General features: G+C 34.6%; 10 protein-coding genes, 2 long non-coding RNA genes and 1 pseudogene across 16 annotated transcripts in view; 12 read left to right on the forward strand and 1 right to left on the reverse strand.

Moving 5' to 3' along the window:
• LOC148156936 (uncharacterized) overlaps positions 1-1,697 on the forward strand; it is a 2,667-nt gene extending 970 nt beyond the window's left edge. Inside the window, exons 3-5 of the mRNA XM_088009710.1 lie at positions 1-514; positions 601-638; positions 753-1,697. The exon at positions 1-514 is cut by the window's left edge and continues 153 nt beyond it. Of these exons, the coding sequence (XP_087865836.1) occupies positions 1-221 (221 nt within the window). The 3' untranslated portion in view covers positions 222-514; positions 601-638; positions 753-1,697. The remainder of the gene's footprint in view (positions 515-600; positions 639-752) is intronic.
• A 937-nt stretch (positions 1,698-2,634) lies between these two features.
• On the forward strand, positions 2,635-4,710 carry LOC148156937 (uncharacterized). The gene is made up of 3 exons (XR_015764471.1): positions 2,635-3,243; positions 3,504-3,547; positions 3,636-4,710. It is a non-coding gene; the product is annotated as an uncharacterized LOC148156937 (long non-coding RNA).
• Positions 4,711-6,987: 2,277 nt separating this feature from the next.
• Positions 6,988-10,027, forward strand: LOC106932951 (uncharacterized). Of its 2 annotated transcripts, none has more exons than XM_088009469.1 (6): positions 6,988-7,034; positions 7,175-7,501; positions 8,794-9,165; positions 9,288-9,416; positions 9,529-9,578; positions 9,681-10,027. In XM_088009469.1, exons 1-6 carry the CDS (start codon positions 6,992-6,994, stop codon positions 9,804-9,806), a joined length of 1,047 nt encoding a protein of 348 aa, XP_087865595.1. In that variant the 5' UTR covers positions 6,988-6,991; the 3' UTR covers positions 9,807-10,027. The 2 variants fall into 2 exon arrangements, with proteins under 2 accessions (XP_087865595.1, XP_087865596.1); XM_088009470.1 differs by having other exon boundaries at positions 9,394-9,416.
• Positions 10,028-15,171: 5,144 nt separating this feature from the next.
• Positions 15,172-18,798, forward strand: LOC148156938 (uncharacterized). Its single transcript, XM_088009475.1, has 6 exons — positions 15,172-15,220; positions 15,375-15,692; positions 16,663-17,010; positions 17,137-17,253; positions 17,376-17,425; positions 17,515-18,798. Exons 1-6 carry the CDS (start codon positions 15,175-15,177, stop codon positions 17,641-17,643), a joined length of 1,008 nt encoding a protein of 335 aa, XP_087865601.1. The 5' UTR covers positions 15,172-15,174; the 3' UTR covers positions 17,644-18,798.
• Positions 18,799-21,848: 3,050 nt separating this feature from the next.
• LOC148156939 (uncharacterized) lies at positions 21,849-24,794 on the forward strand. The gene is made up of 6 exons (XM_088009471.1): positions 21,849-21,894; positions 22,015-22,341; positions 23,515-23,868; positions 23,983-24,111; positions 24,242-24,291; positions 24,407-24,794. Exons 1-6 carry the CDS (start codon positions 21,852-21,854, stop codon positions 24,533-24,535), a joined length of 1,032 nt encoding a protein of 343 aa, XP_087865597.1. The 5' UTR covers positions 21,849-21,851; the 3' UTR covers positions 24,536-24,794.
• Positions 24,795-28,432: 3,638 nt separating this feature from the next.
• Positions 28,433-30,802, forward strand: LOC148156940 (uncharacterized). Its single transcript, XM_088009473.1, has 6 exons — positions 28,433-28,478; positions 28,624-28,950; positions 29,539-29,895; positions 30,003-30,122; positions 30,249-30,301; positions 30,405-30,802. Exons 1-6 carry the CDS (start codon positions 28,436-28,438, stop codon positions 30,531-30,533), a joined length of 1,029 nt encoding a protein of 342 aa, XP_087865599.1. The 5' UTR covers positions 28,433-28,435; the 3' UTR covers positions 30,534-30,802.
• Positions 30,803-34,227: 3,425 nt separating this feature from the next.
• On the forward strand, positions 34,228-36,341 carry LOC106908791 (uncharacterized). The gene is made up of 6 exons (XM_088009472.1): positions 34,228-34,273; positions 34,421-34,747; positions 35,244-35,600; positions 35,708-35,827; positions 35,954-36,006; positions 36,110-36,341. The coding sequence occupies exons 1-6, from the start codon at positions 34,231-34,233 to the stop codon at positions 36,236-36,238; spliced, it is 1,029 nt and encodes a 342-aa protein (XP_087865598.1). The 5' UTR covers positions 34,228-34,230; the 3' UTR covers positions 36,239-36,341.
• Positions 36,342-38,491: 2,150 nt separating this feature from the next.
• LOC148156941 (uncharacterized) lies at positions 38,492-41,019 on the forward strand. Its single transcript, XM_088009477.1, has 5 exons — positions 38,492-38,672; positions 38,766-39,092; positions 39,840-40,007; positions 40,083-40,126; positions 40,200-41,019. Exons 1-5 carry the CDS (start codon positions 38,630-38,632, stop codon positions 40,323-40,325), a joined length of 708 nt encoding a protein of 235 aa, XP_087865603.1. The 5' UTR covers positions 38,492-38,629; the 3' UTR covers positions 40,326-41,019.
• A 3,724-nt stretch (positions 41,020-44,743) lies between these two features.
• Positions 44,744-47,173, forward strand: LOC106908795 (uncharacterized). Of its 2 annotated transcripts, XM_088009465.1 has the most exons (6): positions 44,745-44,804; positions 44,962-45,294; positions 45,389-45,730; positions 45,839-45,964; positions 46,036-46,079; positions 46,142-47,173. In XM_088009465.1, exons 1-6 carry the CDS (start codon positions 44,756-44,758, stop codon positions 46,265-46,267), a joined length of 1,020 nt encoding a protein of 339 aa, XP_087865591.1. In that variant the 5' UTR covers positions 44,745-44,755; the 3' UTR covers positions 46,268-47,173. The 2 variants fall into 2 exon arrangements, with proteins under 2 accessions (XP_087865590.1, XP_087865591.1); XM_088009464.1 differs by having other exon boundaries at positions 44,744-44,804; positions 45,389-45,964.
• Positions 47,174-47,872: 699 nt separating this feature from the next.
• LOC148156942 (uncharacterized) lies at positions 47,873-48,803 on the reverse strand. Its single transcript, XR_015764470.1, has 2 exons — positions 48,589-48,803; positions 47,873-48,505 (listed from the first exon to the last, which is right to left on the reverse strand). It is a non-coding gene; the product is annotated as an uncharacterized LOC148156942 (long non-coding RNA).
• A 2,639-nt stretch (positions 48,804-51,442) lies between these two features.
• LOC106913036 (uncharacterized) lies at positions 51,443-53,791 on the forward strand. The gene is made up of 6 exons (XM_088009476.1): positions 51,443-51,511; positions 51,642-51,971; positions 52,064-52,405; positions 52,510-52,635; positions 52,724-52,761; positions 52,833-53,791. The coding sequence occupies exons 1-6, from the start codon at positions 51,469-51,471 to the stop codon at positions 52,956-52,958; spliced, it is 1,005 nt and encodes a 334-aa protein (XP_087865602.1). The 5' UTR covers positions 51,443-51,468; the 3' UTR covers positions 52,959-53,791.
• Positions 53,792-58,133: 4,342 nt separating this feature from the next.
• On the forward strand, positions 58,134-59,730 carry LOC106923385 (uncharacterized; annotated as a pseudogene). Its single transcript, XR_001419393.2, has 6 exons — positions 58,134-58,194; positions 58,330-58,658; positions 58,735-59,076; positions 59,163-59,288; positions 59,372-59,406; positions 59,488-59,730. The product of XR_001419393.2 is annotated as an uncharacterized LOC106923385 (transcript).
• Positions 59,731-65,091: 5,361 nt separating this feature from the next.
• On the forward strand, positions 65,092-67,323 carry LOC106923362 (uncharacterized). 2 transcript variants are annotated; one of them, XM_088009468.1, is made up of 6 exons: positions 65,092-65,158; positions 65,316-65,648; positions 65,744-66,085; positions 66,292-66,417; positions 66,501-66,535; positions 66,617-67,323. In XM_088009468.1, exons 1-6 carry the CDS (start codon positions 65,098-65,100, stop codon positions 66,743-66,745), a joined length of 1,026 nt encoding a protein of 341 aa, XP_087865594.1. In that variant the 5' UTR covers positions 65,092-65,097; the 3' UTR covers positions 66,746-67,323. The 2 variants fall into 2 exon arrangements, with proteins under 2 accessions (XP_087865594.1, XP_087865593.1); XM_088009467.1 differs by having other exon boundaries at positions 66,292-66,535.
• The last annotated feature ends 1,002 nt before the right edge of the window (positions 67,324-68,325 follow it).

A 68,325-nucleotide genomic window follows, 5' to 3' on the forward strand; every position in this document is an offset into this window, starting at 1 on the left:
CTGGATTTGACAAATCTTACCCGGATCTCATCTATACTGATGGAAAAAGGTCAAGTACTTGTGAAAAGAGAGCCGGCATTCAGAAGAGATGCATTTATAACTTCTCAATGAACGCCGGCTTCTCTGATGTTGGGACTTATTACTGTGCTGTCGCCACATGTGGAGAAATATTATTAGGAAATGGAGCTAACCTGAGTATTCAAGGTAAGTGTGCAATTTGATATATTTTCACTGAATCATTTGAGTTTGTGTGAGAACAAGAAATCTACTTCACTTATTTAAATCACTTGTTTACTCTTAGCCAATTTGGATGTAAGATGAGTGTGATGATCATTAATGTTTAATCATTATTCTCTTTCTTGCCGTTTCTACAATAATGCTACAGAATCAGGTCTGTGGCCGTCGGAGGCCATCACTGTCACTTTTGTCCTATCTACCGCTTTAACCATAAGTTTAATAGCCCTCCTTGTCCTCATCTGCTCCCCGAACAAAAACAAATGTGAACATTGTCAAGGTAATAGAAGATACTTATTCTGTACATCTCTAGAAGGAAAGTGTTGCTTCTGGATTAGAATTATTTTTATTTCTTTTGCTGTCCAGCTCCTGCTAAGCTGCAAAAACCTCAGAACAGCCAACAGGTAAAATGTTGACACCGCTTTTCACCAAATGTTTGGACACATTTTGCAAGGTACAAACAAGTTCCCTTCTTCTTTGATTGACCTTATAAGTTGTGTTGTAATGTTTCTACTTAGACATTTGGAGACAGAAGGGTGTACACCGCTGCAGTCTTCACTGTGATGAAAATGGATACTGAAGCTGAAAAATCACCATAAAAAAAGTTTGCTGATGTAAAAGCTTTTGGTCTTTAAAAGATGGCATACAAGCTTTTCTGCTGAATAATCTAAATCCAATTTACGTTTATTTGGAGCAACATTTCAAAACTTTGTGCAGAGTATTAGTTTGAAATATTACATAAGGACAGTAGATTTCGTTACCAAATTTAGACCTTTTTTTTGTTGAACTAGGACATAGCCATCTATCTATTTGGACCTTGTGGGTTGTCTGGTGATCTGTGAAGTGGTGGAATATCCATTGATTGTGACATTATTAAGATATCAGGATACTAATTGGTCAGCAGAAATGTTTAGCTGTATCAGACGTGTGTTACATCCATATAAGATACATAATCTAGATTTTTCCTCGAGAATATTATAATTCAACAAGATAGAATATTCTATTCAAAAGACGACAATGTAATGGTTAATAGATATGTGTTGAAATAATCTAAACATGTACAAACAGAAGTCAATGTCTGGCTGTAATGCTCTTTAAGGTTTGTTGCATGTTACTCAGATTTAAATATGTATAAACATTGTCTTTTTTGTTCTAAATGTGTTAAATACATATCTGTCTTTGACAACTTGTGATGGACACTATACTTACCTATTTTACATTATTTTTCCTTAACCTTCAATTAATTACTGCATAAACGTTACACCAAGTAGAGAACTGCTGGTAATATGCACCAACTATGTGGGGAGGAGAAGAACTTGTAGTTTGGTACTTCTGCAATTTGACAGACTTCTGCACTACTAATATAGGGAATAATCCTCATAGAAGATTAAAAAAAATTGCCCTAGTCAAGAAAAAACTAGAAAGTTTGTCATTTGATAAATGTCAACATTGCCCTATGTATTTTTTACTATTACATACTTTAAGAAAATATTTTACTTTGAAATGTTTGCTTGAATTTCAATAAATATTAATAAAAATAAATAAAAGCAATCACTTGAATTTTATACAGCCATCACATAAATATGGTATACTAAAAAAAATTCTTACTTCTAGTGAGTCGAGCAAATACATGTTTCAATTATTGCTTTAATTACAAAAATACATTTATCATACAAAAATGCTTAATGACTCCAGTCCATAGCTAAATATATTTGAAATACTAGTACAAATACTTATTTGCTTGACAATACAATGCAAAAAAATAGTCGAAAGGTATTTTTCAGTCAGCGGAAATGGGTCATTGCCGTACAGAACTGTGGAGTGTGCATTTTCTGTTTCAGCCAATCACCTTGATTTGAGCTAAAGATTGTTAACCTGAATCTGAGTCAGAAGATGCTGGTTGTGCCAAGAGAAAGGTAACTAGGCACGATGTTCAGAGGACTGACTGCTATTTATTTTCTAAGCACAATGGGTGAGTTCACGTCCTGTATATTCTAAAAGAAGAATAACTGAAATATGTAAAATTTTGTTGTTTCATGTCTGCACTTTAGTGGCACAGTCATTTAAGACAATGGTGGTTGTTCTTTCTTTATTTTAGTTGTGCTTCCAGCCCTAAAGGTTCCTGTGATTGAAGCTGAACTTGGCCAAACTGTGAATTTGACATGCGATACATCAGGTCATGATAATGGGTTGTTTTTCTGGTATAAAATGAATTATGGACATATGGTCCAAACAGTTGTTAGCGGCACTTTTAGTGAATTAAAGCTTGATAAGAACTTTCCAAACCCAAGGTTCCAAGTTGAAAATGTGGGATACATAAATTTGCTCATCATCAGAAATGTCAGCAAAGAGGATGAAGCAACATATTTATGTCAGACAGGAGCAGCATACAACCTGGCATTTGTTAATGGCACAAATTTGATTGTGAATGGTAAGATCTCTTCATTTTTTGGTTTCTTGCTGTTTTGGGTTCATGCCTAATCAAATTACATTATTAAAACATCTGGTTTCTTTGAAGGGGGGTGAATAAGACTGACATGACACTGTCATAAATATGACATAACACCTGTCATGAACATGAATAAGCCTTCATGAATATTTATGACTGTTGTCATAAAGCATCATTCAGTAAATTATCACACTTTTAATAAAAAGTTGACATTATTCAAAATGTCTTTGTTATGACAACTTGACATTAACCAAGAAATCATTACTGATATAAATTTGTTATAAAAGTATTACTGATTGCACTTAAAAAATGAGGTAATGTTATTAAAGGTAAAGTTTAAATTTCAAATCACTCTTCTAGATTTAAGTAAACGTCTAGAATTTACCCGTGATGTTAAAATATTTGTAATATTTTCTTATTTTAATATTTTCTTATTTTAGGACGAGAAGTGCTCCTGTCTGATATTGTGCTCGGAGGACTTTTGGCTTGTTCTGTGCTGGTGAACTTTGTTTTGATTTTCAGCAGAAGTAACGAAAAGAAGTTTAATGAAGATAAAATAGGTTTGTGGGTTTATTGTTTGTACTAATCTGTTTACAATACACAACTTCAACATGTCTCTTGTATGCATCTACATGCTAAAGCGAAAGTAAACAAGTATTCAATGGTATTCTCTTACAAGTGTCTTGAATTACACTTTTGCATTGGTTACTGTTCTGCAAACTAAATATAGACGAGAGACCTATTAATATTTAATGGACTATTAGTTTAATTGTTTACTTAAAAATGTTGGACATTTATTCATTTTTGTTCTATAACCCAGTTGCTGTTGAGCTGCATGAAATCCCTGGTCAGAACAGAGAACAGGTGAAGTTTTAGCACTGCTGTGAAATCATACATGCTGATAAACTTGTATCAAAGCTGCCTAAATTTCCTATCTATTATTTAATTCTAGACAAAAGACAGGAGGCTGTATTCTGCAGTCATCTTCACAGTGATGAAAACGGCAAAAGACAAAAGATGAAGTCTGCAGCAGTAAAACACTTTTGTTCAGCATAACTTTTGCAATGATCAATCTTGTACACAATTCCTTGGAGTTTAACATCATGGAAATGTTCATGTAATGTAACATTTTAGTTAACCTGTCTGACACAGGGGTGTCAGACTCCAGTCCTCAAGGGCCTCTGTCCTGCAACTCTTAGATGTGCCTCTGCTGCACCACACCTGAAAAGAATAATTAGGTCATTAGCAAGGCTGAGGAGAACCGATCTACACAGGGAGGAGGTAATTAAGCCATTTCATTCCACTGTTTTTTACCTGTGGCACATCTAAACACTGCAGGACAGCGGCCCTTGAGGACTGGAGTTTGACACCCCTGTCATTGTGAATGACAACCTGAGACCAACAGGTTAAATGAAGTGGACATTGGATGGATGTTTTCTCTGGTTCCTTGTGTTTTCACTCAGAATAGCTTAATGTTTTCAATGCATGAACAAGATGTTTGAATGTGTGCTGATGTCTCAAATCCAATACGTCAGTAGTTGATTTTGGAGGATTTTTAATTGTTTAAAGTGCTGTAATGTTCTGCACCATGTTTATAATATGTTTGCCATTATTGTGGCTCTTGGAATGAAGTGCCTTGCCAATGGGCCCATCAACACGTGACGGGGAAGCTGGAATCAGACCCACAACCTTTCACATGTACAATGACTACTTTACCCACTGAGACACTTCTGTTTACAAGATTCCTTTGTTCTGAATAGCCCACCAAAACCATCATAATTTCTTTCAGCTGCTGCTTAATTTCTTTGTGATTTGTTCTGTTATGTAAACAACCTATTTACATAGGATGTGTTCAAATTCATGTTTTTTTTAAGATCTACAGACCAAAATCTGTAAACGTCAGCCACAATGAACAATTAGCTAGTGCAGACTTTGCAGACTTCTTTGACTTTGCTTTTTTTTTGTTCTTGCTTTGAAAGATTTGAATAAATATGTTAATTCATCTCATCTGGATTCTTGTAAGCTACTTTTTACCATCACAGCAATGTATTAGTAATGGTAAAAAAAAGAAAAGAAAAAAGAAAATGACTCTTAAGTGGTCGTCTGATAAGGCTACATCTCCTTATTTTTTAGTTCAAATCTAAGTGAAATGTTTAACACATAACACATACAATCCATATTATAGTTTGTGTTATCTTCTCTTTTTGTGGAGACATAATATTTTTACTAGTTATTAAAAAGTTCTAAGTACAAACTTTAACTCATATTTTAAAAAACTTATTGCACACTCATCTACCTGTGTGATGTTCTGTTAATTTTTTAATTATTTTTAAAGGCTTCCTTTTATTCACCACATCCTCACCTACAGGTCATGGGGTGTCTCACTTATGCTTTCACAGAACACTCTGTCTAAAAACCATTGTCAAACTTTCACTGAGTTTCTAAGAACTACATTAGACACTTTCTTTTGAAGTCTCTCCTGTTAAGAAACTGACTACATTGCACAATTTCCTTCTTCGCATTTGCAAACAGATGCACAAGCCACCAGTTGCAGCGTTTTTTTTGGAAAGTGACCCACATACGGAGTTTGTTTTGGTGCAAAACTATTTGTGCCTTGTAACTGTGAACATAGAGTCAGTAAAATGCTGTGAGTTGTAACTGTATCTGAAGATTTTCTTTTAGTAATGGAAAACTTCAGATTCTTATGTACAACTCCACAAATTATTTTAGCCACACATTAAAAAAAAAAAATCTTACATTGACACATATTGACATCTAATTAATCCAAAACAAGTGGTGAAAAAAAAACATATGAAACAAATTACTAAAAGTCTCTTACAGGAATAGTCAGCTGTTTTCTATTTAATGTCATGTCAGCCCTCTAAGAGGTATTCAAACACAACAGACATCACCAAATGAAGGAACAAAAAAAGGAAACAGAAAAAAAGATCTATTGTACAAACAGGAAATGCTCTTCATGCCGTTATTTGATGATAGCTAATCAGAGTCATATGATAGCTGGGATCACCACACCTCCACCTCGAAATAAAGAACCCAGTACTGAAAACTGATTCACAATAACTTTGATGTGGTTCTCACTGTTACCTCATTATCAGATATGCTAGTACATGTATAAATTTAGACAGAATATGTCCAAGGTCAACTATGTGTAACTTGATTCCTCAAAATCTAATATTGTTTATTTTTCTATGCCATTTTTTATTGTTTCACACACTTTTCACTGCCGGATTTTTTTCACCACTGTGCAGATACTTTTGTTTCAGTGACAGTTGAACTTAGTGAACCTGTGACTTTTACTATTACCGATGAGCATTAAAGCACTACATAGCTTTAATAGTACAAGCAGAGTGCAGAAGAAACTGAAATGAATAATGATGCAGGACAGTTTCATAATCCCCCTGCATCAAACAGAATTTTTCTTCAAGATTCATTGTAATAATCATCAATCTCCTCCACTTCATTTACAAGCTTTAGATGAGTGGTGAATGTATTCAATGTTTCTTTTCATTTTTCTTTCACTTTATTTTCTTGCAGTACATATTTACTACTTTTGAAGCAAATGCAGAGTAAAATATTTTTTTTTTCAAAAAACATTTTTGCATAGAAAGTTACACTATTTTTGTCAAAAGATTTCTTTTGTTTTACTTCTCCCTTTATTAGAATTTATAGTCCTATGCACTTACATCAGTTTTAGTCCAATTCATATTCATCTTTGGGTACAATTTCCAGATGCTCATCTGTTCAAATGAATTTATTTAAGTACACCATGGACACACTATGCCAAAGTTTTGATGACAACTGTGTACCACCTTCAAAACAAAAGCAATTAAGCTTTTAAAGATGCTGTTTCAGGTGGTCAGTGTCATTATCTACAGTGAAACGAGTCCTTTGACAACAAAAACTGCTAAATTTAAATGTGGGATTATAGTGTGGTTCAAAGATGCCGCAAAAGCTGGCCTGCTGGTGGCGCTGGCTATGAAGATGTGAGACAAACAAACATTTGCAATTTGCTCCCTGCATCGAAATTTTGCATCATGTTTGCTTATTATCCTGGTTCTGAGTATATGTTATCTTTAGTAAAGAACCATTAATGGTGCATGCAAAACCAACATTCATATGAAATGAAAAATAGATTAAAAAAATGAGAACAAAAGCTCATTGTACATACAGGAAATGCCCTTTGATTGTATATTGTGAGGTAACCAATCAGGCGCATTTGACGGACAGGATCTCCACACCTCCCTTAGTTACTAAAGGATCTTCTTTCTGAATAAAGACAGTGTCACCATGACTCTGTTATGGCTCACATTGTTATTTCTTCATCAAGTATGTAAGTACTATTTACCTGAATTGAGATATTGATTACATGAAAATATTTTCCCTGAAAAACTGGCCTGGACTCTTATCTATATAGTATTGTTATTTTTCATGATTTTTTACTGAATGACTTGTTTTTTCCCCCCAATATAGATACTCTGGTTCCAGTGGTCACCGTTGAACTGGGTCAGTCTGTGACTTTGACTTGTGATTTTGCCATGAAATATCAGAGCAACACGTGGCTTTACTGGTACAAGCAGAGTGCTGGAGATATTCTGACTTTAATTGCGATGATGCAGAAAAGTATAAGCCCCAACTATGGACCAGAAAACTCTGCTTCAAAATTCATTGTAACATCAAATGAGCACAGCAGCAATCTTACAATTTTCACAACAGTTCATGAAGATGAGGGGATGTATCACTGCGCTCAAATGGACAGAGTTAAATCTATATGGAGTGGGACTTATATATCAGTAAAAGGTAAATCAGTCATTTCTATTTTCCTATATTTTTTATATTTTTTAACTCACAAATTGACCAGTGGGTATCATCATCTGAAATCCAACTAGACATTATTACATATCATGTCAGTAACATATAATATTTTTATCTTCCAGTATTTTTAATATTTTTTAATTCATGAATTGACCAGTGTATCATTGCCTGAAATCCAACTAGACACGATTATGTTACTGAAAAATATATAATCTACTATAAAGTAAGGCTCAGGGTGACAAAAGAACCACATTTTTAGTGAGTAATTTGTTTGGAAACAGCATTCAATGTTTAATTTTAATATTTTTGTAAATGTGTTTTATTATCAAGTCATTAAAACATTTATTTCATTTGTATTTCTTACATATGAAATAAATAGACAATTTATTCCATTGTGTGCATCTGTAGTTATTATTGTTCCAAAAAGTACAAAAAATGTAAAACATTTTAGTGTATATTAGATACTGTGCAATATTTTTCACTATGTTGATTATTATCATGGTTAGTAAGTAAACTATTATGTCTAGGGTTATAGTATTCAGATCTTTCTTTGTCTAGTTGGAAAAGTAAAATAAATCATTGCAAACTGTGCAAAACTACAATGTTAAAAAATAAAGTCTCTAATTTATGGTAAAATATCGCCAGGATATTAACACAGATTTTAAAATTCTGGCAACCACAGCTGCCGGTATTTTACAGTAAGTTTGGGATAATTTATTTATTTTTTAACAGTGCACAAACTAACTTTAAATCAACAAAATTATCAAAATGTCAGGAACCAAACAGCACCCTGAAGTTAAATTAAATAATGAAAAAACTGAGCAGAAATATTTTCTTTGAACTGTGGAACTTAAAGTAGTGAAAATGTTTAACCTGACCTTTTTGTTGCATAATCTGTCTATAGAAAATACATATACTGAATAAGAGTCTCATATTTTATCTGCCTGCTACAACAGTGTTGTGACTTAATTTGTTTCAACATTTGACTGTTGTGCTTTTGCCATGACTGACATTTTTAAAATCAATGTGCCATAAAAAACATGTTGAAAGTTTTTGCTAAATTTATTACGAAAAAAAATTGAGTATTAAAATTCTACAATTATAAATTCAACAAATTTCCTGGTTATTTTACAATTTCCAGAAATTGTAGAAATTCTAAAATTTCCCTGAAGGAAAATCCCAAAGGGACTAATAAAGTTATCTACCCATCTTACTCTTGTTTTAATATTTCAGTTTGTTTCAATAGTTCACTAACAAACAATATGATTATTTCACAGGAATGCCTAAAAGGACATCAAACTACACTGTGTTTTCTCAGATAACGAGTATTGTTCAGCAACCAACGGTCTCTGGTCCCACCGAGCCAACAGGCTCAGAGACTCTGCAGTGTTCGGTCCTCTCTGACTCTAACATCACAACCTGTTCAGGAGAACCCAGTGTGTTCTGGTTCAGATCCAGATCAGAAAAGTCTTTTCCCGACATGATTTACACCGATGGAAAAAAGTCAGAAAATTGTAAGAAGAGATCTGACTCTCCGAAGAGATGTTTTTATAACTTCTATAAGAATATCAGCTCCTCTGATGCCGGGACTTACTACTGCGCTGTGGCCACATGTGGACAGATATTATTTGGAAATGAAATTAAAAACGGTATGACTTACATCATTTGAGATATCATTCAAAATTTCCTAAATCATCACAAATAAGTAACTGTTCTCTGAAGCAACATATTCTTGATGGAGAAAATTACATGCTTTGTCTTTGTTTTCTAGGTAAAACAAATGAAAACAACATGACGGTGGTCACAATAGCTGCAATAATCTGTTTGGTCATTTCTGTAATTTTTAACATTTTTTTCATTTGCTTTCAAACACAAAGATCAGCATGTCATCGATTTAAAGGTTTGCTTCAGTGACTAAATTATACATTTCAAACATATGTTATGACAGAAAAAAGTAGAATCACGTAAAATAAAACAAAATCTAAAACTGAGTGTTGCATCCATGTTTACAGAAAGCTCTTCTTCAGAGAAAAGAAGCAACTTTAGCCAAATAGGAAATGATGTAAGTAAAAACCTTAATTGCCTAATTTGTTCTTTTTAATACTAAACAATACATCTCAACATTACTAAATAACTTTGATTGAAAATGTGTTTTTCCAAATAGACTGAAGCTGGACCTGATCTGAACTACGCTGCGTTACATTTCTCTGAAGGGAGAACATCAAGAGGAAAGAAGAAGAAGAGAGAGTTGATGACTGAAGAAAGTGTGTATTCACAGGTTAAAGGATGAGCTTGAATATCTGTGTCAGCCTGTAAAGAAAACCGCTTGTGAGATGCAAATGCATGTTAGTGACATAGAAATAAAAGTTGTGAATTCAAGCAGACAACTGAATGAAAGATATAATGAAAAAATTGTGCAGCTTCAACACTTTGTCAAGTTTGTCTACATAAAAAGTAAACAAGATGGCTTGCATTTTCCTTATGAGTGGAAAATAAAAACAGCACTATGAATCTTTTTGACTTCTCTAAATTTATGCAACAGATTTCTTAACTTTTGAACACTGGGTGTGTATAACAGTAATGAACAATGTCAGACCTCTGACTCCCTCCTCCCTGCAATAAAACCTAATTAATACATATGTTTCATTTTAAACTTTCTTCTTAATTTTTCTAAAATAACAAAATACATCTGTTACTCTTAGTTCACATCATATCTGCATGATGCATTTTATTGCTCAATCACATTATTGTGATGTCATTGAACATACATTCCTTTTTTGGTATCCAAAAACAACAACAAAAAAAAATATTAGTCAAGATATCATGAAGAGAATAGTGGACTAACTCCTGATCATGTTTGGGTTCAGCTTTCAGATGCCTTATGGTGCCACCCTCATCTGTTCAAACAATGATGTGCAAGTATAAACACTATGGAGATGTCTAACCATGAGACATTGCAGGGATGGATGATTTTGTTGAGAAATGTGTTTATCTTCAGAACAAAAGAATCTTTAAAATATGCTGGTTGAGGCTCATCAGAGAGTGTCGTAATCCAGACAGGAAGACATTAATCCACCAAATGAAACATAAAACACAAGATTACAGTTTGAAAAGGCACATACAAACAAAAACTTCAGGGACATCCTCTAATTGGCAGCTAAAATTGATATGTTAAGTAATAATATGTTTTTTAGGTTCAGGCAAAAGGGGGAAGCTTTTCAAACTTGACAGATTTGTTCTATGTTGGTGTTTTACTGGAGGACACATTTTATATTTCACAAAACAAATGGCCTCATGATGAAAGGAAGCTACGTACAAATTTTGAAGCTACCTCTTCAGTCAAACAGGAAGTCAAAGCCAAGGCATTACAGTGAACCCTTGCTATAATACGGTTCACCTTTCGCGGTCTCGGTTCCTGATTGGCTAAAATATACGTACTACAGATTGGCCATTCAGGAGATGGAAACTGAAACTTTGAATGCCTGCTGAAAAAAAACTGTGGCTGGCAGCTCTGCCGTAGATACAGCTGTGAATCTCGCAAAGAAGCTGGGAGGAGACGGATTAATGACATGACTCCGGAAGACATTAATGCCGTGATTGATGAACACGCATATCTGCTGAGCTGAAAACAGGTTTTGTTCTTTGGTTTCAATGTAGAGTATTTAATTATGCTCTGTAATAGTTGTAAAAAAATAAAGGTAACTACTTCAAGGATTTCACTTATCAGGTTATTTCTGGAATGCAACCCCCGCGAAACACGAGGGATCACTGCAGTGGGTTTTCCATATGAAGAATGAACCAAAGCATTAGTTAAATGATCTTAGATCTGGAAGAAATTTTGTGGCCAGAGATGACAAAGTGTGTGTGAGTGAAGGGTAAGCCAACCTGACTTGGTTCTGTCAGTAAATGATGATGAGCAGCTTGTGTAAGGACACACAAAATGTTAAACTCTAGTCATACTGAGGAGATTTATGTAAACTTCTGACTTTAAAGAGTCAAGAAAGTGACAAACATTTAATTATTCTGGAATTTAACAAGGATGGCCAAACATCTTTTTGAAGCGGTATTACAGACAAAATTGGAGCAGTTGTTTTAAATATATTTGAAGAGATCTTTAAACATAGTTAAGGATCTTATTGTGAAGATTTGCTGTCTTGAATAGACTTCTGTTACTGACTTGTTATCGCTTGTGTTATTTCGTTTGGGTGTCATGGCAGGTACAAACAGATTTACAGCATTGAATGCATTGCTGGAAGTTGAGTAAATATTACTAGTTGGTAAACAACTACATTTTTGCTATTTTAGTATTAAGCAGGACACATATAGAAGCAGGACAAAACTTCAAAAATGATCCATGCTCATTCATAAAGTTCGACATAGCAACATGTAACAATTGGTGCTTTTCGGTGGTTAAAACTGTTTTTGCTTTCTGCTTGCATCTCTAATAATGAGATGGATGACAAAAACCTCATATTTAGATGGGCAGCTATTCAATATGCTTTTAATGGTAATTCAATTTTCAAAAACTACCACAAACTAAGGCTGCACAGCTTCAAGAAAAGCCCCTTCAATTCATCAAATATAACATGTTATGCAGTTTCCATGAATTACCCATGGAATGTAACAACCTACTAAATACTGCATTGTGCTAACTATTCTTTTATGACTATGATGGCAATTTAAACCAGCAACTATTTTATCCCTGCTTCATAAGAGATAATATATGAAACTGTGAAAAGATTAGAACTGGAATGCATACAGTAAATGAAACACACACTTTCCTACCATCACTTTGCTCTGGCAGATTATCAGTACCTTCTAATTCTTAATCTCATATTGTCATAACACCAACCTTCAGCTACAATAAAGGCAAATTCCAAAACAACTGAAATTCAAATTCAGAAATGCTTTATTGATCCCCAAGGGAAATTATATGGTGTTGTAAATCATACTAATTCAGATTCTTCAAAGACTTATTGTAGATAGTGATGGCAATGACAAATCCAATAGCTATTCTCTACTAATTCTGGTCTCCAATTGTTTCATGAATTTAAATAATCAGTCTTACAAAACATGAAATTCTGAGACACATGCTAGATGTGTCTTGTCTTATTAATCTGTTTTTTCTCACACTAACTAAGACTAGTTACAGGATTCTAAAATTATACCCCTGAAAATTACTATACTTATATTTTTACAAATGCCATGATAAATACAATGGCATCGGTAAAAATGTTTTGCAGTTTTTTTGTACTGTATTTAAGGCTTACTTAGACCAATAGAATCATTATTAAAATAAACTATGACACAACAAAGACCTGCGACAGACTGGCAACCTGTCCAGGGTGAACCTTGACTCTCACCCAAAACGTTAGCTGGAGATAGGCACCAGCAACCCTCCCGACCCCACTGAGGGACAAGGGTGTATAGAAAATGAATGAATGAATGAATGGATGGATGGATGGATGGATGGATGGATAAGCCAGGACAAAATGATGGCACCTCTGGAAAAACTTAAAATAATTTGAGCAAAGGAACATCTTATGGTCCAAGGTGTGTGTCCTTTACAATTGTCTTCAAGTTCATCATAAATCAGTCTGCCTATTAAAATGGTGGCAAATAGTCACTGTGCTGTTTGGAGTCATGGTGTGTACCACACTGAACATGGACCACAGGAACCAAAGGAGAGAGCTGTCCCAGGATATTAGAAAAATATATAGACAAACATATTAAAGGTAAAGGTTAGACCATCTCCAAGCAGTTCGTTACTCCTGTGACAACAGTTTCTCATATTATTCAAAGGTTTAAGGTTCAGCGGTTTGTAGCCAACTTCCCTGGCTGCAGGTGGAAAATTGATTACAAATTGAAGAAAAGATGTAAAGTAGCCAAAGAGCCCAGAACAACCTCCAAAGAAGTTAAATGAGATCATACTTACATAGCAGGACACTAAGATGCTTTACAATGAAATGAGTCATTGTAATTCATGCACTCATTCACATGCTGATAATGTGGATTGTACCCACAGCTGCCCTTGGGCAGTCGGACAGAAGCAAGGATTATCATCTCTATGTTCACAGATGCAAAAACGAAGCATGGAAAGACAAAAACAGTGTCCCTACTTTGAAACATGAGTGAAAACTGTTAATTTTCTGGAGCTACTTTGCTACATTTGGCACAGTATGTCTCAAATCTTTGCAGGGATGCTGCCTAGTGTCTGGAAGCTTGGTATCAGTAACAGGCCAAGGATCTCAGAACAGAAAATTGACCCAAAACACACATCTAAACACCCAAGAGAAAAATGCTGGATGATTCTGAACCAGCCTTGTATGAGCCCTGATTTAAATTATATTGAATATCTATGGAAGGAGACTAAATGTGCTGTCTGGAGAAGACAGTCTTTAAATCTGAGACAACTGGAGCAGTTTGCCCACGAGGTGTGCATCTAATTACCTGTGTGCAGGTGAAGAAGTCTCATTAGCAGTTACAGCAATTGCTTGATTGCATTTCATTGCCTCAAAAGTTTGCCCAACAATTAAATTACACGTACCATCATTTTTGACCAAAAGTGAAACAAGCCTGCTTTTGAATTGAACAACAATTCAAAAGCAATCATTGAATAATTTTCAGTATATTTTTATTCATTATTATTTTTGTCTATTTTATCTTACTTTAGAGACCATTGTGGGCTTTTCGGTTATTAACAGAGGGGTATCAACAATTTTGTTTATGTATAACTTTAAAAATGAACTGATGGTGTGCTTCTTTGTCACACTGGCTGAAACTCCAGAATTCAATTAATTTTTTGAATTTCCAAGCCACTTTCAGCATATTTCTGTTGATATACAGTGAAAAGATCAATTGTTTTTAGGTATTGTTTTTGTAATATGGATAACTTATTTTTTAGACAGAAGAGAAAATTATCTGATCAATAACTAGGTGTGGCAGCTCTGTCCCTAATCACTACTTATCTATAGTGTTATAACTCAGAGTCTGATCAATTGGTTTATTGTTCAGAAAGAAAACAGCAGAGATCACAAACTGATTGACCATAGGACAATATTGTTACACTGTTACATAAAGCTAAAAATGCTTTTTAAGCGTGTACATTTTAATGGGTTCTTAAATGCAGAGGCTCAAAATGTCAACTTAACTTGGGCGACAAACTAAACTAAATAGTCTGTTTAATAATTTTGGTGGCTATAAGATGTTCGAACTCCAAGTTTCTGTTAATAATGAGTCATCAAATAAAATCCTGAACATTTGTTGGAGATGCATACATTCAAACCATCTGTGATCATAGTGTTTTTTTTAAAGATGCAACAGCTGACTTGCAGATGGCGCTAGTCATAAACAGTGAGATTAATAAACATTTTGCGATCGGTTTCCTACACACGATTTTTGTGCCATGTTTCTTTGTAACTTTTTTTCTGTGTTATATTGCCTTTAGAAAAGAACTATTGACGGTGCACACAAAGCCAACATATATTTAAAAAAAAATGAAATAAAGGCATGACAATGGAAACAAAGCATATGTACATACAGGAAATGCCCTTTGATTGTATACTCTGAGGTAACCAATCAGATGATTTGACAGTCAGGATCTCCACACCTCCCACAACTATAAAAGCATCTTCTTTCTGAATAAAGACAGTGTCACCATGACTCTGTTATGGCTTACCACATTGTTACTTCTTCATCAAGGATGTAAGTATTTTTTTCATGAACTAAGATGGAATATTTTCTTGTTAAAGTATATCATATATATACTTTATGATATATATTTTTTGGTTGATTTCAATTTAATATTGTTTTCATGTTGTTCCTAATTTTTTCAATTGCTGCTTTCCCCCGAAAATAGATTCTTTAGTTCCAGTGATCACAGTTGAACTTGGTCAATCTGTGACTTTGACTTGTGCTTTTAGTTTGAAATATCAGAACAACAAATGGATTTTCTGGTACAAGCAAAGTGCTGGAGATACTCTGGATTTAATCGTGATGCAGCAGGGAACGACAAACCCAAATTATGGACCAGCATTCTCTGCTTCAAAATTCAGTGTAACGAACTACAGCAGTCTTACAATTTTCACAACCGTTCAACAAGATGAGGGCATGTATCACTGCGCTCAAATGGAGGCACTTGACTTTATGTGGAGTGGGACTTATGTATCCATAAAAGGTAAATTAATCTTTTTTTTTTCCAGTATTTTAGAAACTTTTTAATTGACAGATTAATCAGTGTGTATCTTTGAATTCCAACTGGACATAATGATGTTACTGAAAAATGTATAATCTAGGAAGGAAGCATGGTCGAAGGGGTAAAACCAAACTTTTAGTGGATAGTTCCAGATGTCTTTGGAACCAAGATGCAACGTTTAATTTCAGTATTAATGTTTTTTTTCTGTTTTTATTATTGTCTTATATTCTATTAAATAAATGCAGACTGAAAGACAAAAACAAGTTATTGCAGTTTCTGCATCTATAATTATAGTGAACTGTAGATTCTATAAATAACCATTGATTGTTCCATCCATGTACAAAGTAAATGACCATATTTTAATTCATATTTGATTCTGCGCAATGTTTTTCATTATAGTGAGTATAATCATATGGAGAAAGTAGACCTTTTAAAAGGTCTGCAGTTGTAACAGTCAAATGGTCTTTGCTTGGTTTCAAAATTAAATACAAATATTTTAATCTGTGGAGAACCTCAAACTCACAAATGTCCTTATTTGCGAAACAATGATGAACATAGTATGAAATTCTGTGGAAAAACAATATCAACCCAAAAAAACACTCAATTTGCAAAATTAATTTGAAACCAAAAAAGTTAATCATAGAAATACAATTTCCTTATTTACAATTCAAATAGCATTTTTAAAAGTCTGAACATTATTGTTTTAAAACAGTCGAAATTTTCTTGTGTGAATTAGTGATTGTATGAGTGTTGGCACTTTAATACAATATTATAAAACAGCAAAGTTAAAATCAATGAAAAAAATAAAAATAAGTGTATATATTTCTTAGTGCGCTGTAGATCATTAGTGAGTTCAAGTTTAAAGTTTTTATTGCCAAATTTGATACAAACATTTTTTCAAACATAACCCTAGTTTTCTTATTTGGTTTTGTTTAAATATAATATTTCACAGGAATCACTGAAAGGACATCAAACTACACAGTTCTTTCACAACCAACAATCTCAGAGCCAACAGGCTCAGAGACTCTGCAGTGTTCGGTCCTCTCTGACTCTGAGAACACAACCTGTTCAGGAGAACCCAGTGCGTTCTGGTTCAGATCCAGATCAGAAAAATATTTTCCAGACATGATTTACACCGAAGGAAAAAGAGCTGAAAATTGTGAGAAGAGATCTGACTCTCCGAAGAGATGTTTTTACAACTTCTCTAAGAATATCAGCTCTTCTGATACTGGGACTTACTACTGCGCTGTGGCCACATGTGGACAGATAATATTTGGAAATGAAATTAACCGGAGAAACGGTATGACTTTGCATACATCATTTGAAGTATTCAAAATGTCCAAAATCATCAAAATAAGTCATTGTTTTCTGAAGCAATAATGTTATCTTGATGGAGGAAATGACATACTTTGTCTTTTTTTTCTAGGCAAAACAAATGAAAACAACATGCTGGTGGTCACGATCTGTTTTGTCACTTCTGTAATTGGTAATATTGTTTTAATTTGCTATCTAACACGAAGATCAGCATGTCAGCAATGCAAAGGTTTGTTTCAGTGACTGAATTATATATCTCAAAGATGTTTGGTACAAGGATCATTTTTCTAGAATCACAATAAATAAAACACTGAAATTGAGTAATCGTGCGCATCACTTCCATGTTTACAGAAAGCTCTTCTTCACAGAAAAGAAACAACTTTAGCCAAGTAGTAAATGATGTAAGTACTTGAAATGTTCAGATATATTGTTTAGCACTATGAAGAAATTAGATAAATAACTTTGATTGTAAATGTGTTTTTCCAAACAGACTGAAGCTGGACCAGATATGAACTACGCTGCGTTACATTTCTCTGAACGGAGAGCATCAAAAGGAAAGAAGACGAGAGAGTTGATGACTGAAGACAGTGTGTATTCACAGGTTAAAGGATCAACTTGAATATATGCGTCAGCTTGTATAGAAAACCACTTGTGAGATGCAAATGCATACTGTTACTGACAAAAGTTTTGAAGTCAGGAAGGAAGCTGAATGAAAGACAGATGTAATGAATAAAAAATCATTTTCAACATTTTATGTCAAATTCAATTACATATTGTAATGTTTGAAAAGTCAAACCTGATGGATTGCTGTATGTATCTGAAATATCTTAGAAATGGAAAATAATACTGCTTGATGTAAATGGATCTATCTGATTTTCATAAATACAATACACACCTCTCTTTACTGTTGAACAGTGGATGGTGTATCTTTTAGCTATGAAGTGTTTCAGTCGTCTGTGCAGGGAGGACCCAGAGAGCAATCTTTTTTTCTTTCTTTTTTTTTTTAAGAAATGTTTGTATCGTCTTCTTATCCACAAGGAAATGAGTCTTCTGAAAGGCTCCTCAAAGAGGAAGACATCAACACACCAAAAGCAAGATAAAGTACAAGACTACAGTTAGCAAAAGCACATGTGAACAAAAAGCTACCTTTTTGAGACTATGAGACTATCAAATTTGTGGTCAGAACTGGCAAAGCTGTGTTTAAGTGTGGTGGAGGCAAACCTGATTTTGTTACATCAAGATGGGTCAAATTACAATAAATTATTGTGAGAAGTTGTCAAAGGATACACAAAATGTTGAACCCAAGTCATACTGTTTAAAATACATTTTTATGAAATACTACAGAAATTTAGGTGAACTTCTGAATTTGAAGAAAGCAATAAAACATCTCATAATTTTATCATTTAGTAATGGTTAAACCTAAAGTAGAAAATGTTAAATTTGAGTTAATGGAAAGTCAATTTGTTCTTCTAGTCTTATTTACACACATCACAAATATGAGTCCAGATTGTTGTGATCTGTGTTTTCTGTGTATTTTGAGGTTTTTCTGTTTATTAGCCTGTTCCCTTGTGAGTCTCTGTCTTCCCTGTTGATTGTTCCCAGCTGTGTCTCTTTTCTTTGATTACCCTCCCAGTGTATTTAGTCCCACCTGTTGTCTTTGTCTCTTGTCGGATCCTTGTCGTGTGTACATCTCTGTCTTCCCCGTTGCTCCCTGTGCAACCGGTTTGTATTCTGTTCTTTTGGATTATTTCATCATTAAAACCATCATCAGGCATCCTGGGTCTGCCAGCGTCTTCCCTCACCAAACCCACCATCATGACACAGATATGAAGAAACTATGTGCCTTTCGTTGAACATCTAGCCATATCACATCTAGGAAGACTGTATGCTACTTTCAATACATCTACATTTGTATTCCACATGATTCAGGATGAATGTTCAACTGCCATATTGTCACAGTCTTATTTTCCCCCACAGTTGTTGAGAAACTATTGGTTCCTTGAGGAGTGGACTGTTAAAATTTTACATTTTACCTAATCACATGTCTGAGACATGTGTAATGCGTCAGTTCGACAATATGAAACTTCCTGGAAATTGCCTGCACTGTAAACAACAATCCCTCATTGCGAAGACAGAAGTATAGAGCTAATCTCGGTGGATGTTAATGTTAAATATTTTGAAGCGTGGCCAACATGGACTGAATAACTTTGTTCACTTCTTCAGCTGCCATTGTAAAACTGCAGGCAGACTACAATTCTAAAATGCAGAAAATCACAGTCATTGTTCACAACTTTGTCTGTTTGCTGATTGGCCCGACTGAAATTCTACAGGAGAAATCCAGCTCAATGGGAGAAGTCCCACAAGGAGCACTGAGGAGAATTGCATAGGAAAGCAATGTCCAGGCTAATATTTCACAGACTCAAGCTAAAAGTTCTCCCAGGAGGCTAAGCAACTCCATCAACGGCTTTCATTTAGAGCTCAACTCCAGATGTCATTATTTAGGACTATTCTGGTCTTCTGTATACTCAAAGTCCTCCTTTTTCCTCTGAAGCAGCAGTTCTTCTCATGGGCCAGATCTTGAGAGTCACTAACCAGCCAATCAGCAGCAATCAAGTGATAAGTTTTAGAATTTGTGTTCGTCTTGTGTTCGTTGCTTGATTGCCTAATTATTTGTAGTCTATTATTTAGTTATTTTTTAATATTCCCTTTTCAACTTACCATTGATTAAATATCATGCATCTGTGTGGGCAGAGGCGCAAAAAGGGGGTATGCAGCGTATGCAACGCATAGGGGCGCAGCACCAGAGGGGGCGCCAAAACCCCGTCTGGAGGGGGTGACGTGCGGATTATGTTTTCCCATACACTTCTGCGCGCCTCACGCTCCTTCACCTCTCGCACATAACGAGGTACATGTAGCGAGTTTTACACTCCACGTAGCGTCGCTTCGGGGGGGGGGGGGACACCGATTTATGTTTTCGCATCCACCTGAATAATGTGCAGTTGCGCCACTGTGTGTGGGTTTGAAAAGCTGGAACTAACATCAAGCTGAAATTTGGAAACAACACTTCACATGACTAGCAGTTCTTACCTGCATTTGGTGCCTGGTTGTTCAAATGAACTACTGCTTCAGAAAACAAAACAGAAACTAATGAATTATTTGCCTTTCCATCCTTGATTTTCACATCTTCATGAAACCCACTTAACTCTACCAGAAAAGCAATCCTTAATTCTCCTGATAAGGAGTCACACTGCTAACTTACAACTTGTGACATAATATTTCAATAACTGTAAAATCACCATAATTATTTTATTATGATTTTCTGACATAGAAGCATAGCTCTAGAGAAATGCTTACTAGAGTAGAGCACTTGGACTTCAAGGTGCATTTCTAAACACATTTGAAAATTTTACCTATAAGAAATATGTTGATTATCAGCTACAGAGCCCCCTATGGGGTGTGGGTAATTCTTTAGCAATACCTCACAGTAAGTGTTCTGTTCCCTTGCAATAAATTAGCAAACACACCCTAGTCTGTTTTGTATAGTCACAAATGTCAATTTAAAATAGCAAATTTATATACATTTACTGAGCCTTTCTTAACCCATACTTTTGTCACCCTTTGGTGCAAAAATCTGACTGAAAATCAATTTATTAATCGTTTGTATAAGGCTGAGATGGAACTTGACATGAAAATAGCCCTTTATTAACCAGACTCCCTTTTTCTTCTTATGAAAAGTTTCTGTTTATATCTTAAAAAGGCTGGAAAGCCCATGTTTGACTTGTTTTGCTTTTGTATTTGTACATAGGTTTGTGGTGCATTTCTATCCTAAAGAAAAAATATACAAAACTTTAGATATCTCACAAACGAGATGCTAATAAACGGAAAAACCTTATATTACAGCAGAAAAACTTTCAATATTCAATTATGCCGCATGAACTGACCAGTACATGATTGTGAGGGAACGCAAAAGTTTTGCAACGCAATGCAACGGTTTCGGGAGGTAATCCAAAAAAAAAAAAGTTTTCCATGTCCCCTAGAGGGCTCCGTACAAAGTACACTCTGTATTAAGAACACTTCTGCTGTCAGAAAATGTCAGTCAGTTCCTCAGATGAATTATCTTTTAATCCCACATTTTCAATTCAACAATATATTGACAATGAAGGTGACACGCTTTTATCGTCAACCATATTGAGATAGAATCACAGTTTTATTTGCCTGCAGCTCTGGTGTTGCAAGTGGCTCTTTGGTTCACCCAGTACAATAAAAAATGAAATAATGCCCTGTTCTTTGTTTGTTTCATTCTTTTCTTCTGTGCCTCCATGAGAAAACACTGGCCTCACACTGCCATTCCTGAAAATTTGGAACCTCCACACTTGATAATGGGTTTTGGATCCACTTATTTGTGCTTATTTGCATTTTATCACATGAAGACTGACACCTGCTGGCCTACTTAGAGTTTGCAACCAGCTCCTACTGCTCTTACTATGAGAAACTAGCAGCCTCCTCCCAGTGTCATAAGTCCCACTGGAAGGAACTGAGTTGTTTTTGTTTTGTTCTCTGTTAAAGGCGATTGTGTCATGATTATTCACTACCTTGTTTCTGTTTATATGTTGACTTTAGCAGAAAACAACTTACAATGCATGAAAACCCAAATGAAATAAAGGCATTCATTTGAAATAAATGCATAAAAAAAGAAGCTAACTGTACAGGAAATGCCCTTTGATTGTATATTCTGAAGTAACCAATCAGACGCATTTGACACTCACGATCTCCCCACCTCCCCCAGTTACTAAAGGATATTTTTTTCTGAACGAAGCCAGTGTCACCATGACTCTGTTATGGTTCACATTGTTACTTCTTCATCAAGGCTGTAAGTACTTTCAGGAACTGAGATGGAATATTTTCTTGTTAAAGTATGTGGAATATGTATTTTGGTTCGTTTTTATCAAATGTTCTATATTGTTTCAATTGCTGTTTTTTCCTGATATAGATGCATCAGTTCCAGTGGTCACAGTTGAACTGGGTCAGTCTGTAACGCTGACATGTGCATTCAATATTACATATCAGAGCAACACATGGCTTTACTGGTACAAGCAGAGTGCTGGAGATACTCTGAATTTAATCGTTATGAAGCAGCGAAGAACAGCCTCAAAGTATGGATCACAATTCAATGCTTCAAGATTCAGTGCAACATACACTGGGGACAGTAGCAGTCTTACAATTTCCACAACAGTTCAACAAGATGAGGGAATGTATCACTGTGCTCAAAGGGACACTCTTGAATCTACGTGGAATGGGACTTATTTATCAATAAAAGGTAAATCAATCATCTTTCTTTTTCATTGTTTTACAGATACTTTAATTCACAGAGAGACCCATGTGTGTAATGTCTCAGTCCTTCTGGACAGGATTACGTTTCTGAAAGATGTATATTATACAAAAGAAGCATGACTTGGGGCGTAAAGAGGTATCCTAGCACCACATTTTCACTGGGTAATTTTCCTGGACCAGTACGCAAAGTTTATCTTCAATATTATTTAAGTATAGTTTGTCTTTTTTGTTTTTCAATGGTTTTGTATCTGACATATGAAATAAATGCAGACTGAAAGGCAAAATAAATTTATTCCAGTTTCTGTATTTCAGTTCCAGTATCAACTGTTCAAATTGTTCCTCAAAGGACAAAGAAAATGATAAAATTAAATTTATTTGATACTGTGCAAAGTTTTGCACTAATGCAGTGGGTATAACTATGTTGGGAACTAAATCTAATTGGGTTGGAGCTTTTAAATGAGCTGGTCTTAGCATATTTTGGAGATTATCATCCACTTTGCTAAACTACACACCAACAATATCCCCATTTGTTAAACAATGATGAAGCCAAAATGAAAAGCTGCGGAAAAACGGCATTAACCGCAAAATCCCGTTTGTAGATTTCTGCAAAAACATTGAAAGCCCAAAATAAATTATTGGAATTTTCTTTATTTTCTATTCTTTACTGTTATTATATATAGTGCTACTATAATTATAGAAGCCTTGGTTGTAATTTAAATAATTTGTATTTTAAAAGGAGAGAAAAGGTATAAATGTTTTAACAACAACTGAACTTCACAGTGGTTAAATTGGTTCTCCCATATGAAAAAAAAAATTAACCATCTTCCACATTTGATCAGACTTGGAAGATACAATTAAAGAACCAATACCAATAATATAGAATTAATGTTAGAGCTGTATATCTTTAATACAAATACTGACCCCTTTTGTCAAACACACATCTACTATATGAAATATAGTTAAGTGTTGTGACTTAATTTTTTTTCAGTATTTGACCGTTTATATTTGTCTAATAACTTTTTTTTAACAGAAAAGAACCAAATTAAAAAATAGACAAACATGTTTATATGTCTTTTTACCAAATATGACACAAAAATGCTTTCTTTCTAGCAGTACTATAGTTGTATTATTTAAGCTTACTATATATAACATTTCACAGGATATCAGAGGACATCAAACTACACTGTTGTTCAGCAGCCAACGGTCTCTGGTCCCACCCGTCCAACAGGCTCAGAGACTCTGCAGTGTTCGGTCCTCTCTGACTCTGAGAACACAACCTGTTCAGGAGAACCCAGTGTGTTCTGGTTCAGATCCAGATCAGAAAAGTCTTTTCCAGACATGATTTACACCGAAGGAAAAAGATCAGAAAATTGTGAGAAGAGATCTGAGTCTCAGAAGAGATGTTTTTATAACTTCTCTAAGAATATCAGCTCATCTGATGCCAAGACCCTCTCCTGTGCTGTGGCCACATGTGGACAGATATTATTTGCAAATGAACTGAACCTTAAAAATGGTACGTATAAATCAATTATTCGAAATGTCTAAAATAATCCTTAAAAATAATCTTTTCTGAAGCAATAACATGCTCTTGTTGTAGGGAATGACATACTTTCTCTTTGTTTTCTAGGTAAAACTGATGAAAACCACATGCTGCTGGTCACAATAGTCGCAGTAATCTGTTTGGTCATTTCTGTAATTTGTAATATTGTTTTCATTTGCTTTCGAATACAAAGATCAGCATGTCAACAATTTAAAGGTTTGTTGCAGTGACTGAATTATATTTGTCAAAGATGTAGATATAAGAAAAATGTTAATAAAATCACATAAAAATAAAAACAGCATGTAGACTGAAATTGACTAATTATATGTTGCTGCCACTTTTACAGAAAACTCTTCCTCACCAAAAAGAAACAACTTTAACCAAATGGAAAATGATGTAAGTAAATATCTAAATCACCAATTTTTTTTTTTTTGTGATCCAAATCAATACGTCCGAGTATTACAAAATAACTGAGTGTAAATGTTTTTTTTTTGTTTGTTTTTTTTAATAGACTGAAGCTGAACCTGATCTGAACTACGCTGCGTTACATTTATCTGATAGTAGAAGATCAAGAGTGAAGAAAAAGAGAGAGTTGATGACTGAAGAAAGTGTGTATTCACAGGTTAAAGGATCAACTTGAAAATGACGTATGCCAGCTTTCATTGAAAAAAAAAAAAAAAACTTCTGAGATGAAAGAGCATACTGTTGCTGACACACAATCAAAAGTTGTGAATTCATATAAAACTGAATAGAAGACAGATGTGATGAAAATGCATTTTTTTTAACTTTTATTATAAGTTTGCCACCTTTACCATATATTGATTTTTTAAAAATAAACCTGTTGGCATCTTTTATGTATGTGAAACGCATAATGAATGAAAATAAAACATCTCTATCCACATGGATCTTTCTGATTTTCCACACAGAACTGATATAGAGACCTGTAATGTTGAATTCAAGTTGTAATTTTGAGTAATAAAAAGTATGTCAGCATTTTGAAAAAAGAACCGATCAGCTTCTCCAAATATCTAAATAAATGCAGCTACAGAACTGTGAACTTTGGAAAGAAAAGCAGCAAGTCATTTCAATGTTTCACAAGTAAAACAACCATCCTGCTCTCACTTAGCATCACACTTATATTCTTCACTTTATCAATCCAATTCATGTTCTGCATACACAACAGCTAATTCAGAGATGACAGATGTTTCTAACTTTTCAGATGAATAAAGTGAATATGGTAGGATAGAAAGCAATTCAGCTACTGCTGCACCACTGCTAAATTCAACCACAAGCTCCTTGGTGGAGGTGAGAGAAATGATGGAAAAGCATCCAATTAGTCAAGTCCAGAGTGAAGGAGAAAGTGTGGCTGTGGGCTTGAATATCTCCTACCAGACTGGAAGGAGTTGACAGGATGTGACATTTCTCTTCATTCAATGTATGGTTTAGCTCACCAGTCTGGTCCAGTTGGCAATGGACAGAATCAGAATCCAGGAACTGGAATAGGATCTGAAACAGGAACCTGGCATGTGTAAAACAGGCCTGATAATCGACCCTGGGGTTTGTAAATATCAAAAATCATTCTATGCTAATCTGTACATGTCTTTTCTTTCTCATCACTATAGTGAATACGTTTATATTATAGAGATAATTAAAATGCCAGTACTCAATATTCATATTTAAATTTCTCAACATTTCATTTTAGCATACAACAGAAATAGTATTTTACCATTCAAAGTATTTTCAAGGTAACAAAACATACTCAGATCAAGTTAGTTTACACCAATGGTTCCCAAACTTTCTCTCCTGAGCCCCCCCAGTGGTTTCCAAACTATTTTTGGGCCCCCCTACGGCTTACAAATAGCTGTCTGGTTGAACGATGTGTGTGAGCGAATGGGGTGGGAGGTGGATTCTTAGAGACTTCCATTTATACTCAGCCCCGGCTCCAGACGAACAAGAAGGGGGGAATGAACTTTTTGGGGGGCAAAATGAATCATAGCTGAACATAGACAACAGCACCAGTAGCCTACAAGCTATTTGTTAACAAGCTTAAGGTTCTGTATTGATATTAGCTAGTTAGTCATCTTTTAGCTAACATTACCTTCATCCATCAGCTTTACTCAATAGTCGAATAGTTTGGGGGAAAAAACTTTGAAAAGTTCTTTGCGTTTTGCTGGTTTGCTGCCATGATTCTAACACACACCTGCGTAGCTCTGCACAGCAGCAGCAGGTCTCCTTCACTGCCGCACAGGTGTAAACCCAGCGCAAGGATTGTAGCGCTTATGTTGCGTTTAAAGGCGGCTCGGAAAAACAAGTTACCACATGTTAACAATGGATTAAACAGTTTTAACTGCTGATAAAAGTGACAGAGGACTCAGATAGGGGACGTGCAGAAGCCCCTACTGTTTCAAATTGACAGAGGAATAACAGAGTTGGCCATTCTAAGGTAAAAACCCAGTGCATATAGCGTTCATATTTTGTTTTTTCATCCAGACGGCTTCCCGCGCCCCCCCTGCAATGACACGGCGCCCCCACAGGGGGCGTGCCCCACAGTTTGGAAACCTCTGGTTTACACTGACAGAGCCCAAACAATGACCAGGAGGCTAGCGCTAGCATTCTAGCTCCCAAACAAACACTCACCAGTTCCCAAGTGTCAAACCGTGTGATCAGTTGAAGGTTTTGATCTACAATCACAAATCTAAAAGTTGAGAGCCATATCATTGAGAGACAGCAATATGAACATTTGATAGAGGCTTACAAACGCCCAGAAGCCTACCCGCAGCAGCGACTGACAGCGTCTCCCTCCTAGCCCAGTGAGCAGCAGCCATGGCAGCAGCAGCTGTCTATTAAGACGCTGACCTACGGCTGGTCATGTGACACTAAAACCACGAGAACACACAAACTTAATGGTGTTTGTTCTTTGGTTTATTTTTGCTGTTATACTTTAGCGTTGGTGATGTCTGTGCTGCTACAACATAGTTTGCACCACTGTGGTATTTTAGGCCTTAATAGCTTTGGTAATAGGCTAACTGTTTTAAACAACTTGCACACAAGTTTAGTTTTTTTCCAGTGTCCAATCAGTTAATTTTTTGAAGCCAAAATTATAGTGGGCCAAGAGAAGCAGCTTTGTGGATGGAAACCAGGATATTCCCCAAAACGATTCATCATATCTCAGGAACTGCCGAGTTCCTGAGATTTTGTTCTGGGATCAAAATAAATGGAGATCTAAAAATAAACACTCATATTAATGAGTGACAGTAAATAAATATGGCACACAGTGAAAAATGGACTTTGTGATGTGAATATCCTTCCGAAAATATGCCATGGCAGTCCAGAACCTCTAGAAAACCACAATACAGGTTACCATGACTCTCATAAATTTGATAGATGTACAATTTGAAACATTTCCAGGCAAACATTTGAAGTGAGAGGTTTCGCCACATTCTATCACCATTGGTCCCACCTGAAATTTCTCCAGTTTTTAACTGAGATTAGATTTTTCACCCCCTTTATCTCAAAATAGATGGTCATTTCATCTAATAACAATTGTTTTCACAACAAAATAAAAATCAAGTTACCACTAAGAAGTACTCCTCTGTGCGCTCTGCACACTGCACACTGTGACCATGTTGCTGTGTATTTTTCCAGGTATGCATCCATTTATATTTTTTATTTATGTTTATGTTTCTACTTAATATTATAACTGGGTATTGTTGTGACAGACAATATTGTTTCTGTCATTTAGATGAGCCTTCTCCTGTTATGATGATATGACTTTGAGGTTTAGTCCTTTACTTCACTACCTTAGCTTTTTGTGCATTTTATAAAGGTGAGACCTTTGATCTTCACCTGTTTACCACCACAGAGTTCATTCATGTCTCCTGCATTGAAGACCTTTGCAGTAAAACTGTTCACTCTAGGGTTTGTATGTGTAATTAATGATAGTCACAGAGAATACTGCTGTAAAAGCTGTAGCGCCATCATCCAATTATGTTGGTGAATTTCTAATAGTTGTCTTTGGTTGAAACATATTTTCTTAATTACTAAACCCCCTTAAGTAATAGAAATGCAACATGTGATTTCTTTCATACTTTAAATATTTATTGATTTCCCTTCTCTGAAATATGATGATGTATGCACTGTAGAATATTGCAACATCTGATAATCATTATACCTGTAAATTATTTGTATTCATTGTGGTCTTCAAAGACAAAAGAAAAGCTAACCTGATGGGGGTGCTATTGAAAAGCCCCTGGCATAAAAACATTGTAATTTTCTGCGTAAGAAAGTTTTGCCATGCCGTGAGAAACCTTCCTTGTAGTTCTTGACCCATGTACTACCTATAGATCAGAACAAAAAACTCATCAAATATTCAAATTACTACATGAAAGCACAAAACCCAGAATAGAAGCTCACTGTACAAACAGGAAATGACTGTCATTGTATATTTTACGATAACCAATCAGATGCACTTGACACTATGGACTGCCACGCCTCCTCAGGTCACTAAAGGATCAAGAATCAGAATGAAGACATTGTGACGATGACTCTGCTGTTGCTCACACTGTTACTTCTTCATCAAGGATGTAAGTAATACAGATGTGTACATTTTGAAAAATATTTTTTTGTTACATATTATCAAAGAGGTTTTTTGGTTCAAAGTAAAAAAAAAAAATCATGTTGTACCTGATTTACATACTTTTCACCTGCATCTTTTTTTCCATATTGCAGACACTTTGGTTCCAGTGGTCACAGTTGAACTTGGTGAACCTGTGACTTTAGCTTGTGCTTTTACTGACAATTTTCAGAGCACCACATGGCTTCACTGGTACAAGCAGAATGCAGGCGACACTCTGAAATTGATTGTGAGTCAGCAACATTACATAGAACCCACTTACGGACCAGAATTCTCAGCTTCCAGATTTAATGTGACAAACACAAAGAAAGCGAGCAATCTAAAAATTTTGAAAACACTCCAAGAAGATGAAGGAATGTATCACTGTACTCAAACGGACATGTATGGATCTACCTGCAGTGGGACCTATTTGTCGATAAAAGGTAAACAATGTAAAAAACTCAAAAATGTATTGTTGCAGTGTGTCTTAACATCTAAGGATGACAGCTGGACATCAGTTGGACATCAAATATTGATGATGAATATTCATTTTATTTTTATAATTTACACAAGTACACAATCAACAATTTTAAAACAGATGTACAATGAAACTGTCTTTATGAAAATGCTTGAACATATTTTTGGATAAAAAAGTTGCTCACAGGTCAAAGCTTGTTTTATTTTTCCAAAACCAATAGTTTCTTTGCCAAACAGAAAAATACCCTTATTTTTATTTAATTACTATTTGTAATCTTGTACATATTTTTTTACATAAATATATTTTTTTTATAAAATTTGATTTATGATAGCTATGTGTTAGAGACTACTTTATCTGCCCTGCATTTTAATCTGAATTAAAAACAAACAAAAAAAAAACATCTTGTTCTCCATATATTTAAGACAAAATAGCTAAGTCTGAAATAATTCCTTTAGGAAGAAAATAATCTAATGTCCCAATTTCTTTGAATTCTTAGTTGTACAGAATGTAGATTATCATAATCAAAGTATATTTGTTTTCTAATTTTTTATAGTAAATTCTGAGAGGACCATGAGCTACAGTGTTGTTCAGCAGCCAGCAGTTTCTCATCCCCATCATCCAAACGACTCGGTGACCCTGCAGTGTTTGGTCCTCTCTAATTCAAAAAACACGACCTGTTCAGAAGAACCTCGTGTGTTCTGGTTCAAAGCCGGATCAAATAAATCTTACCCAGATATTATCTACACTGATGGAAAAAAAGCTGGAAATTGTGACAAGAGGTTTGACTCTCAGGAGAAATGCATTTATAACTTCTCTAAGAGCTTCGGTTCCTCTGATGCCGGGACGTACTACTGCGCTGTGGCCACTTGTGGACAGATAGTATTTGGAAATGGAACAAGTCTTAAAAATGGTATGAATTTGTTACTACCAGTTAAAGTATTTTACAAAACAGCCAAAATCAGAACAAATAAATTATCTATTGTAGAAGCAATGACAATGTTTTCCTTTGTTCTCCAGATAAAACATCAAAAATCAGCATGCTGTTGGTCACAGTAGTCTGTCTGGTCATTTCTTTGACTGGTAATTTTGCTCTATTCTGCTTTCGAATGCAAAGATCATCATGTCATCGCTATAAAGGTTTGTGTTAGTTACTGAGTTCTAGGTTTTGAACAAGCGATTAGAGCACAAAAATTGATAATTTAGCTTTTTAGAAACAAACAAATACACTCAAAATAAGAAATCATGTTTGTTCTACGTTTACAGAAAGCTCTTCTTCACAAACGAGAGGAAATATTAACCAAAAACCAGAGGACGTTGTAAGTAATAACACTACTTTTACTGCCAAATTTGTGGTTTGGAATGCTAAAAAGCTGATCATTAAAAGATATATTTGAAATGAAAATGTATTTTTCTAAACAGACTGAAGGTGGACCTGATCTGAACTACGCTGCGTTACATTTATCTGATAGTAGAAGATCAAGAGTGAAGAAAAAGAGAGAGTTGATGACTGAAGAAAGTGTGTATTCACAGGTTAAAGGATCAACTTGAAAATGACGTATGCCAGCTTTCATTGAAAAAAAAAAAAAAAAAACTTCTGAGATGAAAGAGCATACTGTTGCTGACACACAATCAAAAGTTGTGAATTCAAATAAAACTGAATAGAAGACAGATGTGATGAAAATGCAATTTTTTTTACTTTTATTATAACTTTGCCACCTTTACCATATATTGATTTTTTTTTTAAATAAACCTGTTGGCATCTTTTATGTATGTGAAACGCATAATGAATGAAAATAAAACATCTCTATCCACATGGATCTTTCTGATTTTCCACACAGAACTGATATAGAGACCTGTAATGTTGAATTCAAGATGTAATTTTGAGTAATAAAAAGTCTGTCAGCTTTTTGAAGAAAGAACCGATGAGCTTCTCCAAATATCTAAATAAATGCAGCTACAGAACTGTGAACTTTGGAAAGAAAAGCAGCAAGTCATTTCAATGTTTCACAAGTAAAACAACCATCCTGCTCCCACTTAGCATCACACTTCCATTCTTCACTTTATCAATCCAATTCATGTTCTGCATACACAACAGCTAATTCAGAGATGACAGATGTTTCTAACTTTTCAGATGAATAAAGTGAATATGGTAGAATAGAACGCAATTCAGCTGCTGCTGCACCACTGCTAAATTCAACCACAAGCTCCTTGGTGGAGGTGAGAGAAATGATGGAAAAGTATCCAATTAGTCCAGTCCAGAGTGAAGGTGAAAGTGTGGCTGTGGGCTTGAATATCTCCTACCAGACTGGAAGGAGTTGACAGGATGTGACATTTCTCTTCATTCAATGTATGGTTTAGCTCACCAGTCTGGTCCAGTTGGCAATGGACAGAATCAGAATCCAGGAACTGGAATAGGATCTGAAACAGGAACCTGGCATGTGTAAAACAGGCCTGATAATCGACCCTGGGGTTTGTAAATATCAAAAATCATTCTATGCTAATCTGTACATGTCTTTTCTTTCTCATCACTATAGTGAATACGTTTATATTATAGAGATAATTAAAATCATGCCAGTACTCAACATTCATTTTTACATTTCTCAACATTTCATTTTAGCATACAATAGAAATAGTATTTTACCATTCAAAGTATTTTCAAGGTAACAAAACATACTCAGATCAAGTTAGTTTACACCAGTGGTTCCCAAACTTTTTCTCCTGAGCCCCCCCAGTGGTTTCCAAACTATTTTTGGGCCCCCCTATGGCTTACAAATAGCTGTCTGGTTGAACGATGTGTGTGAGCGAAGGGGGTGGGGGGTGGATTCTTAGAGACTTGCTGTTATACTCAGCCCCGGCTCCAGACAAACAAGAAGGGGGGAATGAACTTTTTGGGGGCAAAATGAATCATAGCTGAACATAGACAACAGCACCAGTAGCCTACAAGCTATTTGTTAACAAGCTTAAGGTTCTGTATTGATATTAGCTAGTTAGTCATCTTTTAGCTAACATTACCTGCATCCAACAGCTTTACTCAACAGTTGAATAGTTTGGGGGAGAAACTGTGAAAAGTTCTTTGCGTTTTGCTGGTTTGCTGCCATGATTCTAACACAAACCTGTGTAGCTCTGCACAGCAGCAGCAGGTCTCCTTCACTGCAGGTGTAAAACCAGCGCAAGGGTTGTAGCGCTTATGTTGCGTTTAAAGGCGGCTCGGAAAAACAAGTTACCACATGTTAACAGTGGATTAAACAGTTTTAACTGCTGATTAAAGTGACAGAGGACACAGATAGGGGAAGTGCTGAAGCCCCAACTGTATCAAACTGACAGAGGAATAACAGAGAGTTGGCCATTCTAAGGTAAAACCCCAGCGCATACAGCGTTCATGTTTTGTTTTTGTTTTTTCATCCAGACGACTTCCCGCGCCCCCCCTGCAATGACACGGCGCCCCCCAAGGGGGCGTTCCCCACAGTTTGGAAACCTCTGGTTTACACTGACCAAACAATGACCAGGAGGCTAGCGCTAGCATTCTAGCTCCCAAACAAACACTCACCAGTTCCCAAGTGTCAAACCATGTGATCAGTTGAAGGTTTTGATCTACAATCACAAATCTAAAAGTTGAGAGCCATGTCAGTGAGAGACAGCAATATGAACATTTAATAGAGGCTTACAAACGCGTGTTTGTTCTTTAGTTTATTTTTGCTGTTATACTTTAGCGTTGGCGATGTCGGTGCTGCTACAACATTGTTTGCACCAATGTGGTACTTTAGGCCTTAATAGCTTTGGTAATAGGCTAACTGTTTTAAACAACTTGCACACGAGGATAGTTTTTTTCCAGTGTCCAATCAGTTAATTTTTTGAAGCCAAAATTATAGTGGGCCAAGAGAAGCAGCTTTATGGATGGAAACCAGGATATGCCCCAAAACAATTCATCATATCTCAGGAACTGCAGAGTTCCTGAGATTTTGTTCTGGGATTAAAATAAATGGAACGTTCCAGAGAGTAATCTACAGATCTAAAAATAAACACTCATATTAATGAGTGACAGTCCAGAACCTCTAGAAAACCACAATAAAGGTTACCATGATTCACAGAAATTTGATAGATGTACAATTTGAAACATTTCCAGGCAAACATTTGAAGTGAGAGGTTTCGCCACATTCTATCACCATTGGTCCCATCTGAAATTTCTCCAGTTTTTAACTGAGAGTTGATTTTTCACCCCCTTTATCTCAAAATAGATGGTCATTTCATCTAATAACAATTGTTTTCACAACAACATAAAAATCAAGGTACCACTAAGAAGTACTCCTCTGTGCGCTCTGCACACTGCACACTGTGACCATGTTGCTGTGTATTTTTCCAGGTATGCGTCCATTTATATTTTTTATTTATGTTTGTTTCTACTTAATATTATAACTGGGTATTGTTGTGACAGACAATATTGTTTCTGTCATTTAGATGAGCCTTCCCCTGTTATGATGATATGACTTTGAGGTTTAGTCCTTTACTTCACTACCTTAGCTTTTTGTGCATTTTATAAAGGTGAGACCTTTGATCTTCACCTGTTTACCACCACAGAGTTCACTCATGTCTCCTGCATTGAAGACCTTTGCAGTAAAACTGTTCACTCTAGGGTTTGTATGTGTAATTAATGATAGTCATAGAGAATACTGCTGTAAAAACTGTAGCGCCATATGTTGGTGAATTTCTAATAGTTGTCTTTGGTTGAAAGATATTTTCTTAATTACTAAACCCCCTTAAGTAATAGAATGCAACATGTGATTTCTTTCATACTTTAAATATTTATTGATTTCCCTTCTCTGAAATATGATGATGTATGCACTGTAGAATATTGCAACATCTGATAATCATTATACCTGTAAATTATTTGTATTCATTGTGGTCTTCAAAGACAAAAGAAAAGCTAACCTGATGGGGGTGCTATTGAAAAGCCCCTGGCATAAAAACATTGTAATTTTCTGCGAAAGAAAGATTTGCCGTGGCGAGAGAAACCTTCCTTGTAGTTCTTGACCCATGTAATACCTGTAGATCAGAACAAAAAAACCCATCAAATATTCAAATTACTACATGGAAGCACAAAACCCAGAATAGAAGCTCACTGTACAAACAGGAAATGACTTGTTATTGTCTATTTTACGATAGCCAATCAGACGCACTTGACACTATGGACTGCCACGCCTCCTCAGGTCACTAAAGGCTCAAGAATCAGAATGAAGACATTGTGACGATGACTCTGCTGTTGCTCACACTGTTACTTCTTCATCAAGGATGTAAGTAATACAGATGTATAAATTTTGAAAGATAATTTTTTGTTACATATTATCAAAGAGGTTTTTTGGTTCAAAGTAAAAAAAAAGAAATTCATGTTGTACCTGATTTACATACTTTTCACCTGCATCTTTTTTTCCATATTGCAGACACTTTGGTTCCAGTGGTCACAGTTGAACTTGGTGAACCTGTGACTTTAGCTTGTGCTTTTACTGACAATTTTCAGAGCACCACATGGCTTCACTGGTACAAGCAGAATGCAGGCGACACTCTGAAATTGATTGTGAGTCAGCAACATTACATAAATCCCACTTACGGACCAGAATTCTCAGCTTCCAGATTTAATGTGACAAACACAAAGAAAGCGAGCAATCTAAAAATTTTGAAAACAGTCCAAGAAGATGAAGGAATGTATCACTGTACTCAAACGGACATGTATGGATCTACCTGCAGTGGGACCTATTTGTCGATAAAAGGTAAACAATGTAAAAAAACTCAAAAATGTATTGTTGCAGTGTGTCTTAACATCTAAGGATGACAGCTGGACATCAGTTGGACATCAAATATTGATGATGAATATTCATTTTATTTTTAATATTTTACACAAGTACACAATCAACAATTTTAAAACAGATGTACAATGAAACTGTCTTTATGAAAATGCTTGAAAATATTTTTGGATAAAAAAGTTGCTCACACTAATACAGGTCAAAGCTTGTTTTATTTTTCCAAAACCAATAGTTTCTTTGCCAAACGTAGAAAAATACCCTTACTTTTTTATTTCATTACTACTTGTAATCTGACTAAAAAAACATCTTGTTCTCCATATATTTGAGACAAAATAACTGTATCTGAAATAATTCCTTTAGGATGAAAGTTACTAAATCTAATGTCCCAATTTCTTTGAATTCTTAGGTGTACAGAATGTAGATTATCATAATCAAAGTATATTTGTTTTCTCATTTTTTATAGTAAATTCTGAGAGGACCATGAGCTACAGTGTTGTTCAGCAGCCAGCAGTTTCTCATCCCCATCATCCAAACGACTCGGTGACCCTGCAGTGTTTGGTTCTCTCTAATTCAAAAAACACGACCTGTTCAGAAGAACCTCGTGTGTTCTGGTTCAAAGCCGGATCAAATAAATCTTACCCAGATATTATCTACACTGATGGAAAAAAAGCTGGAAATTGTGACAAGAGGTTTGACTCTCAGGAGAAATGCATTTATAACTTCTCTAAGAGCTTCAGTTCCTCTGATGCCGGGACGTACTACTGCGCTGTGGCCACTTGTGGACAGATAGTATTTGGAAATGGAACAAGTCTTAAAAATGGTATGAATTTGTTAATACCAGTTAAATTATTTTACAAAACAGCCAAAATCAGAACAAATAAATTATCTATTGTAGAAGCAATTACATTGTTTTCCTTTGTTCTCCAGATAAAACATCAAAAATCAGCATGCTGTTGGTCACAGTAGTCTGTCTGGTCATTTCTTTGACTGGTAATATTGCTCTATTCTGCTTTCGAATGCAAAGATCATCATGTCATCGCTATAAAGGTTTGTGTTAGTCACTGAGTTGTAGGTTTTGAAGAAGTGATTAGAGCACAAGAATTGATAATTTAGCTTTTTAGAAATAAACAAATACACTCAAAATAAGAAATCATGTTTGTTCTATGTTTACAGAAAGCTCTTCTTCACAAACAAGAGGAAATATTAACCAAAAACCAGAGGACGTTGTAAGTAATAACAATACCTTTACTGCCAAATTTGTGGTTTGGAATGCTAAAAAGCTGAACATTAAAAGGTACATTTGAAATGAAAATGTATTTTTCTAAACAGACTGAAGCTGGACCTGATCTGAACTACGCTGCGTTACATTTCTCTGAAGGGAGAGCATCAAGAGGAAAGAAGAAGAGAGAGCTGATGACTGAAGACAGTGTGTATTCACAGGTTAAAGGATCTGCGTGAACATGTGTGTGTAAACGTGTATGGAAACTCAAATATTAATACATGTTTATGCTGTTACTAATAAAAGATTTGTGGATTCAATTAAACTTCTAATGAAAGTGAACTGTGTAAAATCAGAATGTTTAACATGATTTTGCCAATACGGCAGATTCTTTATGTTAAATATATTAAGTAGAAATATTTAAAATTAAATTACCTTCATGTATGTTAATCTCTTCCACTCCAACTTCTTATTAAATGTTTAGCTTCTAAAGTTGATATATATACAACACACTAAATTGTACAATTAAAATTAACGTGGGGTAGTTATAATGCTCTAAATTTAATTATTGTTTCTTTTAAAAAAATAGAGGAAACAATAGTCTTGATACATTCAGTCAAATCGTTATGAAGTTGTGTAAATTATTGAAAATATGCAAAAGGTTTTCATATTGGATGTTGGAGGTGTTTTATGTAACAATTTTCTTTTAATCAATTAATTGGTGCAAGTTTACTCTCCTTGGTTAACATACAGTAGATATAGAGTAGAACCAAACCTCATCCTGTGGACTTTAGTTCTTGTGTTGTGACATTTTGCAGTTGGTTGTGTTTCCTGTATTTTTTTAATTAATTAGTGTCCTAACTATTGAACCCTGGAACATTGTGGCTTTTTAAAATAAAACTAAAGTCTTTGTCAGTCTTTTAAACAAAAATAATTAACTCAACTTTAATCGGAACTGGATAAGCAAGTATTTTCAATGTTTCTGAACCAAGAAAAGCATCATACAGTAAGTATGACCAACATGCATTAAGGTATCATGGAAATCACAATGATAACTAGGGATGGTTATGGAAGGGTAAAACTTGGCTCCATGAGGTGCATTTACTCACAAAAGTCCTCAAAACCAATCTTTCTTATTACCATCATGTCTTTTTCCATCTTGTTGTATTTTGCCTCTGCTTTTCTGTCACCACATTGTCACATCCTTTCCTTGGACATCGGCAATATTTGGTAGAGAAGTTGGCACTGCTCCGTATATTTAAGGAGCAGAATTGCACATTTTATATCCCACATGAATTTTGAGCATTACACTTTCCTATTCTAGGATGCCTCCACCATGATTATTTCCCTTAAAGCTAACAACTGGCTCCATTAAAGGAGGAGTATCAGCGCCCTCTTCTGGATGGCAGCCACACTACGACACAGGAAGAAGGTCTAAGAGGACTAAGGAGTTTATCGAATAGAATAATTTGAATCTAATAAACCAATATTCAACAAGTGTAAGCCTATTATTTGTTTTTTAACCGTAATGTTAACCACTTATAGGTATAAATAACTCTTTCTTTTGAACTATTTATTCTAATAGCTGATCAGTCGATACAAACTCATTCAACTCTCCAAGCGGGTATGCATGTTCAGGAGTGATAGGAAAATGGTAGTACTCAAAACTAACGCGTAGAAATAAACTCATTCTCATTTATACAGTTCTGTAAAAGATATTAACACTACAATGTGTTATAAACTACAATGTGTTATAAACTTTTACTTATGACGAGAAATGAGACAGGCATCTCCCAAAAGACAATAAAACAAAGTAAAAGGAAAATCACTCTTGTATTTATCTGTTTTCGAGTTGTTGTTACCCCTCTATTAATAACTGGAGAAATCTTTATTGGCATTAAAGTTGTGAAACTCTTTTCTAATTGCTGATAAAGTTTTTTTTAAGGTTTCATTGGTACTTTAATCTTTGGTGATAAACTCAGAAGAAGTCTCTGCCATCTCTGTTATCTTAAATTTTCTCTGCTTATACAAGCAGAGACATTAGTTGGGTCATTCCAAAATATAAATATTGCTTCTAGTCAGAAGAAAAATGTTGGTAGAAGTAAAATATCACATTCAACCTAAATCTGCAGTCTGGGGTATGATAATAAAACCAGATAATATAATAATCTGGGTCTTATATACCCAGGTCTCAATTTCTCTCAATTTTTAACAGAGTAGATGTGGTGGCTAAAGGTTGTTAGGGAAATGCATTCATTGTGATGCACTGGTTGGTGCCATTATCTTTTAATAAAATTAATTTATTTTTTAAATCAATATAAGTACAGGTTTGTTACTTTCAGATTTTTAAAACTTGACATAGAATGCAGTACAAACGATACAAAAATACGACTACAAATACCACTACTACTGCTGATAATAATAATATTCGTTTAGCACTATTTTTTTGTTAAATCATTACTTAAATGGCTATTATAATTTCAATAGGATTATGTAGCATTTTTCTAAAGAGATCTTGTGGCAGGAAATGGCCTTTTATTATAGGTCATGTGCATTTCTACTCTTGCCACACCACACCTCCTTTCGTCTCTTAAAAGATAATCAGGACACGCAAGCAGGCCAGTTTCGAGATGCGTCTGTTGCTGGTCACACTGATTCTCCTTCACCAGGGTTGTAAGTTATGTTAACTGATATTAAGTAACAAAATTATAAGACGTTCTTTTCAATAATTTTCCTACTGAATGATTTTCATTGTACTTTACTCAGATGCCTTGGTTCCAGCCATCACCGTTCAGCTTGGTGAACCTGTAACGTTTACTTGTGGTGCTATGGAGAGCTTTCAGAGCAGCACATGGCTTCAATGGTACAAGCAAAGTGAAGGTGATACTCTGAAATTAATGGTAATGCAGCCAAAAAATGTTGCTCCCAGTTACGGACCAGAATTTCCTACTTCAAGATTCAGAGCAACAAATGATGGAATAAATAGAAAACTAACAATCCTGAGGACAGTTCAACAAGACGAGGGAATGTATCACTGTGCTCTTATAGGCTGGACTGAATCTATATGGACTGGGACTTATTTGATGGTAGAAGGTAGGTATGTAGTCTCTGGTTTGAATCATTTTAATACTCTAATGATACAAAAGTATTGAGTTAAAGCAGTTGGACGACTGTTGTTTAACCAACATGGGAACCATGGTATTTTGAGTGTGTTGCAAACACCATGCAACACACTCAAAATACCTGTATTTTATATTTTCCTGTATCTGAAAATTTTATATTTTAATTATTTCTTATTTTCATTTTATTTAATGTTTCTTAACTGCAGTATTATTATGGTTTTGCAATTCTGCTGTGCACTTGTATCAAATTTTTCTTTTAATGTTTTTCTGTCCATTTCAAAAGATTACAGGATCGACAGTTTATTTTTTGTTTAGTATTTTTCATTTTTTGATTTTTGAAATGATTTCCAATTATACTGAATAACTTGCTTTGGTGAATCTTGTTAAAATTAGCAGATATTTACATTAATAAAAAAAAAATACCTGGATAATTAGCAACTATTTAAGTTGTAACATGTAGTATTGATATTAAGCATGTAGTTTTTGTAATGATGAGGTTTTCTGTGCATGTGGTGAAAGTGTTTGAAAGACATTCTGATAAAAAAAGTAACTCATAAGCAACTTATAGACAAAGTGTAGTCTGATGACTTGAGCATTTTATTAAGTTTAGTCTTGATTTTTAAGATTCCATCATACTGTACAGTCCTGGTAACACAGAAAATGTCTTTTTTTTTCAATATTTTATCAAAGTTAATTGTTTGTTGTTGCTTTCATACAGGAAACACAGAGGGGTTATTAAACAGCACTATTGTTCATAAGTCTGAACTGTCAGAATGGTCACTGGAAGTTGTCATATTTCTTCTCTTCGCTGTCTTGACTGTAAGCCTGACGGTTATTGTTGTCCTTATATGCGTAGTCATCAAAAAGAAAAGTGACTCCTGTCAAGGTACTATATAATACTTATTCAGTTTTCAGCAAGAACAGTTTTCTTTCTATAACCATAGTTTATTTTATGATCCAGATGGTGTTGAACTGTATAAACACTACAGTCAGGAAAGAATAAAGGTAAAACATAAAATATTCATTTACTTTCTTAACACTATTTTGATAACATTTCTTTGCTCAATCATTTTTATAGGGGCATGAGAACAAATGGATCTACTCTGCTGTTATTTTCACTGTGATGAAACAGGAGAGTGGACCGATAAACTCATCAGTTCAAAGAGAGAGGATTTATACTGCTATAAAAGCCTTTGGGTCATAGCTGCCATGTAACACATGTTTCACATGCATTGAATAATGTCACAGTGTAATAAAGTATGTACTGTTTTTTGAAGAAAATGTCTATAATGTAAATACAATAAATATAATGTAATATTTCATCATGTGGAGTCTACAGATTAAATGCCAGTGTCTCATTGATTTAAACTTTTCTTTCATTTACTATTGGACTATTGGATTCATTCAGTGTCACCAGACTGCTGGTCCTTAAAGTAGGTCATCATCAAGATTCTTAAATTTAACACAAAGTTCGGATCAATTAGTTTTGGATGAATGTGTCATTCTTGATTTAATATGTTATATGAAACTTGTGGAACTGCATTTTAAATATTGTGTTTGGTCATTTTCACAGCATAACATACACAATGAATGTATGTTATGCTGTGGAAATGTATGTTTTTTGCAGCAATTTTAATTTTGCAAAAAAAATAAATAAATTGCAAAAAAATTAAACTGGTGTTCTCTTTTGGTTCCTCTGCTAAGCATACCATCAGAAATCTATTTCTCAATACCCAAATGTGCATTTGATATTGTTATTGGTTCCTCGTTAAGTTTAGTTTTCTATGGTATTTTGAATTATAAGTTGCTTGAAACATGAATTTCCCTAAGTCATTCTACCATGCATTACGGGCTGAGCAAATCCTTCAATGTCCAATTAAAGCTTGTTGTTCATCTGGGTGCTGCTTGCATTTTTTTGTGTTTTGATGTTTTTTTTGTGTTTTCGATATATATGTGTGCGTGTTTGTGCTTGTGTTTGCGTGTGTATGTGTGCCCATTTTGTACATGCACATACTGAGATTTAAAGCAATGACCAACAAACAGAAAATGTGACGTGGTTTTCTTCACACTGTTTATTAAAAACAAGTTCTTGTCCGTTTTGATCATATAGTTCTTTAAAAAGGAAAAAAGAGAATGTTCTGATACACTCTGGATACATAATCAAGATTTTCCTTGTTCTTATTAATTTGACTCTATGTAAAACATGCATCCATCCGTTTTCTGTACACCCTTGTCCCTAGTGGGTTCGAGAGGGGTGCTGGTGCCTACTATGTCCAGCGAACGTTTCAGGTAAGTGACCAAAGTCAGTCCTCAAGGGCCAGTATATCCAGCATGTTTTAGTTCTCTCCCTGGTCCAACACAGCTAAATCAAATGATGGCTTGTTAGCTGGTCTCTGCATAACATCAACATGCTCAGGAGGTTGTTACTATCAGGGTGTTGAACCAGGAAGAAAACTAAAACATGCAGGATACCAGCCCTTCAGGACTGACTTTGGGTAATGAAGTCAAAAGACCTTTATTTAAAATAAAAATCCAAACACAGGATAAAATGCACATTATGCCAAGGTGTTATATACAGTAGGTCCAGTGTTTAAAACTGGCCTGTGCAAAACTGTAGCTCAGATGAATGTTGACCAGAGCTGCACTCTTTCTCTGTTCATTGTTGTCCATTCTTCAGAGAGACGTTCGACTTGCAGGGCTGCAAAATCATTGTAAACTTTCTCCAAAAATTTACACATATGTTCCTGTCGCTGTTCAGGATTAAACTCATAATTATGCTCTGAGTTGCTGAGATGGTATGTCCGCCGGCCCACTGCGGTGGTTGAAATGTTGTTGTTCAGAGTTTGTAGTGCTAGAAATCAAAGGCTAATCAAGGAATGCCATCTTCTGTCAATTAAATCGCTTATGTGCAGTACATGGTACTTGGCACCACTTGTACTAAAGTTGGTACAAAAAATGGGGAAGAGCAACACAGATATAATGGATAATGGAGATAAATGTCCATTAGCATTAATTGACATGCCCCAGACCACCTTGGGGCAGAAACACTTAGAGGCCCTCTAGTGGAGAAGCAGCTATAGACAGTTAAGTTATGTCATTTACCCACCTCACAAATCTGGCCTTTTGGGAAGAGAGGCAGAAATCTATTGATTAATAATTCTATAAAATATCCTGTCTTCTGTTTGCAGTTCATTTAGAAGAGCATGCTCTTGTCACATTAAACCAATTTAAACTTTTGGACCTCCATGAGAAATGTCATTTGCTGGTGAAAACTACCAGAAAATGGTAGTTTTCACCAGCTGCCACCACCCTATGGTGAAAATGGTGGTGGCAGCATTAAACTGCTGAGTTTCCTTTCTTCAGCTGTGACTGGGAAGCTGGGCTGGTCTCAGTGCAATTAAATACAAGATACTTCAGGAGGAGAAGCACTTAGCGGCTGTGAAAAATTTTGAACGGGTGTGCATTTACTATAACATAATGCAGTGTGTCCAAAGTGACCTGCATGTTTTAGTGTTTTGTCTGTTTCAACGCTCCTGGGGTGCCCAGCTCTAGTAGTCACCGAGAGCTACCATCCTGCATCTGTTCTCCAGTTCACCTAAATCAAAATAACTGTTTGTTACCACGCCTCTGGAGAGCTTCATGGTCGCTGGTGAGGGAATTCAGTTATCTGATTTAGGTGGTTACCATGGTTAGCATCAGAAGGAAGGTGTGCACATTTTGTTTCATGTGTTAATGTTGAAAAAAAGGTTTGCATTATTTCCACTGTGGTTCTAATACAGTAAAACCTCATGATTAAAAAGACCAATGAGATTGTTCTGAAGTTGTTCACTCCCACTTTGCAGGATTATATTAAGAGGGTACATCTTATGATCACCTCTTAGTTTGAAGTCATAGTGGATTGATATAAAAATGCGTTTCCTATTTTATTCAGTGCTCACGCTCAAGTTTGCATGTAAGTATATTTACAAATGGGAAAAACATCCCTAATTCATGTTTGACTGTGTGTTCAATTCATATTGTTTCTTGAAAATAATGAGATTAGTTGTGGGTTTTGTTCCCAGTTTGCACAGAAAATTATTTTGAAATTTTGTCTGCTGGACAAAGTGTGAACTTTTTTTTTTTTTTTTTTTTTTTACAAATTACATGTAAACGCATTAGTAAACTATTTACAAAATCATATTTTTACCTACTGGTAAAAATATCTTCTGGTTGTGAGAGTAAAACACCCTTTTTTTTCTCGGAGAAGAATTAAACGTAACTGTGTTTCTTAAGGAGCTTCCATCTGGTTCATTTCATCCAGAAACCCAAGAGAGTCTTCAATGTTCAGTTCTCTCTGACTCTGAGAGGAAAACATCTCCAGCAGATAATAGGATGTACTGATTCAGAGCTGGATCAGATGATCAGAAATCAACCACTGGTCAATTGTTGACCCACATTGTAGCATTTTCAGCTCCAGTCAGTTCTCTTGGAATCCCAGCCAAATAAATACTAAGAAAATGGTTTGTACCAAAAAGTAGCACCTATTGGGAAACCCTTATAGCCGAGAAAAGCCGAGCTGAAAAGGCACTAGTAGAAAAACAACTTTAACCAGGACGTTTGTGATCTAATAATAGATGAAGGGTGGCACTGTGAGCTTGTAGTTGTCTCCAGGTTGTCAAAATGATACGGGATGAAATGTGATCCCATCTTGATTGCATCATCTGGTGACCTGTTTGCCTGATCCAGTAGCAAACTGACGTCTGACTGGCTGCTTCGACCAATAAGCCGACATGTTTACTATGATTCTGAGGTCACTATTTTTGCTGGAAGTTTGGTCTAAATATCTATAAGTTCACAAGCCAGCATTAACCAGTGGGCAGGGCTATAGTAGATTCTGTCTGAAATCTGTGATAACTTCCTTCACGTAGCAACGTAGTGACTTTATTGCCTCATTTATGTGCAATTTTAAAAAATTAGAGTTAAAGTTTTTTCGCTATTGTAACCTGGCGCTCTTCCCTCTCTATAGGGTTGTGATGAGACATAACACAGGCTAAAATAAATGACAAGAACTCCCTCTGTCAGTAAAAAAGGTTTAAACTTAATACAAATGGACGATAGTTTAAGGCTACCTACTTCAGTAACAATGCTGCATCAATATACATACATACCAAGTCATGTTGTTATAAAAGCAGAGTCTACAATCTTTATGTTTTCGTCAGGCATTTCACTTTTTATTTCAAATCAACATATTAATTTTTGTTCAAAGAATATCTTAAAATTTCAGCAGAAAGCCTGTGATCTGCTTTGGAAATTTGGAAGCCTGATCACATGTCATTTAAAGATTAGAATCATATGCTGCATAACATGAAGCCATTGGGTAAAATGGAATGTAGACGTTTGTTTATCAAACATAAACAACTTTTTCAAAGGTACCATCAGTAAAAAAGTGTAATAACTTTCTTTTATTTTTTAAGGATGGAAAAAGAAGTTTATATTATTTACATTGTGGCTATTTATTGTAAAAACACCTCACAAGACAAAAGACCAATCAAATTGTTCTGAAATTGTTCACTCCCACTCTGCAGCATTATATTAGGAGGGTCCGTCCTCCTATGATCATCTCTTAGTTGGATGTAGCCGTTAATGTGGGTCAATATGAATATTAAATTCTTGTTTTATGCATTACTTATTCTCAGATTTGGATGTAAGTATTTATGCAAGTGTGAAGTATATGTCTTATTTTAGAGTTTTACAGTTTTAAAATAATATACATATATGTATATTATTATTTTTAATTGTGTTAAATTCTGTTTTTACTGTAGTCTTTTGAAATGAGATTTTTTTGATGGATTTATTTTCAGTTTGCAGTGACGAACTGAAGATTGAGGTAAAAACTGTGACTGCTGGACAAAATGTGACCCTAAGCTGTCCTCGCCAGATCAACGTTCTCTACCGAGAAACTTTTTACTGGATCCGACTTGTTTCTGGAAACTGGCCTGAATTTCTTGGATCAACAGTTAATTTCAAGATTGACGACGTTTCAAAGATTCCTCACATTCAGACCAAACAAGAGGAAGGACAATTTATTCTTCATATCAATGAAGCTAAGCGAAACGACACAGGACTTTACTACTGTATTAAAATCAGACAACTTGATTTCATATTTATGAAAGGAACATTTTTTAAAGTTAAAGGTAAAAACATTTATTAATGACATCTTAATTACATATTCGCACTTATTCCTTTTTGTACCTGTGAAAGTAAACCGTATCATAATTTTTTCTCCAGGTCAGGAATCAGATATCATCAATGTCATTCTGGACTGTCCATCTGGCTCAGTTAATGCAGAAAACTCAGACACTCTGCAGTGTTCAGTTCTCTCCGACTCCGAGAAGAAAACATGTCCAGCAGATAACAGGGTTTACTGGTTCAAAGCTGGACCAGATCATTCTCATCCCAGTTTACTTTATCTACAAGAAAACAGTGGAGATGAATGTGAAAACAGCCCTGAAGCTCAAACTGCACAGAAATGTTTCTACAACTTTTCTGGGACCTCTGACAGTGGGATTCATCACTGCGCTGTGGCTGCATGTGGACAGATATTATTTGGAAATGGACTGGATACTCAAGGTAATGATATTACTTATATGTGTAATAATTCATCTACACTATTGTCAAATTATCTAATGACCATCTTGCATAATCTAGTAAAGTGTCTAATCTTGATATGTGTTGCAGAATCCAGTTCATGGTCACAGGAGGTTATTGTCATCATTTTTCTGTGCACTGTCTTGATTATAAGCCTGATGGTTATTGCTGTCTTTGCACACATAATCATCAATATGAAATGTGACTCCTGTCAAGGTACTAAATATTTTGAAGTTTTCTGCAAGAGCAGTTTTCTATCTTTAACCATAGTTTATTTTATAATCCAGATGGTGGTGTGCTGCAGAAACATTGGAGTCAGGAAAGACAAAAGGTAAAGCTTAAAAGTTTAAATTACTTTCTCAACATTATTTTGATAACATCTAATTTTTATAGGGACCTAGAGACAAATGCATCTACTCTTCTGTCATTTTCACTGTGATGAATCAGAATAGTGGACCAATAAACACATCAGTTCAAAGAAAGAGGATTTATGCCACTATGAAAGCCTTCGGGTCCTAACTGTCATTTAGCACATGTTTTATATGCATTTATCAAACTTTATCATTTCATGCCTACTTTGAAAATGTCACACTTTAAAACATGAAGAAAAAAAATGAAGCATAGACTGCTAGATGCTCAGAGCATCCTTTTTTTATTTCCTTTATTTAACCAGGTAAATCCCATTGAGATCCAGATCTCATTTTCAAAAGGGACCTGGGCAGTTGAATGCAGCTTTTCCCATTTCAATATTTGATACAAAAAATGACAAAGTTACTTATCCTTCTTCTCAGTAGTCATAATATCATAGCCGATAGCTAGCACTGTTCATTTCTTAGTTTTTCCTGGTTTTTTTTTGTTTTTGTTTTTTTTAACAAATTGAGAAATAAAAAAAAAAAACTGGGTCATCTTTTTAAAATATTACAACAAAGATTGCTGAATTTAACAATCAATGTTTGGATCGACCAGATGAATGTGTCATGTATGATTTGATATGTTATGTGACATTTGTGGAGCTACATTTTAAATATATTGGATGATGAAGTGGGATATAAAGCAAGTAGAGCAAATGACCTGTTGTGCAGGAAAAAAATATATATTTATCTTGGCATATAATGACTAAATTTTTAATTGTAAGCAATAGTTTTAATCTGTTTTTCTTTGGGATTTCTTGGATTTTTATAAATTGTTATTTTTTTGATAAGCTAGTATATTGATATTTTGATTATTTGTACTGTGTAGCTGTGTTTTTTTTTGCTGCCATTTTGTTTGTATTCTGAATTTAATTAACTTTTTCTTCCTCTTTTCACCACCACATCAGAACTCAATTTCTTGAAGATGCTTTAATCAAGGATTTTCATAAATAATTATACAATACATAATGCTTTTCTTTACCCTTCTAAAAATGAATAAAGCTTGTTGTTCATTTGGGTGCTGCTTTTTTGAGTCCCTTTCTACATTTTGACTTGTTTTTCATTTATGTGAGTTGAGTATAACTGCAAATGAAACCAACTGACAAGACCAAGTACACATAAACCTCACTATTCTAATTTGAGAAGATAGACCTGTCCATGATATTCTCTGCACTCACAAATGCATATCTACGTCTCTGAACCGTTACATCCCTTCACAGTAATTTGTCACCCATACCAAACTGTAAAATTAAAGGATGATTTTTAAATACACTAATTAATTCATGTTTTCTTCTCTGTTCTATTTTTAACTGCAGAATCATTTTGATATTTTAATATATTTGCCACATGACGAAAAGCACAATACCAAAAGCATTAAACGATCTATTCAAATGTATACACCTCAATTTTTCTTTGGTCAAATGAATTGCAGAAAGATACACATTTTCTATCTATCATCATTTAACAAAAATAAGTATTTTTTAATCACTTTTCCCAAGATGGCTAAGCAGCTGAGAGAGAGGGCCTGATTCTGTGGCTCTTTGTTTTTCTCACTACAGCAATCCGCTTAACAGGAAATAAAACACGTTTCCACGCGAGTCCAACTGCTTTAAGTTTCAATAGTGTAACAGTTATGGGCTAGGCAGCTAACTGCGATACCAGAAACCGGTTCTTTGAGGAGCCTGATGTGTGAATGAAAAACACAAGGAAACTGTTTTAGTTAGTGTTTCGTGCCAATGTATTGAATTTTTCTTTGGGAACAGGGAAAAACATAAGGGAAGGAAAAAAAACAAACAAACAAAACAATTACAAATACACAGTGAGAGACAATTCAAAATAAATGCAAAGATCATAGAGTTCTTTTCTTTTAGCTCGCCATCCTTGGGTTCAGAAGAGGATCTGATCCATCATATATAAAAAAACCCGACCTAAAAGGCCAGAAAACCCATTAAGTATCTTAACAAATAAATGCAACAAATATCATTACAATTATTAAATATCTAATAATTAAACATTTCATGTCAATCAGGTTACATTAACCATAATTTAAACAAAAAAAAGAATAATGTTTCAAACTAATCAATTAAGGTTAAGCTTGAAAAGTTGAAATCAAAGTTAACTTTCAAAATATCAAAGAAAATAGAATAACTCAAGTACTCAATCAAAATGAGGAAAGGAAATTAAATGTACTGCGCAATATCAATTTAAGGTAAATGTAGCTACATCTTATTTTAATTGCAAAAAGTGCCAAAACACGCACAATATCAGCAATCGAGTTACCTTTGCAGAGAGTGGGGCGTACCAAACTGCAAGCTTGGTGACGGCCCAGGTACAAACGGCAACAGTTCTAAAAAAAAAAACAATGCTCCAATGAGCAATCAAGCAGACATGCATGCCAAACCGATAGTGCCATGCTACAACAAAACTCACCAAGAGATCAAATGAGTAGATGCAGAGAATTGGGTTAATTTCCAGGGTGAAAATGTTCAGCAGAACGCCAACAGCCAGCCACAATCACAGCGGAACAGGTGATGTTGTTTAACCTGGCTGGAGGCGGGGCTTAAATAAGTTGAGGAGTTTGGGGAAAACAGGAAGTGGGCCCGCAAAAATAAAAGTCTTAATTGACTAACTGCGGGTTACAATAGCAACAAAATTGGAACCATTAAAGTAGAATGAGTCAAAGTAAAAATGAACCCAACTTAACTTATATATATGTTTTAAACAAACTGACCCTCTTCCTTTGCAATTTTAACAGTGTGTGCTCATTTTGTACATGCACATGGTGTGTTTCTGAGGCTGCAAGCAATGGCCAACGAACAGGAAACGTGAGGTGTGACTTTGCAGTGGGACAAACACCCTGCAATCACACAAGTGATGTGGTTTGCTTCAGACACAGTTTATTAAAAACAAGTTCTTGTCACTTGGCCATCTAGTTTTGCATCATGGAAATATCACAGACTGTTCTGAAACAATGGCCATTGCAGCAGTTAGAACCTTCTGTTAAAAATCAAAACAAAACAAAGTTTTATGGTTTTATTATTTATTCATAAGGAGAGATTTAAAGTGCATAATACAGATTTTCCGTGTTCTTATAATTCAACCTAAGACAAACCATGCATTGTCAACTAATGCAAAGCCTTTTCTATGGCTTTACTTCTCTGCAGTCAGCAGCTAAGTTAGCATATTTACTGACCCTTGAAAAGTTTTAAAAATATCTCTTCAACATTTTCACCTTTGCTCATATTACAATAACAAACTTCAGCCCTTCTAATTGTAAGTTTATGTGGCAGACTATGCTGGAGTAATACATGACTGTGAAATACAAAAAAAAAACTCGTACGTGTTACCTTTTATTAATAATGACAAAATTAAAAGCCAAATTAAAAGCCTTAGTAGGTAGCACTGTCACCTTGCAGCAAGAAGGGCCTGGCTGGGCCCTTCTGTATTGAATATGCGTGTTCTCCTCATACATGAGTGGGTTCTGTCTGGGTAATATGGCGTCCTCCAATAGTGCAGTCAAAATGTGATCTTTTGATTAATAGGTCTCTCTAAACTGCCCTTAAGACTAAGTCTGTGCGCATGGTTGTTTACCATTTGTGTTTCAGTGGGTGTATTTCCTCTTACCCAATGACTGGAGACAGACACCTCACCTTTACCCCAAAACTGTGCAAGGAGAAGCAGAGGAGATTAAGAGGTCACTTAAATAGTTAAAGGGGGATTGTGCTATTTTATAGCACAGTTAAGTAAACTATGTTACCTTCAGTTGTTTTAAAATGCTCTATCTATCTATCTATCTATCTATCTATCTATCTATCTATCTATCTATCTATCTATCTATCTATCTATCTATCTATCTATCTATCTATCTATCTATCTATCTATCTATCTAAAGTGTGTCATTAATGAAGGGGAAAAAACTCCCTCCAGACTTAAAGTAAGTTTAGGGTCTGGTTCGCAGAGTAGAAAGTAAATTTTTTTACCCAATTATTCAATGAAAAAAACAAAACAACTAACCTCAGTTAAGTAAAATAAAATTGTAATCAAAACTTTTGGAATAGTAATAATTCCTTTTTTAAAAAACAAAAAGTTTTGTTTAAAAAACTTTTAAAAAAATTAAATAACTAATTTTTTGTCTCGTGAACTTAAAAATTATTTGCCAAACAAACTTTTATTTGCACACATCATAAATCTTTTGTTGTGATTTTAGGCCCTGCCCCCGACGTCATATGAGAATCACAAGCAACACTTTGAGCCACAAACAAAAACTTAGAATAGCAAGAAAAGATTTCTGACATGCGCAAATAAGTTGTTTTGCAAATAATTTTTTTCACTTCATTAGACAAAAATGTGTGACTTTAATTTTAATAAAAGTTTTTTTTAAGCAAAACTCAGTAGGCTTTTCTCATGGTGACATGCATTAACAATTAAATTTTTCTTTTTTTTTTTCTGCAGTTTCACGTCAATTGAAGCTCTGCTTTCCTGAATGGACCATCTTCATCTCCACTGCAAGTGTAGCAAACAGGCAGCTCTTTTTTATATATTACAGTACACTAAAAGGCTGCATTGTGCCCTTGTTTATATTTTTAATAGTGTAATTCTGTAAAGACAAAATATGTCTGGTGGTCCAGCTCTGATTTACATATCTTGCTTAATTGCGGGTTTGAATATTGCAGTACTTTGCTATAACAAAATAGACCTGCAGAAAGAAATTACTAATAAAATATCTTACATATGCATAGTTGTTTGCTCTATATAGAGATTTTCCTTAGCTTTGATTGTATATCTCACAATTTTGTAATTTATCATTGTTTATTATACTCTGAAAGCTGAGTGGCTTTGTTAATATTCTGTACTAGAAGGCGGTAAGATATGCCCTTTTTATTTTGAGCACCTGGCCCTTTAGTGGTCTCTGCACGGCCCTGAGTGGAGTGTTAGTTCTAGTTCAACACTCCTGAAATGTTTAGCTTCATTCCTCAAGAGCTACAGTCCTGGATCTTTACATGCATCTCTTCTGCAGGTGACCTCAATCAAATGAATTATCAGGCCTCTGCAGAGCTTCATATATACTGGTGGAGGAATTCAGTAATTTGATCATAAAGAAAGTATACACATTTGTTTCAAATGTTAAGGTTGGAAACAAGGTTTACATTATTTCCACTGTGGTTGTAGTACAGTGAAACCTCATGATTAAAAAGGCCAATCAGATCGTTGTGAAGTTGTTCACTCCCACTCTGCAACATTATATTAGGAGGCACCATCTTATGATCGCCTCTTAGTTGGATGTCGCCGCTATAGTGGATTAATACAAAAATGCTTTTCCTACTTTATGCAGCACTCACGTTCAATTTTGCATGTAAGTATATTTACAAATCAAAAATATACAATAATAATTTGCTCTGAAGGCCTATCTCTTATTCATATTTACATTGAGTTACATTGAGTTGTTTTTTAATAATAAATTGAATTGTGGGTTTTATTTTCAGTTTGCACAGAAAATAATTTTGAGGTAAAAACAGTGACTGCTGGACAAAATGTGAGCCTAAGCTGCCCTCGCCAGACCTCAGCTCTCTACCAGGAAACTCTGTACTGGATCCGACTGGTTTCTGGAAACTGGCCAGAATTTCTTGGAGCAACATTTAACTTTGAGTTTGATGAAGAGTCAAATATTCCTCGAATTCAGACCAAACAAGAGCAAGGAGAATTTCTTCTTATTATTAATGAGGCTTATCGAAACGACACTGGACTTTACTACTGTGTTAAAGTCAGACAACTTGACTTCATATTTATGAATGGAACATTTCTACAAATTAGAGGTAAATGCAGTGTTTCAGTATTTTAGAAAATCGTACTTTTACTTGTGAGTAATATTCTTCTGGTTGTGAGAGTAAAACATTTTTTTTTCCAGGAGAAGAATCAAATGTAACTGTTTTACTGAAAGATTCTCCATCTGGGGCCATTCAGTCAGAGACCCAAGAGACTCTTCAGTGTTCAGTTCTCTCTTACTCTGAGAGGAAAACATGCCCAGCAGATCACAGAGTTTACTGGTTCAAAGCTGGATCAGATAATTCTCATCCCAATTTACTTTATTTACAAGAAAACAGTGGAGATGAGTGTGAAAGGATTCCTGAAACTCCTTCTGCACAAAAATGCTTTTACAACTTTTCGGAGACCTTTGATGCTGGGATTTACAACTGCGCTGTGGCCACATGTGGACAGATATTATTTGGAAACGAAGCAAAACGTATTGGTATCTACGAATCTTTTCTAAATCACAATTAAGATGAGAATATTACTGGAATTTAATTTTCAATGTATTTTTTCCAACTTTTAATGTTTCTTTAATCTTTTCAGGCCCCGACTCAGAGTATTTTTCAAAAATATTACTTCCTTCCTTGTGCTCGGCTTTGGTTATATGTCTTGTTGTAATATCTTGGCTCATTTATAAAATCAAGAAGAAAAAGTGTGGCTGTTGCAATGGTAATGTAAGATTCATTTATCCATTTATCAAAACTATTTTCAATAGGTTTGACATTCTAATTATTATTTTTCTTCACTGTACAAACAGGTCCTGCAACAATTAATGGTGTTAACCAAAGTCAAAAGGTAAGGCAGAAAAAAAAATTGCCATTTTTACTTAAGGTTATTATTATTTAAGTTTTTTATTGTCTTTCCAGAGAGAAGAGAATTTGGTTTATTCTGCACCAACATTTAACAAGAACAAAGCTAAAAAGGGAGAAAGAAGGAATGTAAGAACGGCTCAAGAGGAGACGGTCTACACTGATGTTAGAACATTTCGATAGATTTACTTTGGTCTGAAGCGGTGAATTAGTTGTTGCTTCTCATTCTTAACACAGATGTACTTTTAATTAAGTGTAGTCCCTACACTAAATGTTTAACTTGGGTTTAACATACATATATATATATATATATATTACGAAGGTCAAGCTTATAATTCAATTATGTAAATTTCATTTGTTACCAATTTTATACTCAATGAAACAGAAGTTGAAGAAAAAGCTGAATTTTGTAGCTGCATTTAGAATGAAAAGTATTTTTTTCTTATTGTTTTCCCTTATTTCTGTCTCTTTTTTTGTAATGTGTAGTTTTCAGAGGATGTCCCTTATAAGATGTAATTGATTTTATTTCATCCTATATGCTGATTTTATTACATCCAAATTATGTTGTTGTTTTAAAGTGTGCCACAATTTTTAGGACATATAAAACATTTAAGAAAATATAATAAAAGTACAGCTTGGAAGAAGATTTACTACTTAATTGTCTTGCTGAAACATGTAATGCATTTGCTGGGTTATGATTTTCGATTGATGTTTTTCATAGTCTTATTAGACCCAGTGTAGCATAGACATGGAACATATAAAGTTAATAATTAAACCACTTGTTGTTAAATGTAGCCTTTATTTGTGGCAATTTATTCAATTTAACTTTCTTTTAGTTCACAGAGGCAAAGAGTGAAACAACTGAGGTGATGTCTTAACATAAAGATCTGTTTATATCAATACCAACACAACTTTGAAACATATTAACAGAGATGCTTTATGTTGATGACACAGAACATAAGAATATTGTACTTTAATATAAAGAATATGCTGAAATAAATCAAACACAAATCATCTGTGCTATGTTTTTTTTTTGCTTTGACTGCTTACAAATATCTTAACCTGACTTTTATTTGCTTCTTTTGTCCTGATTTTTTTCAAAACAAATAATGTGTTGCCTTGTAAACCTGAGATGGTATTAATATTTATGATATTTATCACAATCAGGAACAGCTTGTGTTTTCTAAACTGACCAAGAACTTAGGGTGCTAAGCTCAGATAAATAGCAAAAAGAAACTTCTTACAAGATTAAAATCAACTTTAAAAAGTCTTATTTAGACTTTTTGAAGTGAGAAATTCATGTGACATGACAGAGAACACATTCTGATTGTGAAAAACCTTTCATAATCAAAGAAAGATTCTTTCATAATATATTCTGCACTTTTGTGATTATGCTGGGAAAGATCATTTAGCTGAAAGGTGGTATAATGGTGGTGCAGTAAAAACTAATTCGAAAATTTTTATATGTGCATAACCAGATGAAGTTTTACTAAGCGTAGAAGGAAATGATGTCTACCATCATAAACATAAACATCAAAAAGAACAGTATTGAATTTATATCAAATCAATTAAATTCAATATGTAGGATAATTTTGCTCGGAAATCCCCTGAATAAATATTGTACATAGTTTGCATACAGTTGTCCTGACAACTTTTCATCTCACAAAGTAACAAACTTGTGACTCAGATTATGGTTACAAGTATTTTTAATTATGAGAATGCAGACATATTCACATCACAAAGTTGCAATTTTACCAGAAGAACATCTTAAAATATGGGAAGTCATTTTATCGAGAAGTCTTAGCTCCCTCTGATGAAACCAGGTCAGTCCAGGTGGTTCTGATACATTCAGTGGTTAAGAGGATCAATTGAGCACCAGGTAAGCATTGATGTCAAAATAACAAACAGAGCGACTAATGTAGGAGTATTTTCCATGTTGAAGAAAAGCAAAGTTTATAATGGGAGAGGGAAAATGTTGCATTGTTAGCTGCTTTAACTCAGTCAATGTCTTCATCCAAGAAGCCACTAAAGCCAAACAGAACTCCAGTCCAGCTCCAGCTGCAGTGAGGATGAAAAAGGGGAGAAATAACGTTAACATAACAGGGAATAAAGCAAATTTGGTAATTCACTTTTAATGTGCTCCAGATGCAAAAAAGAAAAAGCTCTGATATAAACTTGTTTATTTACTTCTGCCAGGATGTTGGTGGTCAGTTTTGTATTTTTATTACGATGTGTCATTACCAACACATAAGCATGCATTAGCTTTTAAAACCAACAAACTGACTTGGAGAAATATATTTAGCCAAACACACCCGGCCCCTAAAAGCAACACTTACTTCCCTACTTGGCCTTCTCTGACTCAACACTTGCTGGTCTCTCCATCCTCATGCTCTGATTGTCTCTAGCAGCTGGAGGAATCAGTAAGACCTACAAGCCTGTCCTGCTTCAGCTGCACTCTGCTGGTCATACTAGAATGGGGAATTAGAAGAACACCAATTTAATTTAATATCATAACACAGCAAAAGGCATATTACATATAATTTGGAATAAAACTAAGTACAAGACACATACACACCAAATAATAAAAAAACATAAATTATGTGAATATCCTCCTTCGGCCTGTGACCTACCAGCTTAGTTTTACATTTTACATCTGGAAGAAAATATATATTTAAGAGTTACATTGCCTCCCCTCATCGACAACACTGATTATGTGCACAGTCACTTGACGTGTGGTGCATATTAATGTGGACCTAATAACATTGGTGCAACGATCCACTGTTTTCCCATTTCAGCTTCAGTGCTAGTTAATACATGCACACACACGCACACACACACACCTACGAAGGATTACACAACAGTTTTTAACACATATTTCTTCCAGATATATTTGGTATTTTCCACGCTTAATGCCACTCGACAGAGGTGCACTGGTTAACGGATATTACACAAGCCTAGTTTATGAACTTTACCTAGTGCTAACATTAGCTAGCACAATATGCTACCGGATATCGCGGCAGACAAAATATGTGACTGTTGTTATAAGTTGTGTAAGATTTCTTCTTTGAAACAGGGTGGACACTTTAGAAGCTGCTAAACGGTGTAATTTTGTAACGATTACTTACCATTTACATTCTGTGTCCCGTCACCGAAGCCCTGCAGTTCGGGACAGAGTTCTGAGATCTCAGGGAGTCATCCGCTTTAGTCAGTGCTAACCAATTGGAACACGTCTTACATCGCTCGTCCTTAAGCCCCGCCCAGAATGTTCATGTAAGCTTCCCCAAAGCAAATAAAGTTGTATAAGCAAGAAAACGAGTTCAACCAAAAAAAAGAGACTTAATCAAAAAAAAAAAAAAAAAGAAAACTTTAAACAAAAAAAGAGACTCAACCAAAAAAAAAGAGACTCAATCAAAAACAAAATAAATTAAAAAAAATAGTGGTTTTTGCTTTGACATGATTTTTTTTGACTGAATACTACTTTTTTTGTTTGACATGATTTTTTTTTTTTGATTGAATAATTGTGAAACAAATCTAACTCCATAGTATTGCACACTTTAATTAAAAAACAACAACAACAACAACAACAAAAACACTTAGCAGCCTTCATCCCTCCGGACTCCTTGAGTGACACATTTCATTTCATTTCCATCGGTTGTTGTCCAGTTGTGTTGTTGTCTAACTCGGACTAGGCCGTCACCAGCTCGAATTTACCTAAATTAGTAACTATTGTCAAGGCCCTCTCTACTTTTAAGGCAATATTATGCGAGTAAAAATGGGCGTCTGTTCTCTTCCCTGCGTTCAAGTTTTTTCTTCTCTTTATGGCGTTGCTAGCTGGTGGTAAGTTTGCTTATTAATTATCTTCATTTAATTATAAACAGTGCAGTAAAGATATAGAACTTATATATAACTTACGTTGGTTTCATAAATAATTATTTTATAAATTTTATTGTGACTTGTATGATTATTACTATAGCAATAATTTAGCTTCATGTTATAACTGCATGGAGGCTGTTTATGTTTATGACACTGTCATGTGAGTCTTATGCACACCCCATCAAATAAAGTGTTACCAAAATGGTAATATATTGAAAGCACAATGTAATTATAATTTTATTTTTAAAGTAATAACGTTCATGTTTTTTTGTCACACTTAAATTTTTATGTTCATTGTGTTCACTTTTGACGTGTAAACTGATAATTTATGTAAAGTTCATAAAGTTGTGAGTAAAATTGGACAATTTTAAAATGTCGGTAATAAAACAAAATATTTGAATTACCTTGAACATCTTGTGTAATTAATCTTTCCATGTAATTGTAGCCTAAAACAATGTAAGTACTGCAGTGTAGTTATGCATCTAATGTACAAAATAGGAAAGTAGGAGTAAAGAAGACTTTTATGAGTAATTAAAATTGTACTTTATTAGCAATCAAAACAAAAAAAAGTGTAATTTAAATATATAACTAATATATTAGCAGTATATTTAAAATATATTTAAAGTATATTAAAAGTATATTTTTTTATATAATTCTATGGCAGAATTAGTACACTCAAAATATATAAATAGTACATAAAAAAGTACACTTAAAGTATACTAAGTACAACTTGAAGTTGTTCCAAAAAAGTACATTAAAGTTTACTAAAAAATGTAATTTAATACTATTTAAATACTATTAAAATATACCAAGCACAAAAAAATTTGTTCCAAAATAGTAGATCAATCAAAGTATGCTAAAGTACGTTAAACTTTAGTATACTAAAGTATACCCTTTTTTTTTACTGGGTAGTCATAACCTCCAGTAGATCAGGGCTACTTGACTTCTTTTGCACTGCTGTATCACTTCAACCATTGATTTTATGAAAGCAGATTCCACCACATTTCTTTTTTACTCAGACATCCCCCTCTTTATTTCAAATCTTCAACTTCATTTCCATTAAAAGACTTTCTCAAAATGTCAATGAAAAGTCTGCTATCTGTTTTGGATATGTGGAAACTTGACCACATGTTCTTCATAGATATTAGAACCATATCTTATTTTACAACAAGGAGCAAGCATCCTTTTTTTGTATCACAGGAAATCTGTTTTTTAGATTAACACATTGGGCAAAATGGAATGTAGACGTTTGTTTATCAAACATTAACAACGTTTCCATTGGTAGAAAAGTGAGCACACTTTTCTTTCTTGTGTTAAGGGTGGAAAAAAGGGGTTTATAGATTTCCATTGTGGTTGTTGTAGAGTGACACCTCACGATACAAAAGACCAATCAAATTGTTCTGAAATTGTTCACTCCCACTCTGCAGCATTATATTAGGAGGGTCCGTCCTCCTATGATCATCTCTTAGTTGGATGTAGCCGTTAATGTGGGTCAATATGAATATTCAATTCTTGTTTTATGCATTACTTATTCTCAGATTTGGATGTAAGTATATATGCATATGTGAAATATATATCCTTTATAAGAGTTTTATATATATCTATATTATTTTTAATTGTGGTAAACTCTATTTTTATTGTAGTCTATGAAAGTGAGATTTTTTTGATGGATTTTTTCTAGTTTGCAGTGACGAACTGAAGATTGAGGTAAAAACTGTGACTGTTGGACAAAATGTGACCCTAAGCTGTCCTCGCCAGACTTCCGCTCGCTACCCAGAAACTTTTTACTGGATCCGACTTGTTTCTGGAAACTGGCCTGAATTTCTTGGAGCAACAGTTCATCTCGAGATTAACGATGTTTCTAAGATTCCTCATATTCAGACCAAACAAGAGGAAGGAGAATTTATTCTTCATATCAATGAAGCTAAGCGAAACGACTTTACTACTGTATTAAAATCAGACTATTTCATATCTTCATATTTATGACAGGAACATTTTTGAAAATTAAAGGTAAAAACATCTATTAATGACATCTTTCCTTTTTTTTACCTGTGAAAGTAAACCGTATCTTAATTTTTTTCTCCAGGTCAGGAATCAGATATCATCGATGTCATTCTGGACCCTCCATCTGGCTCAGTTAATGCAGAAAACTCAGACACTCTGCAGTGTTCAGTTCTCTCCGACTCCGAGAAGAAGACATGTCCAGCAGATAACAGGGTTTACTGGTTCAAAGCTGGGCCAGATCATTCTCATCCCAGTTTACTTTATCTACAAGAAAACAGTGGAGATAAATGTGAAAACAGTCCTGAAGCTCAAACTGCACAGAAATGTTTCTACAACTTTTCTGGGATCTCTGACAGTGGGATTCATCACTGTGCTGTGGCTGCATGTGGACAGATATTATTTGGAAACGGAGCAAAACTTTGGGGTAGAGAACTTTTCTAAATAATGATGATGGACAGGCTACTTGAATATAATTGTAAAAATGCATTTTTTTTCTTTTTTCCTTCCTAGGTGACAACTCTATGGATTTTTCCAAAATATTACTTATTTCATTGTGTTCGGCTTTGGTTATAAGTCTTGTTGTAATATCTTGGCTCATTTATAAAATCAAGAAGAAAACGTGTGGCTGTTGCAATGGTAATGAACGTTTCATTCATCAGTTCATCAAAAGAGTTTTCCATAGGTTCAAGATTCTTATATTTTTCACTGTATGCAAACAGGTCCGGCAACAAGAGGTGGTGATAACCAAAATCAGGTAAAGTGCAAAATATTCTTGTAAATGTGCAGTTTTTATTAAGTTATAGAATATTCTTTAACCTTTTTATCGTTTTCCCAGAGTGAAGAAAACCATTTGGTTTATTCTGCACCAACATTCAACAAGAACAAAGCTAAAAAAGGAGAAAGAAGGAATGCAAGAACAGCGCAAGAGGAAACGGTCTACACTGACGTTAAAACATTTCGATAGATTTAATTTACGCTAATGTGATGAATTAGTTTTTGTTTCTCATTCTTAAGACCAGTAACACACATGTACTTTTAATCAAGTGTAATCCCTACACCAAATTTTGATATATATATATATATATATATATATATATATATATATATATATATATATATATATATATATATATATATGTATATATATATATATATATATATATATATATATATATATATTTTTTTTTTTTTTTTTTTTTTACGAAGGTCACGCTTATAATTCAATTCTGTGAATTTAATTTGTTACCAATTTTACATTCATTGCAACAGAATTTGAAGAAGCAGTTCCAGGTAAAAACTATCTTAATTTTGCAGCTGCCTTCAGAAGGAAAGGTTGTTTTTTTTTAAATTTTTTTCCCTTATTTCTCTCTCTCTCTTTTTACGCAATGTGTAGTTTTCAGTGGATGTCTCTTATTGGATGTATTTGATTTTGTTTATTTTATAACAACATAATCTGTTGTTTTAAAATGTGCCATAACTTTTAGGACATATAAAAAATTTAAGAAAATATAATACAGTTACAGCTTGGTTGAAGATTTACTACTTAATTGTCTTACTGAAACATGTAATGCATTTGCTGGGTTATGATTTTTGTTTGATGTTTTTCATAGTCTTATTAGACCCAGTGTAGCATAGACATGGAACATATAATGTTAATAAGTAAACCATTTGTCAAATGTAACTTTTATTTGTGGCAATTTATTCAATTTAACTTTCTTTTAGTTCACAGAGGCAAAGACTGAAAACATTTAGGTGATGTCTTAACATAAAGATCTGTTTATATCAATAACATAACTTTGAAACATACTAACAGATGCTTTATGTTGATGACACATAGAACATAAGAATATTGTACTTTAATATAAAGAATATGCTGAAATAAATCAAACAAAAACTTCTGTGGTTTTTTTTGCTTTGACTGCTTACAAATATCTTAACCTGACTTTGATTTGTTTCTTTTGTACTGATGTTTTTAAGACAAATAATGTGTTATTGTGTAAAATTGAGATTGTATTAATATGTAGTAGAGTTGTGCCAATCAGGTTTTTTCCTGCCGATTCCGATCACCCATGAGGGCCGATCACAGCAAATCACCGATACCGATCACATAATTATTATTTTTTTAATCATAAGCACTACCGGTTACATTATGTGGAAAAAGGAACCATGAATTCACCTTAATTTAGACAAAAACTTGTTTTTAATAACTTTTTTTCAAGAAAAAAAAAACAAAAAAACAAAACAAAACAGGCATTGTGCAAATTGTACTGCTATTGATAATACTATCTTTAACAGACTGATAACATATGAAGGCTCTGAAGAGGCTAAATAATGCAAAAAGTCAAGATATAACCTCTCAACATTGCCAAAAAAATTCAAGTATAAAACTTAACATTCAAAGGCAAATACAGGTTCCATTACAATAAACAATCCAGAGTTACTGAATGAAAACTTCCTGTTAGCATGGCGGCTAGCTGATTACTGCTAGCTCTGATTGGCTGTTTATGACTGAGTGGAGTAATTATGCAGAACAGGGAGGAGATCGATTATTTTTTCAGACTGTCTCATGTTAGGACAGCGAAAGTTTTAATACATATGTAAAATTTATTTTTTAAAGTTAGATGCTGCAGCTTTAAGCAGAGGTTCGGTGTGAGATTTCACTACCAGGTGGAGCAGAAGCGGCGCTCTGCCTGTCAAATATTACTACCTGTAGCGTAGCAGCAGAGGTTCAACAGCGAGAGCAGAACCAGCGTCTTACATCGCAGCTCAAAGACTTAAAGACTGGTGAAGAAGATTTTAGGTTATAATATTTCTTAAGAAAACTCTCTGGCTCAATCTTCTTCGATCCCACGTTCTCCCGGCGGACCCCAAGGAAAACAACAATGAGTATAGACGTCACAGAATTACAGAGTTTAATCCAATAGAAGACAACGCATAAAATTACAACAGAAACTGGAGAACAACAGAGACACACATTCATTTACCTGAGACAAATGGAAAAGAAGAAGGAAAGAAGAAAGAAAGAAAAGCAAAGACTATCTTGGAGAATTGCGAGAGCAAATCTGATTTGTTACTCCTGTGTAGAAAGTTTTATAATAAAGGCGTATTCTTGTCTTTAATTTATTCAATTAAGGCGTACAACCAGAAGCTATCTCTGACCCTTTTAAAACTCCTAGCAAGTCACGATCTAAGACCATTTGTCTCCATTGTTTAAACAAAGTGAGAGCAGAGACTCTCCTAAACTCCTGCTGTTTTATGGTTTTTCACGGATCTGTGTGAAAAGCTGGAACTTGTCCTGATTGTTTCCCACACAGATAAAGGGCAGTTCAAAAGATCTTAGCAAACAATCTGCTGTAACTACAAGTAACATAAAGGTCAATAGGCCAGAATAAGTTACTGATTTCAAAACTATAATAAGGCTATTTCAATCAACACATGTTAAGTTTTAAAACTAGCATATTTAAATTTATTTTCTTAACAAGACTTAAATAATTTTGCAGGTTATTTGTTTAGCTTTCTGACCGTCATGCTAATCCGGGTGAGTGTTTGTAGCTGTGCGCTGTTTACCTGCTGTCTGATCCTCCATATGTCTTTTTTACGGCTGTGAGCCTCGATGTAGCCGAACTCCATCAAGTAAGTCAATTGTTTTCATGCCATATTAGATTTGTCGTGTTGATGCATTTTGAGGTGCTTCACCCCCAACCCCAAGGTAAATTTCCGCTGCAACACGCAAACTTCCCCATTCACTCAGAGCGTTATAGTTCCAAATCGCTTAGGATTTGTTGCTGCGCGTTTGCGCAGAGTGAAGTAAAGAGGAGACCAGCTGCACAGCCAGGCCGAGAAACGAGATGCAGGTGATCAGTTTGTGTGATCAGCAACAAGAAACCGTGATCGGCCATCACCGATCATACACTTTTTCACAGAAATCGACCAATGATGATCGGTGGCTGATCGATTGGCACACCTCTAATAATGTATGATGTTTATCACAATCAGGAACAGCTTGTGTTTTCTAAACTGACCAAGAACTTAGGGTACTAAACTCAGATAAATAACAAAAAGAAACTCCTTACAAGATTAAAATCAACTTTAAAAAGTCTTATTTAGACTTTTTGAAGTCAGAAATTCATGTGACATGACAGAGAACACACTCTGATTATGACAACCTTTCATAATCAAAGAAAGATTATTTCATAATATATTATGCATATTTTGTGATTATGCTGGGAAAGATCATTTGGCTGAAAAGTGGTATAATGGTGGTGCAGTAAATATTCATACATACATTTTTTATATGTGCATAACCAGATGAAGTTTTACTAAGCATAGAAGGTTATGATGTCTACCATCATAAACATAAACATCAAAAAGAACAGTATTGAATTTATATCAAATCAATTAAATTCAGTATGTAGGATAATTTTGCTAGAAAATTCCCTGAATAAATATTGTACATAGTTTGCATACAGTTGTCCTGACAACTTTTCATCTCACAACGTAACAAACTTGTGACTCAGATTATGGTTCTAATATACCAAGTCAATAAAAGACTGGAATATTGACAACTAGAAAAAGCATCAACAGATAATGTATTGACATTATATATTTGTATGTTTTCAATTTATTTTAGGATTTCACCATTTAACTTTTTGTTGAGTTTGAATTCTCCAATATTGTCAAACTGCCTAAGTAGATAGTTGACCTGAGTCTAGTTGTATCTGAGAGTAATGAGACGTTCTTATGACTGATAGGATGCAAGAAATACTTCATTGCATAGACTTGTTAACCCATGTTCTCACTAATCACAGCTAAATGTAGAAAACGTATCAGTTATCTAAATCAGGATTTGAAACTATAAACTTTTGGACTGTTTTACTCCAGATATCCATGGATGCTTTATACTACATGTCTATTAAACCCAATCATGCTCAAAGGGTGCAAGACATCAACACTCACCAATAACCGGCATGCTTTCTATAGGACGAAGATGCTTCTAACTCTAAAGCTTATGATGCTGTTGAGGAGGATTTTCTTCTACCTGCAACATATGCCATATTGTGAAACATATTGGGTTGTCCCTCCAAATCATTAATTCAGCTGTATGGATCACTCAAATTCTCTCATCCCTGACACTCAGTTTTTGAGCTTCTTCCACATGGCAGATGCTACAGGCTACTGAAAAAAACAAAAGACTGATCTACAGTTTCATTACTAGGGCCAATGGTTGTGTTAGCTGCACTGAACACAACCATCTTGTGACATACTGAACATGCTATACCTGCTGAATGTGTTTCAATTATTTGTTTACTGTACTTTAACCAGGACCTTGATTACTCTGTCCAATTTTGTTTTACCTATACAATGAAATAAGCACATTCATTAATTCAATTATTCATTCATTCCATGGACAGAGTTGTATAAAATCAAGTATGTAAATGCAGACTACTTCTACTTCTACTAGCTTAGTGATTTCTAGTGAGGCAACGTTATAAGATGCCATTATGTCCTGATTTATTTGGAGTTTTAAAAAAATGAGAATTAATTAAAGTTTTTTAATTATTATAATTCGTCACTCTTCATTCTCTATAGCAGAGGTTCCTCAAGTCGGTCCTTGAGGGCCGGCATCCTGCACGTTCTAGTTCTCTCCCTGGTGGTAGTAACAACCTTTTCAGCATGTCAATGATCTTCTTAGGCCATCTAACGAGCCTTCATTTGATCCAGGTGCATTAAGCCAAGGAGAGAACTAAAACATGCAGGATGCCGACCCTTAAGTACTGAGTTTGGGCACCACTGCTCTACAGGCTTTGAATGAGATGTAAAACACAGACTGTCATTTTCTTTTTTTATATTTAAAACAAATGGACGTAGGTTAGCCCTAACTCTCTGTGGGTCAGGGCTACATGACTTCTTTTACACTGCTGTATCACTTCAACCATTGATTTTGTGAAAGCAGATTCCACCACTTTTCTTTTTTACTCAGACCTTCCCCTCTTTATTTCAAATCTGCATCTTCATTTCCATTAAAAGACTATCTCAAAATGTCAATGAAAAGTCTGCTATCTGTTTTGGATAAGTGGAAACTTGACCACATGTTCTTCATAGATATTAGAACCATATCTTATTTTACAACAAAGAGCAAACTTTTTTTTTTGTATCACAGGAAATGTGTTTTTTAGATTAACACATTGGACAAAATGGGATGTAGACATTTGCTTATCAAACATAAACCATTTTTTCATCGGTAGGAAACTCTGCACACTTTCTTTCTTGTGTTAAGGGTGGAAAAAAGGGGTTTATATTATTTCCATTGTGGTTGTTGTACAGTGACACCTCACGATACAAAAGACCAATCAAATTGTTCTGAAATTGTTCACTCCCACTCTGCAGCATTATATTAGGAGGGTCCGTCCTCCTATGATCGTCTCTTAGTTGTGTGTAGCTGTTAATGTGGGTCAATATGAATATTAAATTCTTGTTTTATGCATTACTTATTCTCAGATTTGGATGTAAGTATTCATGCAAGTGTGAAGTATATGTCTTATTTTAGAGTTTTACAGTTTTAAAATAATAAACATATATGTATATTATTATTTTTAATTGTGTTAAATTCTGTTTTTACTGTAGTCTTTTGAAGTGAGATTTTTTTGATGGATTTATTTCCAGTTTGCAGTGACGAACTGAAGATTGAGGTAAAAACTGTGACTGCTGGACAAAATGTGACCCTAAGCTGTCCTCGCCAGATCAACGTTCTCTACCGAGAAACTTTTTACTGGATCCGACTTGTTTCTGGAAACTGGCCTGAATTTCTTGGATCAACAGTTAATTTCAAGATTGACGAAGTTTCAAAGATTCCTCACATTCAGACCAAACAAGAGGAAGGAGAATTTATTCTTGATATCAAAGAAGCTAAGCGAAACGACACTGGACTTTACTACTGTATTAAAATCAGACAACTTGATTTCATATTTATGAAAGGAACATTTTTGAAAATTAAAGGTAAAAAAAATCTATTAATGACATCTTAACTGCATATTCGTACTTATTCCTTTTTGTACCTGCGAAAGTAAACCGTATCTTTTTTTTTTCTCCAGGTCAGGAATCAGATAGCATCGATGTCATTCTGGACCCTCCATCTGGCTCAGTTAATGCAGAAAACTCAGACACTCTGCAGTGTTCAGTTCTCTCCGACTCCGAGAAGAAGACATGTCCAGCAGATAACAGGGTTTACTGGTTCAAAGCTGGACCAGATCATTCTCATCCCAGTTTACTTTATCTACAAGAAAACAGTGGAGATGAATGTGAAAACAGTCCTGATGCTCAAACTGCACAGAAATGTTTCTACAACTTTTCTGGGACCTCTGACAGTGGGATTCATCACTGCGCTGTGGCTGCATGTGGACAGATATTATTTGGAAATGGACTGGATACTCAAGGTAATGATATTACTTATATGTGTAATAAATTATCTACACTATTGTCAAATTATCTAATGACCATCTTGCATAATCTAGTAAATTATATTATTTGGAAACAGATTAAAACTTTGGGGTAGAGAACTTTTCTAAATAATGATGATGGACAGGCTACTGGAATATAATTGTAAAAATGCATTTTTTTTCTTCTATTTTTTCCTTCCTAGGTGCAAAATCTGTGGATTTTTCCAAAATATTACTTATTTCATTGTGTTCGGCTTTGGTTATAAGTCTTGTTGTAATATCTTGGCTCATTTATAAAATCAAGAAGAAAACGTGTGGCTGTTGCAATGGTAATGCACGTTTCATTCATCAGTTCATCAAAAGAATTTTCCATAGGTTCGAGATTCTTATATTTTTCACTATATGCAAACAGGTCCGGCATCAAGTGGTGGTGATAACCAAAAGCAGGTAAAGTGCAAAATATTCTTGTAAATGTGCAGTTTTTATTAAGTTATAGAATATTCTTTAACCTTTTTATCGTTTTCCCAGAGTGAAGAAAACCATTTGGTTTATTCTGCACCAACATTCAAAAAGAACAAAGCTAAAAAAGGAGAAAGAAGGAATGTAAGAACAGAGCAAGAGGAGACGGTCTACACTGACGTTAAAACATTTCGATAGATTTAATTTATGCTAAAGTGATGAATTAGTTGTTGCTTCTCATTCTTTAAAACAATAGTACAAATAGTCATTAATAAATCTGTATTTTGTATAATTTATATACTAAGTTTCATGCAAGCTGATGTAGGTCGATTGTTTATTTTTAACATAGGATTTTTAAAATGAAGTCCTAAATTGGATTTTCTATTGTAAAGAAAATTTTATTCAGTCCATCAGAAGTTATAGAAAAAACAGATTCATATAAAATGTTTTTCTAATTTTGCAGCTGCCTTTAGGTGTATTTTTTTGTTGTTGTATGTTTTCCCTTCTGTTTTTCTAAATTAATTGAAAACTGATTTGGTCTCATCTCCAAATTCCTCTTAAATAAATCAGTTTTTTCACTGCTCACAATTCTTACTGAACTGTGACATCATTGCATCATTTTATTGATTCTACTCTTGTACATTTTTATTCTTTTACATTTCAGTGGTTCATTCGTTTTCATTATCCTTTCACCCTTTCTAGTGAGATTGCTAATTGAAATATTTAACTGTAAAGCTGAATTCTTTTTGTTAATAAACTCTTGTATTTTGGAAAGTTGTTCGTGTTTATTCCATGCTTGTGTAATGTGTTTGTGTTCAAAAAGCACCAATGCTGGACTTTATCCCTCCATATATTAATGTAATACTTAAGCTTTATCAGGTAGAGATTAATACACAATAACTCAGACTGAACTATTAGGCTATTATTCTCATGATGATCAAGCGATACGCTGACTTGGTAAATATTAACTAAATTATTAGTTTTGTTAATAACTTTCCTAAGGAATTATTAATAATTATTTAAGCCAAAACCAGACCTATTGTTGTGCAATATCCTTAGACAGTTAAGCTAGAGAGGAGATGTGCGTGTTCCTCTCTAGCACCCACATCTCCTTTGAAATAACATAGCCTTTGATTTCTCGGCATTCAAAACCAGTTGAAGCTCAGTCAGCCTGGGCTGAACAGTGTCGAAGGCAGATTACAGAAGTTCATATGATTTAGAAACTTAAGGAGGAGAGTTGTTTGTGTTTATTCCATACACGTGGAACCATGTCTCAAACCGTAGAGGTTTGAGAAGAAGATTGACTCCTTTTTCAAGATAAAGCCTGTAAGTGAAACTGAAAGCAGTCAGGAAAAAATATGACAGTTATAGCCTTTTTTTTTTTTTTAGATATTGTACCTATTTGCTATGAAATACCTTTTCCCCTTCTCTTGTTTTGTTTGGCAAGACTGTAGCTGGAGACATCAGTTTCAAAGAGTCCATGTCACAGTTCAGAGGATAGCAGTGAAATGAATAGAAGTTTTGGTATAAAATTAGTTTATTAGATTTAGATGCAGTGAGTGTGTGGATGCGTGTTTGTGTGTATGTGTGTCTGCATGTATGGAGGGGAAGGAGGAAGGGTGTTTGTGGGATTGCATGGACTTCTTCGGCTGAAAGTTATATGCTCTATGCACTTTGAGGACCCCCAAAGTGGTCAAAGAATCATTGCCTGAATCACTAAACAAATAGAATCAACTTCCTTTCCATGCTAGCCAATTCTAGCAGTGCAGATAAGCACA

Source organism: Poecilia mexicana, unplaced genomic scaffold, assembly GCF_051168715.1.
Source record: "Poecilia mexicana isolate PSO_F unplaced genomic scaffold, ASM5116871v1 scaffold_10, whole genome shotgun sequence".
Taxonomy (NCBI): Eukaryota; Metazoa; Chordata; class Actinopteri; order Cyprinodontiformes; family Poeciliidae; genus Poecilia; species Poecilia mexicana.

Excerpts from the sequence above, each read along its gene's own strand:
- LOC106932951 (XM_088009469.1), top strand. The coding sequence starts at position 6,992 with ATGACTCTGTTATGGCTCACATTGTTATTTCTTCATCAAGTAT. Across the intron at positions 7,035-7,174 it reads GTTATTTCTTCATCAAGTAT|ATACTCTGGTTCCAGTGGTC; the intron begins GTAAGTACTATT and ends CCCCCAATATAG. Across the intron at positions 9,166-9,287 it reads TGGAAATGAAATTAAAAACG|GTAAAACAAATGAAAACAAC; the intron begins GTATGACTTACA and ends TTTGTTTTCTAG.
- LOC148156938 (XM_088009475.1), top strand. The coding sequence starts at position 15,175 with ATGACTCTGTTATGGCTTACCACATTGTTACTTCTTCATCAAGGAT. Across the intron at positions 17,011-17,136 it reads TGAAATTAACCGGAGAAACG|GCAAAACAAATGAAAACAAC; the intron begins GTATGACTTTGC and ends TTTTTTTTCTAG. Across the intron at positions 17,254-17,375 it reads AGCATGTCAGCAATGCAAAG|AAAGCTCTTCTTCACAGAAA; the intron begins GTTTGTTTCAGT and ends CCATGTTTACAG.
- LOC148156939 (XM_088009471.1), top strand. The coding sequence starts at position 21,852 with ATGACTCTGTTATGGTTCACATTGTTACTTCTTCATCAAGGCT. Across the intron at positions 22,342-23,514 it reads GACTTATTTATCAATAAAAG|GATATCAGAGGACATCAAAC; the intron begins GTAAATCAATCA and ends AACATTTCACAG. Across the intron at positions 24,292-24,406 it reads TTAACCAAATGGAAAATGAT|ACTGAAGCTGAACCTGATCT; the intron begins GTAAGTAAATAT and ends TTTTTTTAATAG.
- LOC148156940 (XM_088009473.1), top strand. The coding sequence starts at position 28,436 with ATGACTCTGCTGTTGCTCACACTGTTACTTCTTCATCAAGGAT. Across the intron at positions 30,123-30,248 it reads ATCATGTCATCGCTATAAAG|AAAGCTCTTCTTCACAAACG; the intron begins GTTTGTGTTAGT and ends CTACGTTTACAG. Across the intron at positions 30,302-30,404 it reads ACCAAAAACCAGAGGACGTT|ACTGAAGGTGGACCTGATCT; the intron begins GTAAGTAATAAC and ends TTTTCTAAACAG.
- LOC106908791 (XM_088009472.1), top strand. The coding sequence starts at position 34,231 with ATGACTCTGCTGTTGCTCACACTGTTACTTCTTCATCAAGGAT. Across the intron at positions 35,601-35,707 it reads TGGAACAAGTCTTAAAAATG|ATAAAACATCAAAAATCAGC; the intron begins GTATGAATTTGT and ends TTTGTTCTCCAG. Across the intron at positions 36,007-36,109 it reads ACCAAAAACCAGAGGACGTT|ACTGAAGCTGGACCTGATCT; the intron begins GTAAGTAATAAC and ends TTTTCTAAACAG.
- LOC148156941 (XM_088009477.1), top strand. The coding sequence starts at position 38,630 with ATGCGTCTGTTGCTGGTCACACTGATTCTCCTTCACCAGGGTT. Across the intron at positions 38,673-38,765 it reads GATTCTCCTTCACCAGGGTT|ATGCCTTGGTTCCAGCCATC; the intron begins GTAAGTTATGTT and ends TACTTTACTCAG. Across the intron at positions 39,093-39,839 it reads GACTTATTTGATGGTAGAAG|GAAACACAGAGGGGTTATTA; the intron begins GTAGGTATGTAG and ends GCTTTCATACAG.
- LOC106908795 (XM_088009464.1), top strand. The coding sequence starts at position 44,744 with ATGTGGGTCAATATGAATATTAAATTCTTGTTTTATGCATTACTTATT. Across the intron at positions 45,295-45,388 it reads AACATTTTTTAAAGTTAAAG|GTCAGGAATCAGATATCATC; the intron begins GTAAAAACATTT and ends TTTTTTCTCCAG. Across the intron at positions 45,965-46,035 it reads GAAATGTGACTCCTGTCAAG|ATGGTGGTGTGCTGCAGAAA; the intron begins GTACTAAATATT and ends TTTATAATCCAG.
- LOC106913036 (XM_088009476.1), top strand. The coding sequence starts at position 51,469 with ATGCTTTTCCTACTTTATGCAGCACTCACGTTCAATTTTGCAT. Across the intron at positions 51,512-51,641 it reads ACTCACGTTCAATTTTGCAT|TTTGCACAGAAAATAATTTT; the intron begins GTAAGTATATTT and ends TTTTATTTTCAG. Across the intron at positions 52,636-52,723 it reads AAAGTGTGGCTGTTGCAATG|GTCCTGCAACAATTAATGGT; the intron begins GTAATGTAAGAT and ends CTGTACAAACAG.
- LOC106923362 (XM_088009467.1), top strand. The coding sequence starts at position 65,098 with ATGTGGGTCAATATGAATATTAAATTCTTGTTTTATGCATTACTTATT. Across the intron at positions 65,159-65,315 it reads ACTTATTCTCAGATTTGGAT|TTTGCAGTGACGAACTGAAG; the intron begins GTAAGTATTCAT and ends ATTTATTTCCAG. Across the intron at positions 65,649-65,743 it reads AACATTTTTGAAAATTAAAG|GTCAGGAATCAGATAGCATC; the intron begins GTAAAAAAAATC and ends TTTTTTCTCCAG.